This window comes from Aspergillus pseudonomiae (genome assembly GCF_009193645.1).
Source record: "Aspergillus pseudonomiae strain CBS 119388 unplaced genomic scaffold BDV37scaffold_70, whole genome shotgun sequence".
Taxonomy (NCBI): domain Eukaryota; kingdom Fungi; phylum Ascomycota; class Eurotiomycetes; order Eurotiales; family Aspergillaceae; genus Aspergillus; species Aspergillus pseudonomiae.
In genome coordinates, this window is record NW_022476062.1 from 1 (window position 1) to 55227 (window position 55227).

A 55227-nucleotide genomic window follows, 5' to 3' on the forward strand; every position below is an offset into this window, starting at 1 on the left:
TATATATATATATATAAGGATTATAGTAACTCTACCTTTTTTTAAAAAGAATCCCTATCCTAGACTATTTCCCAGCGTATTTAGTAATAATATCAAGATCCACGGTTATAACTATACACAGCTATTTTATTAACTAGGTCTTAACTGGCTATATAGTCTCCTTGGCCAATCACTTTTACGGGCCCAGCGATATCTTAAATCTAAGAAAGCTATACTATTTGTAATTAATAGTACAATACTACTGTTATCGTATCTTTATATAACTAGGAACCTTCTATAGACCTCGCGCGTATACTATATCCGCGGTCCAGGATCTATAGCTAATCTATTTATTAAACGTAGATTAATTAATTCTATAGTTACGCTTAAAGTTACTATACTTTAAATATACTTAGAAGATAGCGATCGCCGCGTGATAGTATAAGAGAATATTTATCTTAATCTATAGCTAGCTCTAGGCCTCCCATTATAAAATTATTTATAGCTAATTAAAATTTTAGCTATTTTCTTTACGGGACTAGAAAAAGAGTAATAGCTTTTTCTACTAACTATATAATTACTATTCTAAGTTTTAAATAAATGGTATTATTAGTTATAGATAGTACACGACTAGCTTATTAACCGGCCTAAGTAGATAGTGGTAAATAATCTTAGTTAAGTTATTTGCCAAGTAACTTTTGTAATATACGATTACTGTGCTAACTAAACTATTTTTAATAAAGATATTCTAATAATAGCTATAGATAATATTAATATAGTATAGACTAAATAGCTCTATAATCTATTTAAATTAATCTATAATAATATAGATTAGTAGCAGTAACTATTTTAAAAAATTATCTATTTATTAAAAATAGCAATAGACTGCGGTACTATATTAAATTACCTAGATTTTATTAACTTCTACGTTAATAAACTTTTTTTAAAGCCAGTTACTGGTTAAGACTCAATTTATTAACTATTATAATTTACCAGTCGCTAACATCGCGCGGTTAAGAAAATATTAAAGGAAATTTTAGCTTTATATATTTTTTATCGAATTATTCTATAGCTGGGTTAGCTAGAGAATAAAAATAATATCCTTTTAAATCTTCTTCTCATAGAAAAGAAAAAGCTTCTCGAGATTGGTCTAGGCTAACTCTATTTTCGTCTAGATAAAGCGATAAAACCCTATTATAATTAATCGCAGCTTTTTATACGTCAGCGTTTATTTATCCTTATTTTAATAAATATAGCCCTAGCTAATTATAGTATTCTATATCTTTTTCCTATATATCTATAAACGGGTGATCCAGTTAAAAGAAATTTATATCCTATAAAGAAAAAAACGCTTCTATATCTTATCTAAAGCATCCACGGGATATACTATATCGCTGGTATCTACTATCTAAACTATCTATTCGACAATAAGTATCTATACTATCTTTATTAGTCTCGAGAAATAGCTGATATATTTATATAATTTATAGAAAATTTAGTTAACCGCGTCAACGCCCAAAGCGACCAGAAAATTAACTAAAATACTTTTGAATAAATTTTCTTTTAATAAATAATCGAGTAGAGTAATTAAGAAGACTAGACACGTCTTATTTAGCTGGACGTAGATCGCGGATAAAAAGAAACTGTCCCCGTATAGAAGCCGCTGCGCGGAGACCTCTATTTAATCAAGAGTAGTTAACTAAACTATTATTAGCTAATAGCAAAATATAATTAGCTAATCAAAACAGCTAGTCTAATAGACAAAGTAAATTAAACGCTGCTATACCTACCAATAGCGCTAGTAAGTAAAGGGCTTAAAATAAATCTAGATCGGGTAATCCCAGATCCCGGGTTACTATAGAAAGCTATTAATCTAGATCTAGTTAAACTTATTTACTTAGCGATTTTCGATAGTCTAGTATATACAGTTAATCAGCTACGTAAAGCTTTAGCTAAACTAGACCAGTAGAGACTTGTAGAATAAATAAAATAAAACTATTAAGGCTGCAACGGCTAAGAAAAAATAATTATAAAAATATTTTAACTACTGTATTAGCTTTAGTTAAAGAGAAATCTTAGTTAAGTCGCCCTACACGGAGATCTACTAGTTATTTATTTAGTTTATAGCTAGATTATAGTTAAGGTTAAGATTAATCTAGATCTAGATAAACGCTACGCGATTTATCTTTATAAATTTCTAGAAAAGTTACTTAACCTATACCAAGAACTAGATCTCAAAGAAAGTACTATTAATTGTTAAGGGAAAAAATCGCTGGCAATAAATTGAACGTTCTAGTAACTCGAGGTCATTTAGCAGTCGTTAATCTCTGTAGCCTACCTAGGTCATCTCGGGATAGACGCGTAGGAGATAATTATATAAGATCTCGCGCGCGTAATAGATATACGGGTAGTAAATATAGCTGAGGCCTAGGAAGACTAGGAACCCCGGTACAGGAGCGCTACTAGAGAGAGAGAATATATAAAGCTTTTGTACTAGATCTAATTACAGTCGCTGAAATATAGTAATTAAAACTACTTAGTAGAGTACTAGAATTGCGGTAGTAGAATACTTATTATATTATTAGTAAAGATAGCTCTCCAAACGCCGTGGATAGACTATATATTAATACGATATATAGATCTAGATATAGTATATAAAATTATATAAAAAGAGATCTATATTTCTAGATTTATATATATATATATATACAATATCGAAAACAGTTCTATAAAAAAGAGAAGGACTGGAAAAGACTAGAAAAGATTAAGAAAGTAGATATACCACGTTTTAAAGGGTAATATTCTAAAAATTAATTTATAATATTACTAAATATATATATAACAGTATACCGATTATATTAGATAAGAACTCTCTATAGATAATATAATACCGAGAGTTATTTAGATTTATTGACAATTATTATCGATTTCTTATACTTATTATTATAGCGGGATTTATTAAATAAGATATCTATTAATAATAAAATTTCGTGGAAGGGGATTAAGAAAAACGATAAGAAATATAAAAAAAAAGAGATATTTTAATTAATTAATTAATTTATAGTATTGATTTCTAATAAAGCTTAGCTAGATATATCGCTGGACAATAAAAGATAATAAACGGGGAACGACGATAGATATATTACCACGCACTTTGGCAGCGGGAATACAGGAGAACACGAAAATTCGACCAATCTACGGGCCCGGATGCGGGATGCACCCTACATCCCCGACGTACTAGGGTATAGGGTGCCAAGAGCTGAAGGGAGCTGTGCGACCAATCAAATCAACATATGATGCAGTTCCTGGTTTTATTGTTATGATACTAGCTGTAATACTAGCTGTAATACTGTTATACAGCCAAGTGGACTGGCGAGGTTCGTTCATGGCTGAAGTTCATCAAAGGGGGAAAAAAAAAAAAAAAGAGACACGGCCGAATGAATCAAAACTGGATATGTTTACGTACGATGAGCGAGCCATCACATTCGGGCTGAACTTCGGCCCCGCTCGAGCTTTCAGCTCTTATAGAAGCTGCAACCATCGTGATTACTTGGTATACCTTGCTATATTCCCAACATAGAATACATGATGCAGCGATGCTTTCGTCCACTTCACATGGCCAGCAGGCTGGCCAAACCGCTCAGTATGTCCATTCGTGTGATTCCCAGTACCTGCAGCTCATGATTAGACCGATGCATGTCCACAATCCCATACCTCGCCGTCCCAAGCCTAACGCACGCCTCCCAAAGAACGCACATCAACGCCGTCCATCACATTCTCGAAAATGAAGGGATTCTGCACGTACAGCTCGGCTTCCCAGATGACAAGAGCTCTTATATCCAAGAACTGCTGTTAAACCTGCACAAAACCCACAACCATGGCCTCCCTCTCACACACAGTGCCGATCGTGGTTGGATGTGGGATATTCGGCCAAGTTTGGAGATGTTCCAGAGCAATAACCACCAGGCCCGGTCAGAGACCATGGAGCAGTTTCCCTGGCATACAGACTGCAGCTATGAGGGTCAACCACCGAGATTCTTTGCCCTCCAAGTCCTGCAGCCAGACCAGTGTGGTGGGGGCACATTATCCGTGTTGAACGTTGACCAACTCCTTACTCTGCTTTCGCCATCTGCGAGAAAATGACTCTCCACACCGAACTATCGGATCGAGGTCCCCCCAGAGTTCGTCAAGAACCCGAATGAAAAGGCTATCATAGGCAACTTACTCACCATGAATGCCAACGGCAAGACCCAACTCCGATTCAGAGAAGACATCACCTCCGCCCTCTGTTCAGAAGCAGCAGAAGCATTGCGAGAATTTAAGTGTGTCCTCGGTGCTGCGACGAAACGGCAGATCCTCAATCTTACAGCGGAACGTTTACCCCGGGGATCGATTATCATGATGGACAATGGACGGTGGTTGCATGCTCGCAATGAAGTGAAAGATCCGAATAGGCATCTGCGACGGGTTCGTTGGGATGCACGGGAATTCGCGAATCCTCCGCAGCTGGGTCGGTGATCATGAGTCTATGTGTAAAAGCGGTGTAGAATATATTTTGTTTATTAAGCTATCCAATGCTATAATTAGTGTCATTTAGAGTATATATATCAAGTCAATCTGGTTTGCAGTTCTGCGCGTATATGCTCGGATCTACCTGCTCAGTCTCACCTTAACGGTCACACCTTTTTTAGAATCCACTTTCAAAAGAAACACCCAAGAATGTTCTAGGAGCCGTCTACACGTCTACCCAATATTGACAACAAGTCCGGATACCAGGCGCAATCTGACCACTGGTTGTTAAGTATAATTGACCCTATTAACCTAACTTAACTTAGCTAAATGCCACTCTAAATATAACTATTACTATTATTTATATTTTGATAAAAAATCTTTTTTTACTTTTCGTAAAAAAAAGAAAAGTAAAATTAATAAATTTTAGAATTCTATATATTTTAAATTCTAATAATAATAGAAAAGATAATATTAAATTTTATTTCAGTTGTTATTTTTATATTTAAATATCTTTTTTAATATATCTTTTTTATAAATCTTTAATAAACCTTTTATAAGTATCTAATATAAAAATCTTTATAAATTTTATATTTCTATTAATTTATTAAATTTAAAAAATAATATTATTTATGAAAAAAATTGTTAACTACAGTTTTTTGTATATTATTCTATTGAATAGCTATTTAAAAAACGCAGTGGTTATATTAAAATCTATTAATTTATTAAAATTAGCGCTCTATCTATTCTATAGTTAAATATAATCTTTAATAATATTAGATATATAAAAATTATATAATTTATAATATTAATATTATTATATTATAGCACTTTCTAAATTAAAAAACATTTTTATTAAACTTTTTCTGGTTTATTTCAAGTTTCAATTCTAAGTTTAGGCTTTAAAAAATATTAAATATTAGGTTTAATATTTAATAATTTTTAAAAATAGATTTATTTAACTATTTTCTCTTAACTTTTAAATATATATCCCTTTAATAAAAAAAATTAAATAAATATAAATATCTTTTATATCTCTAATCTCAGGCGTAAAAATATTATTACATTAAATTAATAATAGAAATTATAATAATAAATTAAAAATTAGATTTTCTTTATATTTAATTATAAATCTTTTTCTATATTTAGATAAAAAATTTAATACTAATATTATTATAATAAAATAAATAAAATATTATTGATATAAATAACTTTTTAAGTACTTGTTACGCCCGGGGCTTCGTTGTTAAGTCTGAGACCAGTTAGCGGACCACGTTTCGGTGGTTACTAACCTAAAGTCGCTCCTCGACTTCTATCGTTATAGGGATGTAATCGATACTAGACTACCGTTGTTATAAAAATATAGTCGATACAAGACTACTGTCGATACTAGACTACTATCGTCACAGAAATATAGTTAACATAAGATTACTATTAATACTAGACTCGAGTCTAAAAAACCAAGTCTATTAAATACGTATACTTAATAGTTAAAGAGTGCAAACGAGTTAAAACTAGTTATATTATTAAAAATAACTTCGTAATAATAATTTAAATTAATTATAAAAAACTAAACTAAGTATATAAAATAAGTATTTTTATATATCTTTTTTTATAATATCACTGCTACAACTCTTCGTATTAGTAATATAATATATTTTATCAGTGCTATGAACTTGTTATATTATTAATACGTGTAGTCGTATTACTGCTATAATACACGTGATTTATTATAGTAGCCGGTATTGATATTAGCAGCCCTTTCCAAATAATTACTAGATAAATAATTCGTTGGATACCTTCTATTTAGAAATTAGCTATCGTTATTCTATTGTTATTTTACCTTATATATCCACCTTTAATAAGGTGCGCTAGACAAGGGTCTGTAACAGTACTATTGGTAAATTATATATTAATAAATAATATAAATTTAAAAGCGATATATAAAATTATATAAAAATAAATCTATTACTTTATATTATTAAATATAAAAAGTAATTAAAATATAGTAAATATATTAAATATTAAATTAAAAAAAATAAAAAATTTATAATATATATATTATATTTATAATATAAATTAAAATTACAAAAAAATTAATTAAACAATCATTAACTAGTTAAATAAATAATATTCAGACATAAAAAAGATTAAAAAGAAAATAGATAATATAGACTATAAATGGATTACTATATATTCTTGGTAGTAGATATATATAAAAATATTAAAATTAGACTAACCAGCGGGCCTGGATACGAGGTATACGTACGTATCCCAGGTACTAGGGTATAGACCATATACCAACGCATCACCCATTCACTATAATATAATGCCCGACGTATTTCTCTTGTACTCCCAGTTCGTCAAAGCCCAATTCCTTAAAGACACCCTCTATGTGATGAACAGCCTTAGTATCAATTTTTAAAACATGCTCTTTCCCCCTCCATGACCATCTTCTGATCACCCCATTCTGTAAGAGCAGCTGCATAATATCAAAGGATTTAAACACTGCCAAAGCCAATGGTGACCTCTGTTTCTCGGTCCAGGCTGATGTCGAAGAGTCCACGTTCACATCAGCCCCATGCTGCACAAGGTGCCTCACAGATTCAACATCCTGGGTCCTAATCGCGTACTGAAGTGGATTCTCCCGGTTCCCAGGATCAATGTCATTCGGATCAAAGCCATGTTCTAGAAGCATTTTAAGAATGGCCGGCCTCGTCGCCCTGGGGCAATCATGTAGCGCGACCCATAGCGGGCCTTTGTATGGTCCCGAACCGTGCACGTGGCAGTCCTTCTGTCGTAAACACCACCGGACGATCTCCGCATCCCCAGTCCCTATAGCGTCGCGAAGCATGGCAGGAAACGCGACCGGGGCTTCACAGATTGATTCTAGATACTCCATCATATCCATATTGCGGGCCCGAATCGCGCCCCGCAGCGCCGTGTTAAGTGGGACCTGGGAATTGTACCCCCTCTGATTCTTTGCATACTCCAACAAAGCCTCAAAGAAGGCCCTATTTGCACAACGAGCTGCAATAATCCACGGCCTCCGATTATGATAACTCAAATATACCCAGCTAGAAGACACCATTGGGGAGTCGCGCGCGGCAAGGGCTGAGATTAGATCCCTGCTCCCGATTCTTGCGGTGATGTCGATAAGGTTAATACCAAAGCGAGTACTACCTTCAAAGACAAAGTTGGGTACTGCTGGCATTGCTGGAGTGTTATTCTGATCAAGTACGCGGTTTAGCTCTGCCACATCGTTACGGATAATTGCGATGGTTATTAGTGCCACATGGAGAGTCTTTTCAAGAGATTCTGTTTCCATATCGCGTAACAGTGACCATTCGTTGCCGTAACCTTCTGTAAGTGATTTGAGACCCCGGGGGCTGAAGAGGCTCCAGGGTGTGTGGCAGGACCAGGTGATGGCATCGATTAATTTGGTGATTAGGACGTCTTTTTCTTGTTCCGTTAGATGGGAGATAGAAGGCATCTGGAGGATTTCATGGACGAATTTTGAGAAAACACAGGGGTATTGGTGGTGTTGGTGGATCCTCTGTCTAAGGAAGCGGTGCTTGTACGGGAATCGCGACCAGTGGGAGTAGATAAGATTGTTGTCCGCAAGGCGAGGACTTTTTAGTATAAGTAAGGGGATTTCACTCGCAAATATAGCTATCGCTAATGTTAGTTGGTATGCTCTAGAGGATGATTATTATCGATACATACAATCTACTAGTCTCGCTCTCAGCAGGTCTTGGACAGGGAAGATATCGACCATCTCCCATAAAATAATGCGTAGGATATCAAATGGGACCCGCATTCTGCTTTTGACACCTTCAAGGGTTTGTCTAAGAAGAGAGGAGCCACACTTATCAAACCTTTTTCGGCGGTCGTTGCTGCACGTGCGTGTGGTATGACGTTGAAGTGCTTAAAGGAACGGTGTTAAATAGAACAAGCACGCATCAGTAAGGCTGTGCAAGGCGCTATAGACAAGTCGTTGCCATTGTCCTTGCAAATTAAAATAGCCTTAAAGAGATCCACAAATCGAATTTATTCAACGAAGACTAGTCTAGCTTCCTAATCTCGACGTCTGCGAGTGTGGATGACCAACCCCTTTTGCTGCCCCGCTAATGTTGGAACATACGTTCTACTGCCCTATTGGTCGAGACTCGCTTAGTCATCATATCCGTTTTAGCTGAGCCTGCGGGCCCCACTCTCACTCCACTACCCCGTCCCCACCACCCCGTTACCCCATCACCACGGAATATTTTAGCAATTCCACGGCCCTAGGCAAGGTTAATTGTTTAAATCTTTTGTTCACCTCCAGTATTATCGTCCTGATTACGCTCAAATACCTTCAAGTGACCTTCGTGAGGCACGTCTTGCCGCCCGTGCCGTCCTCGAACGACGAGGACAGCTCAGCTTTAAGCCTGCCAGCTCCGCTAAATGGGTTGACATAAAACGAACTTGGACCGGTATGCTCCACGTCCAAATTGAACATGATACAATTCATGGCTGCACGCCTAGCATGATACGATAGTGGTTTGAGAATCTGGGGAGAAAGACCACCTGGGATTCTCCGCTGCAAGTAGGGTCATCATCACCAACCTTTCTGTCAAGTTGTCTGCCGCGGCCATGGTTGTATGTAAAGAATGGGCATGTCAATTTATGATCGCTATTCGACGTAGATCCGAAGTACTAGACTTACACAGCTGGTCGAATTACAAAGGAAATTTGTTACGCATGACACCAAGAGAGTGTGGTAAGATCTTTACAGTGAGTAAGGTCACATGTGTTCGGAATCGGCATGGGATTTGCGCTATGTGGTTAGCTACCGGAATAGCTGGGTCAACGTACACATTATGCTCTCAGTGATATAAGGTGGTTTAAGTATGGTGCCCTATTTTATAAGTCAAGTGGCTATCAACGTCTTTCATCTCTATGATAATGTGTGACGTTGGCTAATGCTTCCAGATATATAGCGAACGCCAACTTTAAGTATATCCGATATTAAGGCCCAATGATAGAGATTTTTCTTGTTACAACAATGGTTGGAGGAAGGTTTCTCCGAACAAGCTCTCGCCGTTACATCTTCGATGACCGAACATACCCCACAGCCTCACTGTAAACATCACAGAACGCTGGGGGATTCCAAAAGCCACGGTGCCATAGCTCTCGTAGCCAATGCTTTCAACTCAACGTTTATCTGGCTTCTATTTTTGAGGGTGATACCGCAGACTCGGGGTAGGTTGACGTGAGATTCGCAGTCTGAACAGACCCGCAAACTGATAACTTGACTAATATGAATCTTGATGTGATGTGAATGAATAGTCATCCCCTCAGCTCGAGCCTCCCTGATAAGCTACTGCTGGATCGATTTTAGTCTCACCCGGACGAAGCTCAAGCACCTCCTATAAAGCCAATCAAGCATATGGACAATGTCACCGTTACACTCAGCTCTCTCGTAACTTTGGGGATTGGCATTCGTGACATAGTTGATGCTGTCGAACGCTTCCATCAGCTACTGCATGGATTGACCTTCCCTGATCATCATGATGCTGTAGTTGGGGTAGCATTTATCTGCGCCCCATTCTGCTTTTCATCTCTGCTGTGCTCGCGACTGATCGTGACAGTTTCCGTGCAAGTAGCCACTGCGAGTGATACGGGAAATATCGGAACTCGCACAGCTAGACTGGGGGCTGAGGATGAGAGCCCATGCGGCTAGAAGTTCCGATTATCGCTCAGGGTGATGTTGGTATTCGCGGAATTGCCATTCGGGTACTTTGAGGGGGCAATGCGTACTTTCAGAATTAAAGGAATAAATCAATATTAGATCGCTCCCAGTTCCAAAGTTCATTGCAGGATTCATTAACTACTCAACCTCCTAAGATAATCCCTGTACCCTGGTATAGCGGACCTCGAGGATTGAAGTTGGGACCTTGCCTACGTCTGCTTGCCTGGTTGACAAGTCTTCTACCTTAAATAGTACATATCTCTGGTATACAGTTCACGAGACTTGCTATATTGACTAATCTAAACATATCTATTTGGAATCTATGGGTTTAGTGTCTAATCTTGGACCCAACTCGCCAATTCACGGATTTGAGTGAGGACCGTAAGAGAAAAACACCTGCGAAAGCCTGGGGTGAACCTCGTTTTAGAACCGTGGGAAATCAATGTTTTCCGGGTGAAGATACTCAACCATATCCACACTGGAATCAGACTCCCCTACAGTCAAGCCGTTACCGATCCACGCCATATCATTTCCACTGATATACGTGTAGTCGTAATCTTCGAAGCGGGGCTTCTCCAAGACCTTCACAAAGTGGATAGACGATCCAGGCCAGAGAGCAGTGACGGGACCATTCTCAGTCCCTCGCTTGTACCAGGAGCGACAAGGTAGCGAGAACACTGTTTTCTTGAAAAACTGCTCGCAATATCTCTTGAATGAGTCACAGCTTTCTCGCTTCGGCTGAATTGTTGCGATGCGATCTTTTTGCATTTTCGCGATAACGGAGCAGACATAATCGCAAGTTCGTTCGAGGACAATGACAAGAGATCCAACTCCAATTCCAGAGCTTGGGCCATGGGCAAAGAAGAGATTCGGCGCGCCGTGTGTGCTTAGGCTGATGTAAGTATCAGGGTACTGCTTCCATCTCTCGCACAGGTCGAGACCGCCGCTTCCATAAATTGGAAATCGCTTGGAAAAGCTAGTGTCAAAACCCGTTGCACAGACAATGGCATCGACCTTCCTTAGTGTACCATCGATCGTGACAATCCCCTCTTCTGTAACGTGGGAGATCGCATCCGAGATGAAAGACACATTGTCCTCGCTTAACGCTTCAAGATATCCAGGACCAGGTGTAATACGTCGACAACCGGGGGCAAAAGATGGGAGAATCTTGTCAAGGATCTCCGGCTTCTTAAGCAATTTTGTGGTCATGTGTTCCTTGAAATCAGAAGCTGCCTGCTCTGCAAGCTCGCCACGCAGAAGATACTTCGTCATCGACTGCACTTCTGTCTCCAGCCGTTTGCGATATGCCAAGAGCGTCTCTGGATTTTCTTTGAACTCCTTGATTTCCTCTGGCGTAAAGTTGAAATTAGCACTTTCGGCCGTGTGCTTGCGAACTTCATCCTGGGCCCATGGGGGAGCGATCCAGGTTTGACCCCTAACATAATTATCGATTCGCTTGGTCTTCGGCTGAATAGCTGGGACAATTTGGATCGCACTTGAACCAGAGCCAATAACCGCGACAGAAAGACCCTCTGGGTTCCAGCGCTCATCCCACGATGCACTGTGGAGGAGCTTGCCCTTAAAGGTTTTAAGACCTGGGATGTCAGGCCACTTCCAATCATTCAATGCCCCGATGCATGCGTACAAAACATCGCAGCTGTCTTCAATAACCTCCCCAGTAACGCAGTTCTGAACGACCACATGCCACTTGGACTGTGAGTCATCGAACCTTGCCTCCACAATCTTGTTGTTGAGTTTCATGTACTTGCGCACATCGTACTTCTCGACGATTCCTTTCCAGTATTCGAGAATTTCACCACCAGATGAGTAGAACTGGGACCAGCTGGGGTTCGGTTCAAATGATGCTTGGTACACGTGGGACGGGACATCTGAAAATGAATGAGGAAGGGATCAAAATATCGTGGTTTCTTTCACATACCACATGCCACTCCTGGATACCGATTCTCATACCAAGTACCGCCGACTTCAGGGTTCTTGTCATACACGACGAGATCCAAGTTAGGGATACGCTGAGTGAAGCGAATGGCTGCAAGGATACCGGAAATTCCTGCACCGATAACGACGACCTTCATAGGACGCATATGATCAACCTTGCATCATGTTAGACCTGAAAGATTGCTCATACGACCAAAGATTAGGTGAAATACTTCGCCGGTACTCTCATCACGGGGGACAAGGTCAGCTTCTTTGGCAATCATTGTGGCGGAGTTGTTCAAAGCTTTTGAGTAGTATAATCTCTGTTCACCAACGTTCAACAACAGTCTCCAGTTATAGGAAATTCAGTTAGCTTAAATAGGCGAGACCAGTCAGGCCGTACTCTCAGTTCTTGACCATCCATGACTCCAACCGAATACCCGAATGTCCGTCGGCTAGAATTCGCGACAGCCAACCTATTGTTTGGCCTTTGGTAAATAGGCTTTCCATACATACATTGTGGAGTTCCTGGTTTCCCCAAACGCGCGCTTTCGTGCACAGTGCAGAACTATTGGACTTCAAACTTCTAGAGCTGTTCTGATCTCAGGGTAAAAACATAGCAGTAACAACTGAAGGACCTTTTAAGGCAAATATCAACGATTTTCATTTAACAACTCTTGTCTTTTGCTGGTTTCAATATCACTACATCGTACAACAACTCCGCCAAAATTATAGTTGTCAGCCGAATGGATCAGCCACCGTAGTGAGAATCTAAGTGGGCTTAATTGGCCCTGATGGACTGGGCATTAAGGAATGGGGTCATCCTCCTTCGTCGTCAGGTCCGACGGAGCTCTTGGAACATTGGCACTAGGAAGGGTCCAGTGATCTGGTCCTTCGTGGCCAAGTCCGACGGAGTTTCCAAAGCATCGCAAGGATAATATACAGTACGATCAAGCCTCGGCAGTTTTGTTTGGACCGACGAAAACTTAGCTGACTTTGATGGTCGCTTGCTGAGAGGATCCATGTACCGACCACCTTAAAGTAAGCTCTCCCTTTGCTTCTCATGACCGTGGTCTCTCTCCTAAAAAGAACGCTGCAATAGCGGGATTTCTTGAAATAAGATGCTACGAAGACCTGGTAAAATCGAACTAAACGTAATTAAAAAGGCACAACTTGGCTGTATTGTGGAATATAAAGCTATGAGAACCAGAGGATATCCAACCTCAAACAAGCGACAGGTACGCATATACATGAGTTGCACAAATGCCAATCGACGGAACACCTTTAATTGCGCACACCCTATGCGATCTTCTGTGAAACCCACTCGACAATAGTATCCATCATCTCAAATGACAGCCAATGCCCAGTATTCTCGAAAACGTTGAAGGAGACATCATTCTGACTGGCATTCCTCTCAACCCAGGGCAGAGTGAACTTGTTTGGAACAAGCATATCAAGGGCGCCATTCAAAATCAATATGCGTTTGCCATTGATCTGCTCAAGGCTTTGGTCTCGAGCCTTGTACATTGCCGAAATCGACTTGGGCCACTTCGTTAAGCCAGTGCCATCTTCGCTGTCTGCTGCATCGCCAAGCCGTTCGGTGAGCAAGTCCGTCAAATTGGGGGAGCCCACGATAATAATGGCGGCTTGGATCCCTTCCACCTTAGAGAGTATGTCCCATGCAGTGTGACCACCAAGTGATAGTCCTGACATAACAAACTCGGTTGGTGTGAACCGATCTCCTGTGTAAACTTTGAGATACTTCATCACGGCTTGAATGTCGAACACATTGCCATCTGTAGATAAGTTGTTAGACAAGGTGTACGACTATCTCAGGGCTGCGAACCTATCATGGCAAGCATGTCCTGTCTAGTATGGTGTAAGTTTGTGAATCTATGAAGAAGGAAGGTAAATGTTGGAGTGGAAACGCACGCGTGCTTCGGGTTTCCTCCGTTCCAGTCCTGACTTCATGATTGTCATTAATATAAGGCTGAGCATCAAGGCAATATAGTTTTGCAATCCTTACGTAGCTAGTGAGTCGATCTGTAGCATGACGGTTAGAAGTGACTCTCAGAATAGTCGTTAAACGCGTGGGGGGCCATGCCGCTCTTTCTCCATGGTTGCGACTGTCAAAAGTTGCCACCACGAAGCCTTTAGCCAGATTTTTCATTTGCTTCAACTGGAAAAGAAACTGGTGGGCGAACAGTTCAGCATCTGCATAGCTCCTTGTCCGGCCATGCACATGGAAAAGAACCACTGTATCTTCCGCCTGTTGCGGGGATAGCTCGTCAACCCCGTATATATACACGTGAAAGCCAGCAATGTTGATTGTCATCTTGCTGGATTTTGTTGTGCCCTCAGGCAGCTTGGTGAATGGCCGGCTCCGAAGCGACATGATGGGTTGTGATGGCAGTAGGGTTCCGAGGCAAGGTTTGAGTTGAGGCAAGACAGAGAAATGGGGGTTTTCTGATTTATAGACGGTCGGGGCTCAGCGCGGAGCTTAATCACCACGGCAGGTCCCTTCCGCTGTTTACCGCGGATGCCAGGTTCTAATCTGCCATGACTGCACCGTGTGCATACGGTGAGCTGAATACAATACGGGGTTTTTGCGCTCCAGAAAGGATACCAAGGCATGATTCGAGGGGCAAAACTATCCGCTCTTTTTGGGTCTTTTGATCCGCGACTGCGAATGGGGTTACGGGTTGAATGAAATAAGGTAGCCGACTGAGAGAGTGGAAATATCCTTCCTGCAACTAGTATTACCTGTACCATTACATATCTCGACGAATCTATGAGATGTCTTTTCTAACTTATTGGCATACCACTCACTGGTGAATCACAATCAAATGGATATAGATTCCGGTGCAGCTTCGAAGCCCGAAATCGCCTTGATAACCGCAGTGAAAGGTACGGTCGCCCAAGTTAAGATGGAAATTATAGAGAGCCTCAGTCAATTGACACTATCTATCAGACTAATCCAAGGCTAGTAACGGACATCGGAAGGAGTCTATCACGACGTACCCCAATCGCAGGTCCGCGTGTATCTTACGGCGGGATTGCAGGAAACTTTGACAACTTCACAGCTAGTCTCTACGCTACCGAAGACCCATATTCGACAAGACGCGCATCATGCCCAGAATGAGGGTACGCCCCAGCCTCATGAGCCAGGTGGCGATCTATCTGCCCGTCTGACAGCGATGATGGGGGTGTTGCTTTCGTGCACATTGTTTACCGTAATGATTTATTTGCCAATGCAAACCTAGTTCAATTGGTGGTTCGAACAGATCCTGGGAGCTTATATGACACAGGCCAGCTTGCCCCTTGTCTGATTACTCTCCAGCAACTTATGAGCCTGGACGATCTCAGTAAATGGGAACACCTTCTCTACAAACACCTTGAAGGTCCCATCCTTTAGCCTCGGAATAACATGCTCCACCATGGAATCCCTAAGCTTCCGCTGGTATTCCAGCTCCCGACTGCGGAGCGTACTACCCTCGACGCGAAGTCTCTTAAATAGCAGTCCACCGATGTCCACACCATTCGGCAACTTTGTCCCGCTCATCAAACCTAGAAGGACAATGCGGCCATCGCGCGCTGCGACGTCTATGTTGCCCTGGAAGTAGTTTGCTCCGACAAAGTCAACGATCAAATCAACGCCCGCGCCGTTCGTCACCTTCTTGATCTCTGCCGCCCAATCTTGGGTCTTGTAGTTGAAGGCGGCTGTCACACCAAGCTCGTTGACGAGGAAATCACATTTCTCCTGGGAACCAGCTGTCGCATAGATAGCTTTGGCACCCTCTGCTTTAGCGAGCTGAATACCACAGATAGAGACAGATGAGGCACCGGCGTGCCAAAGTACGGAGCGGCCGGGCTGAAATTGTCCGATGATGTGGAGGGCTTGCGATGCAGTGATCCATGTCTACAAGATTAGCGGAGTTTTCGGTTGCCAGTTCAATGCATGTCTCACCTCTGGAACACAGGCAGCTTGTTCCCATGAAAGTTCCGCTGGTTTATGGACCAGCATCCCTGTATCGACGACGATGTACTCCGCATAGGCTCCTGCGAGGGGTTAAAACAAACATTCACCACAAGGGGTCAAGGGGAACAACAACCTCCATATGCAAGACCGAACACAGCATCCCCAACCTTGAAGGCGCATTCCGCGCTAGCATTGACCGATTCCACCGTGCCGGAGAACTCAACACCCATGGTTTCTGGCGCCTGCGGCGGAAGAGGGTACAGACCCTCTCTCTGCAATAGGTCCATGCGGTTTAGTCCAAAAGCCTTGATTTTAATCAATGCCTGTCCCGCTGAGGGTGTTGGCTTTGGAATCTGCTGGATAGACATGGCGTCCGCGGGGCCTTTGCCGCCCTTGACGACTTGTTGTCATTAGCATAGCCCTGCGTGATATTGTTGAGGTAGGGGATCCATCGCATACCGACTGCTCTCATTTCTGACATGGTGACTTGTTTGTTGGAAGGTAGGTATGCCAACCAGAGTGTACGTAGAGGTTGAAACGCGCAGGTTAAAATATTGGTTTTGTAGTGGATTTTGGGGAGGATTAAGTAGCGAGGATGACGTAACTAAGAGAACTCACTCATATCCACTTTGCACACCAAGTCCGACGGAGGCAGCGGTGACCTCCGCGGTGGTGCCTTAGCTTTACCGAGGATGGAGGATATGTCACCCAAATCCGTCAGATTATCTGTCACATTATATAACCCATGCTCTTTTAAGATTTCAGTCACAAAAACGCAGTGTGCTCCTTCTTGATCATCTCAACTTGATTTCCCCAAATCAGCTATCCTGATTAACAAGGACGTATCGATATCTAGCCGCCCCTTTCGCCATATCCACGATCGCCGCATTTGCCTCCTTCATCGGCCTCTCGGTCACCCACGGAACCACACTCTTGTCGACAGCCAGCTGCAGCATTTCTCGAATCTCATGCGGTGCACCGATAAACGAACCCGCGACTTTCGCAGAGCGTGAGGCCAGCAGGCCTGCTCGGAACGGGGGAAATTTGTCTTCTGGCAACCCTATCTGGACGAAACAGCCGTCGGTGCGGAGGCAGGTCAGGTAGCTTTCTATTGGCATCTGGTGTATCATCAGCATGCTTTTACCAGCAATGGGACGGGTTGCATGATGTTTGGGTGAGATTGCGTATACCATACCTGTGAGGAGGATACTGTACAGATAAGCAGATCCAGAGTCATCGTATGAGACGCAGCCCAGTCCACATCTTCCTCGGTGGCAACATATTCGTCCGCCCCCAGACGAACAGCATCCTCTCTTTTATTTGACCGTCGGGAAATGGCAACAACCTTCTCTGCACCGAGCGCCTTCGCCCACAGAATTCCAAAGTGTCCCAACCCTCCAATCCCAATAATTCCCACATTCTTCCCAGGTCCACAACCGTTCCTTGTCAACGCAGAGTAGGTAGTGAGGCCAGCACACATCATGGGTGCCGCATATGCCGATGGCAATCCGTCGGGAACCCTGAAGACAAAATGCGACGGCGCGCGATGGTACCGTCCGAATCCGCCGAAGGACTTATCGCCGCTCAGATACCGACCATTATAGGTTCCGGTGAGGTGGACGTGGCAGTAATTCTCCCTCCCACTCGCACACTCCTGGCATACACCCCGCCGACAAAGACAAGCGTCACTCTGTGGACCAACAGCCACCCGATCACCCACCGAAATACCATTGGTAACACCTGACCCGACGCGCATAGCTACGCCGACGATTTCATGTCCAACGCAGCAGGGATACTCGGCTGGTGACTATAGGGCATAAGTCAGGCCCTCTCACTAAAGAACAGCAAGAGGCTTGAAGCAAGACATACCCAGCTGCTGCGCAGAGTACTTAGGTCAGAGCTGCAAACACTACAATGTGTAATTTTGATGTCGATGTCAGTTTCGTCCCATGTCTTGGGGGTGTAAGGACCCCATATCATCTTTCCATCTGCGGAGGTCGGGTCGTGGCCTAGCCAGCCTTCAAATTGCGGTGTTGGATTGGTGGTCATGTTGTCCGCTATAGGGCTTTTATGGTGTCACTGGTGGTGGAACGGTTTCTTTAACAAGCTGAGAGGAAGGGTATCGAGTCCAAGAGCTAGTCGCGAAGGTCAAGGATACGTACGTCCGGACAAAGTGATACTGTGACAAATTCGAGTTACTTCTCGGCCCAGGATGCAGCTCACGCAGTCGACATATTCACGTTTTCAGGTGGCAACGACCACACGTCATTAGATAGCAGCGAGTGACGGCGTAGAACCAAAGGGGGGCATGACGTTCAAGCCCACAGTATGAGAAACGCGAACCGAAGTCCAGGTGATGAGCATGGAGCATTTTGCCTCCGTCGGACGGTCTGTCCATGGCTCACTGTAGACGCGGGGTGAGCTTAAACACCTTTGTTCCGCCCAAGATACCCACCATCTTACAACAAACGCCCCACACGATTCATCGCCCAGTCTCGACTTCGTATTTGAGTTCAATGTCCGACGGAGTCAGGAGAACTGACTTATTCGACGTATCGGAGGGGACCGCACCTGCCCTCGCGCTTTCTGACAAATGATCCACGAGTGCTAAACGCTTGACTGGTTTAGGACTAGCCTCCGATGGAGCTTCAGCGGATGAGCCATCGTTATTCTCCAATGCTCCGACGGACTTGATCATCAATCTGGTCTCTGCGTATAACCATGGTATTCTTGACAGGACAGCAACGATAACGATAAACGCACTGTGGATATTACAGCTCTGTAGTTGGGTTGGGCTTGTTGGAGCTCCGCTGTCACAGCCCACTTGCATGCTATTCGCAAGAGTGCAGACAAAATAACAATTTACTGGCATTCCATGTAGACACCCAGATTATATATTCATATTTGTCTTCAACGAAATCAGAACACACTGACCACTTATAGAAGTCTGTGTTATTATCCGGTGGATCAATCCCGCTTTGAAATGCTTGCCAGTTTATTGCCCACCCCCAAAGCACTACTTACCATAGAGACGGCACTAATTAACTTGCAACTACATATGTCCGACAGGCACGATGGCTGAACATAGCCAATGGTTGAGTTCGCCCAGGCTATGTATATATATTGTTCCAACCGGGGTTAACCGGCGATTGATCACCAATGGAATTAACTGCGCTGGGTATAGGACTTTATACACCGATCTAACTATGCAATTAATAGAACGCAACTATCGATGTGAGTACGGTAGATAGCCGACCTCCCTTTTGAACTGGACCCACTGCGATCGCAGGTGGTATATTTGTCAAGACCCTGGAAGACACGATACCACATCAAGGACGCTCACTCGACTGAACGTATGCTATGAACCGCTGCTCAGAAAAACCCCCAGAACCAACGTCTGCCTTTTGCCTTGCCAACCCCGACAAGAGGTGAGAGAGCCCTGCATTTCCATCGTTCCATGCTTGGAGTGATGTACCTTCTCGCCGCAAGTGCTCTTAACCCAATCTAGGAATTATCTGCTCAACCGCACCTGGCCATGGCGATACTCCCACAGGCCCTGTCGTTCAAACAGCGCGCTTTGCATGGATTCATGTAGTGAGTACTATGCACGACTACAAAAAGGCCCGCTGGATGGATGATTCATTGCGGCAGGTGTCCCGGTGCTGGTTTCTGATGTCATATCCCATGTTTTGAACAATGCATGTGGATCCATTGATACTTTGAAAGTGCTTCTGCAATTGCTATGTTTGCTAATGGAATGGGGGCAAAGCGACACCGTGAAGCATACGCGTGGCCAAGGGTCAAGTTCGGCCAGGGGGGTAAACCAAGTCAGAAATCCACAGGGCAACCGAGCCCTACAAATGGTTAGTTTATTTGTCTCGGGCGAGTAGAGACAAATCCATCTTCCCTTATGTTATCACTATCGGACAGGGGTCGGGCTTAGACTTGTGTGATGGCTTTAGGCATTCAGTTACTGCAGGGTACTAAATTGAAACGAGGAGTTTCTCACCCATGAAGGCACACATGCGTAGACCGCTGAGTTTCCCACATCTCGAGACAAAGCGGCAAAAAGACCAGCATCATGAAATAAAATTGTCCAGAGCGTAAAGTAATGCGCAGGGCGCACCCAAATCATTATAACACCAAAATCGCTAGTGTCTCAAGGGAATATATTACCAAGTTCTGAGAACGATTGATACTCCAGATTATCTGACCACAGCCACATCTGGCTTGCATCTACGAGTCCAGCATCGACTAGTGCGGATACATTCCCATCCCATGAAAACATTGCTGCCGGGGTTGGCTGCTGCATTTCCACGGAACCTTGTGTGCTGTTGGAGTCAATCAAGCCAGGTGGATCAAGTGCGGGGAGAGATTGGTTTAGATGTTGCCTGAAGACTGTATAATTATGAGACAATGGCGTAGATCGCAGGTGGGAACAGCGCACTGACCTTGCTGCAGAGGATTGAGAGGTCCCGTATTTGAGGATGGCTGAGGTGCGCCTGTATCGTCGAGTAAGGCCCGATCGGGGATTATGGGATCCGCCTGCGGGAATGCTGAGATTGACTGGCCATCATCAAATCTCTCAGGTATAGGACCAACTGGCATGGAAGAGTAGCCCAATATAGCCCTTTCTTCGGAGCGCATAACGACTGTCACTAAATCCCGCAGGATCTGGACACTCTGAATAGAAAGCAGATGCCGGGAGGATATACTGTCATCTTGCAAGCGTAGGATACGCATGACGCCTTCTTTTGCCTTCTGGCTGGCTATCGACAGGGGCTGGGCTAATGCGATCGCACAGAGGACGACACCGGATGTGAAGAGGCAGATCCCAATGTGCATCACAGCGTGTGTCTTGCGGCAGGCTTGTAAAAGTTGAGCATGCTGATGCAGCTGGGAGGTTCTTAATGCGGACTCTAGAAGTTGCTGCTGGGAAAACGAGTTTTCCGGGTGTACGCCATCATTTGAATGAGATCCACGTTTGTTGACACCAAATGCAGCGCTGCGATGGAGGATGATCTGGAGATTATCGTACGTCAATTGGAGAGCTAGGGCCTGCATTTCAAGGATTCGTGATTCGCTGTTGGGATTATCTTTGTATGTCTCAAGCCGTAGTTTGTCAGGTAGTTGGCTCTTCCAGGAGGACAGTTGGGCATGAATGGCATTGAGACTTTCCAACTGGTTATTCTGGACTCGTCGGCTCAGAAATGGTCCCATGATGCGGTAAAGTTTGAACTTCCATTGGTGGTATTCCAACAATGGCCCTTGTCGACTTGTTGGATGGCTATCTGTTTCGATATCGCTAACAGACGCGACATCGCAGTTCAAATCATCCACTGTGCATGGTCTTCCGAAGGCTATAGCTGCGTATCTGCAGGCACCACTTTAATTAGCCATGACATTGCTGATCAGGATTCAGGATACATGCTTATCTGCAACTTGCAATGCCCACCACGAGCGCCGTCGAGACTCCCGTGACACGTCAGAAAGCCCACGCCACTTTGACTCGTGATGAAGCCCAATGACTTGGGCGATTTCGAGTCCACCTGCCAAGGTCACTAGGCCAGCAGTAGGGCGGCCGTTGAAAAGATAAAAGCTCCCTAGCAACACACATATCTGTACTGTCTCTAGCTTTGGCGAATCAGTGATGGCCAAAAGCCTTTGCTCGATCTGCATAAGGAGACCCCCAGAAAGCTGTTTGAGGCTATCGGCATCCGCATCCAGAGCATTCAACGACCCATAGTGGGCACCCAGACCAAGGACCAACAGTACAAGCCAAAGAAAATTACCGTTTTCTCCCTCTGGGATAAGAGTGGAGGCCATCAAATTTTCGTACCGTTGCCGGAAGCTTTCCTCGCAAAAGACCTGCCAGAAGACCATCAACATCAAGGCAATAGCGCAGAAACAATGTTGAGAGGGATACCATTATGAACCAATCCACAGACGTGAAGAAATCAGTCATGAACTTATCGAGCACTGTCTTCGGTGGCAAAGGCATGCCTGCTAAATCTCGCCAAGGGATCGAGCATGTGGCGACAGAAACTGCCGAGTTTATACCTCCTGGCAGAGCTGAAGTGTCGTGAGCCAGACCGCGGCGTTTCTCTTCATTTCCAAGCATCTATCAAATGAGTAGTTATGATGATAGGTTGGGCATGTCAAAACCAACCTGACAACTCAAATCCACGATGTTCGACTCCGGGAGCATGACAGCCTCATCGTAATCACGGCGGATGTCACTTTGGCGCCTCCGGAGAGAATCTCCAACTTCCTGCACTGACTCCGCTTGTCCAGAAATTGCACCTCCACGTGATATACACGTTGCACCGGCTCGCACACATAGTTGGCAAGGACGTTGTTGATCACACTACGGGGATTAGCCTGCATGTCCGAGACATCGAGAGCGGATAGCCAACCCACACCGAGCTTGCGTTGACGACATCTCTGACATGCAAAGGAGACTTTTTGGCGTTTCCTAGGTGGATTCATTGCCAGGTATAAAAAGATGACAGAAGCAGATGTTGGAGTTCGAGACTGATAAGGTGCACCGGCAATCGGGATTGATGGGACATACGACGCTAACCGTAAATGCACGGCTTAGGTAAGCGGCATGTCAATACAAAATGGCCATTGGGTATACCGTATACACCAGGTTGGTCTGGAGAACGAAAATAAGCGGTGGACTTTAAACCTTTTAGGAAGCTTGTGTTCAGATGGCTATCTAGGTGCCTAGCACTATAAATATTGAATAGGGAAATCAAGTTTAAAGGCCATCGAAGTAACTACTATACTGATAGGTAGTGTTTAACAATAGAAATATATAATGAAATCAGTAAAAAGCCCATTGATTCTTATATACCGGGAATAGTAGATATAAATATATAAATATCAAACATCGACTAATAAGTGGATACAGATGCGAAATATCTTTATGAATTCCAGGTACTACGGTAGAGGGGGCAACTCATCTTGAAATCGCAGTTTCAGAGCTCAATGCGACGAGACATACAGTCATTTTCGAAAATTATTGTTGGAAGTCTGTTAATTTCCCATATCCATTAATGGATAACAACCATAGACAAAGTCTTCTCTCCTTCCTCCCAACCCTCCCTTGCTTCGAATATCAACCCCCGTCAAAGTTATCAATTACTCTTCCTAGCCAGCAACGTAACTGGAAGCCAATAAAGCTGACTGCCTCCTGGATGACGACTGTCGTTGTGCAATGCCTCCAGTGCCTTCTCCCATTGATCCAAGGTAGGAGGAGATGGATCAACCTGCTTCAAATGGTCCAAGCTACCTCGTCTCTGCTCTGCTGTCTCAGAAGAACTTGGTGTCGCTCCCCACTGGTTCTGAGCCGGCTATCTGAGTACCCAGGTAATCCATTACTGCTGCCTTATCTAGACGTGCTGAGGGTGCCTTGCTGTTGAGCAGGACCATATCCAGGGGATTTACGGTAGAAGAGACGGCTATTTATATCGATACCGCAGGCAAAGTGGGGTCCGCAGAGCGCCTACTGCCAAGGTTGGAAGCAATGGGCAGACTCCTGGAGCTGTTAGGTCGCTTAGAGTCATGAAGGCTGATAACGGGGAGTCTATTTCGCACCGTCGATTTGATGCAGTGGATTATTCGTTGCGGGATTACGCAAAAGGTGGCAGTGCCGCTGTTAGCGTCGATCGAGGGGATACAGGTTCTAGTTCGACGATCACGCGAGAGTACATGCAGCCGCTGAAAATACACGATTGGGAATCTGAAGCTTCCCATATGCCGCCTACTCAGTATCTGTCGTGAGGGAGGATGGGAAGAGAGCACGAAATCTTACAACACCTGTGGATCCCTAAGGTGAGGGTATTATAGAGGCAATGCTGCACCTATGGCTCACATGAAATACTATAGTATCAGACAGAAATGGGCTGTCCTAGCTTACAGTTGTGGAAACGTTGATCATGTATATTGAAAGCGTTCATACGGGATAAGCCCAACGGTCATCCGTCAATACTCTTCATGTCACCAGTGCGAAAATACCAAATTATAACTGTCAACTCGATTTCACAGCTAGCGAAGGCGAGGGAATAGGTTCAGCGCGTTACCATAATTCATCTTCTCCGCCGCTTCATCCGAAATATCGGCTTTGGCCAGATCCTTGCTGAAAAAGTTGATGGAAGTGGTTGGTGCATAGGGAAAATCACTACCATAGAGAATGTGATCCGGTGAAGCGAATTTTTGCAGAAGTGGTAGAGCAAAGTTTGCGTCCGTAAGGGCCAGGTCATAGTAAAACATTCGTGCATTTTCCAGAAAGTGCTCGCGCGTCATGCTTGAGAGCCTGGTGTCCTTCAGGGCAATCGCTGGACGCAACGCAAGGTAAGGCAAGGTACCGCCGCCGTGAGAGAGTATAATCTTGCAGTTCTTGTATTTGCGGACCGTATCGGTGGTGATCAGATCGACAGCTGTCCGAGTGGTCTCGTGCGGATAGTCAATAAAAGGCTGTGGAAGCATCTTGTTGATGAGGTTCGTATCCACTGCATGGGTTGGATGGATAAAGACCACTGCGGCGCGCCGATCTAGCTCCTCCCAGATAGGCTGGATATCAGGATGGCCTAGGTAGTAGTTTGCGTCTCCATAGCGGGTGAAAAGGGTTACTCCGTCGGCTTGCAGCTCATCAAGGGCATATCGAATCTCCTCCAAAGCCGCCTGAGTATCGAGAACATCGGGCAGCGCAGCAAAAAACCCATACTTCTTAGGGTATTTATCCCTTAGCGTTTTGCCAAACTCATTGCATTCTCTCGCCACCTGGGTAGACTTAGCGCCCTTCACGATACCCGCACCTGGTGCGGTGACTGATAAGATGGCCGTTTCAATGCCATAGTCATCGCAAAGCTGTTGGTCAGCCTCAATGGACCAAGAGGGTGTGTGAAATCCAGAAGGATCGCCACCAGCCTCCTCGAGAGCTTTTCGATCAATCAGTTTGATTGAAACTGCAACATGTGCCTCAAGGGAACGCACCTTTCAGGTAGGCGGGGGGGAGATAATGATGATGAACGTCAATACGGCGTGCCATGGTGAAAGTTGTCAGCTGGGAAGATTAAGGGGAAGATGAAGTGCCGAGCGAGACCTGACCAGAACGGAGATTGTAATCCACTTTTATATATTCGCACCGTCTGAGGGGAAGACGGCACAAAAAGTCCGGTGAGTGCGTCATCAAGTGGGAGCCCTGCCGGATACACGGCCCCCCTGGAGAAGCTTTCTTGGCCATCTCGATCTGCCTGTCGTGGCGGCAATGGGGCTCCATGGATCCACCTATGCAGTGTACAGCAGGGTCTGTGAAGTTGTGCACCAAGAAGCAGCGCAGTGGATCCCGGGAATTGCCCTTTGCGGCAATCGCCGGGAGATGTGCATTCCACATCGTCCAAGGAGGAAATCTCCCGACTCCACCGCGCCCTCGCCCCGCGATATGACGGGTGTGAAGTCTCTCTCCTTCACGCATGCCGATGTACCCGGTCAAGGGTGTCTTAGTAGGTTTTATGAGAGAGCCCATGCCTCTATTCGTTCACCGGCTGATCCACCGTTCCGTCCCCGAGCTGGAGAGGACATGGTCGAACTTCCACCCAGCTCTTCTGGGTGTATTGATGATTCATTGTTACAACATTTGCATAGCGGGTCTGTACAGACTCCTAGCTGCTACTTCAGGGTTCCTCATCGTTCTTGGGCCGGCCCAACCAGGTCCAGACGCGAGAGGTTGTGCTTGGCGCGAACCATCCATGGTCGATAACAGCCTGTTTTGCCAGCACCACCAGCAGAAAAATGCAATAGGGATACTATCCCATAAAAGGATTAACATAAACTGGAGCGGAAGGGGTAGATGGGTAAGCACGAAACACTAGTCGCCAGGAGGACCAGGTCGCCGAGAGCTAATCTGCAATGCCTCCATGATGTAAAACCTCGACTGCCTGAAATACGAAGCCAAGGTCACTGCCAACCGATCACATGTTGAAAAACCTGGGGTAGAGAGCGCGCCGGCCACCAATGAAGACCAGTAAACTCGATTTTTTGATTGTGGCCACTGGAGCAGACGCAGAAATGCGAGATGGTCGTGGCGGGGGTGGGCCGTGTGGGAACTGATGCTGCAATAGTCCCCACATGAGGTTATTATCTGGAGACGGATTGAGCATTATCTTGACTTCCCACCCCTTTCCACCTACGCGTTGATTGAGATACGTTGCCCACAATGGATACTCCCAGTAGCTTTGGTATCCTGTCAGACTTCCACTACACGCCATGTTCGATGAGCTCATCAGGGCGGCCCTTGTCCCGCCGCGCCTGCAACGAGTGTCGCAGAAAGAAGACGCGATGTGACTCGCGCCATCCGAAATGTTCCCTTTGCGCCAATACCGGCAGCACTTGTACCTACCGGAAACAACAGCAGAGAAAGCGCGTACGCAGGCTTTCCCCAGCCGCCAGCAGTTCCTCCGTAGACATTCTAGAGTCGGCAGACAGCGGGCTCAACACGAGACAGGGCCTCTTCGGACTGGAGGGGTTCGATGCATTGGATGATCTCGACACTATCCTTTGCGACTTAAAGAGCATAGATGACCAACCAAGAGGGTCTCCAGAGCCCATGGCCGCATTCGGTTCTTTTGGAGCAGCGCCTGGGCTAAAATCAATGCTCCAGGAATGCTTTCCAACTCCAGTGGAGCCAAGCCCAATGGAATTCGGAACCGAAACCGACAACTACGATAACTTGTCAATCAGTTCAGACCTCGCGGACGAATTGATTGACTTGTACTTCGAGAAGGTCCAGGGGATTTGCCCACTCTTCATGCGGGAAAAGTTCGACGAGGATTACCGACCTCGCGGGACATGCCGAGACGAGCGATATTGCAGATTATCTCCAGTAGCCATGTTTGTCCTCAACGGTATGTTTGCTCTTTCTGCAAGGTACAGTTCATCGGACCGGTTTGCTGGTCTCGACCCCCACTGCCGAGACCAGCAGTTTGTGAAGCAGGCGATGGACTTGTGGGAGTTCATACAGAAGGACTGGGGTCACTTAGTCCGGAATCTACAATGTCTGCAAGGTCTCATCCTCTTGGCATTTAACTTTCTACAATCTGGCCCTTCGGAGACTGCCTGGAATCTAACTGGAACTTGTGTTCGCCTCGCATATGACCTGGACCTACATACGATAGATGCCGACAAGATCGATTCCGAAGCAATCAACTGGCAGGATGGGTTTCAACACCGGTGGGCTTTTCTGGAGGAGAAGCGTCGGGCGTGGTGGATGGTATGGGAGATGGATACATTCTCATCCGCGATTTCCTCACGACCCTATGGGATTGACAGTCGAGTAGTCCGGGTTTTACTTCCGGTTTCAGATAAAGATTGGACCAACAAATCTCAAGCACGGTCAGTTTCGCTAGGTTCAGCTAGTGAGATGCCATGGCAGGGCATCATGGGCTCGTCAAACCAGTGTGAACGTGCATGGTTTCTCGTGTGCTTGGCCGTAGTCAGACGCACTACCGACACGATATTGTCCGGAGCGTCGGTTCAGGAACTGCAAAAAGCGGAAGATACCATTTCATGTGCATTCCTGGCCTTGCCATCTCCATTCTATGATCTGCCATTATCGAAAGCAATCTGGCAGTCTGATGTGGTAAAATACAACTGGATGGCTTGCTCGCTGATTGCACTCAATTGGTATGGAACTCCGAGTGGAATTGGGAAGATGTTGCACCGCTAACACCATTGGATCTAGGGCTCGCAGTCGGATTAACTTCGAACTCCACGAGAAGCTGAGAATGGCATCTGCAGTTCAATACCAAGTCCATGGTCACAAGCCAGCTCGTATATGTTTATCGACGATTGTCGATGTCCATCAGTTGATACGACTCCTCTCACCTCAGGCTCTGTCTGTATGCTCTCCTTTGATATTCTGTGCGGTAGTCGGACTGGGAGCCGTCCATGTTCCCGAGGGTTACGCGCAAAATTCGAGGGCTCAATTATCTTGTCTGTATGGCGAACATACCAGCTTGGTTTTGTGCAGCGTTGGGAGGCATTGGGCTATAGGAAGGGCGCTTTTGGGTATGTATCAGTTGGTCCATTGCGTGAGCCTGAGATGAGGCTGACTGCCCGTCACTTCAGAGGTTATCGAATTCTCTAAAAGCTCAGATTGTCACAGAATCAGCACTCCGGACAGGTGTTGTAGAGGGAAATTCGTGCCCCAGTGGAGAGCACTCCTACGACCTGTATGAGCCGTCGATGTAAGAAGCTAGGATACACTACAGAACAACATCTACCTGTTTTACTTAATATTTCTATCACATCATGTGGCCACTAGGCCAACAACCATTGCGGTTGCGAGGAAGATATACATAATGAACAAAATGACATATCTCACGGAACATGCACTTGGCCAAGCCTGTTGATTATTGAGCCCTGCGAGATCAACTTGTCTCTAGCCGACTATATGACGTGATTCACAACCAGATTGAATACTCAGTAGACTGTCTAACTCCGTGTATTGGGACCCTTCTTCGACGCGTACCTATGCTTTTCATTATCGCTCCCACATCGAGCGGGCACTATCGAAAATGGCTTTGAAATTGGAACTGCATCAACAAGATTCCTCATTAAGTAATAATGGGTCGGTCCATAGCTCAAAGCTGAAATTGTATTAATCGTAAATATACGCGAAGGCTTCAACCTGGGTTGGCCAGAGGCATATGGTGACAGCTGACACCCAATGGTATTGGCTCCGCTCCTAGAGGCATGATCAAACACCCTTTGCATAACTATTTCCTGTGGGGGTTTCACATGGACTGGGAAGGCTACTCGTGGTCGAATACCAAGGCTTCCACGTACGACTTTGTTGGCTGAAAGTAGTTTGTATTTAAAAATGATAATCTAGCCATCTTACAGTATCTAAACCCGTGAATACTGCCAGGCCCTTGAACTCGGCACGAGACGTCTTTAAGGTCCCGATAATAGTCATGCATAAACTGATGAGAACGACATTGTATTTATCAAACGACGATGGGAAGTTATAGCGAACCTTTTTGCGAAGGTCAGCTTGTTGAGCTTGTCGGGGAAGGTTTCCTGTTCGATACGTGTTTTGATTCGAAGTGAGAATGAGTTCGCTGGGAGCTTGAATGAAGGTTCTAATTTCTTCCACTATTGCTTATCGTCTTCCGCTGCTTATCAGAAGAGCGTTTTCGATCTCCTCGCGGCTTGGGGGTTGGGACACATTGCTTCGCCAAGAAACATGATGATCTGGGCGGATCAGGACGACATCACGCTCCCAGACCTGTCGTGTATGCTTCTCTTGAGGGAGATGGAGCACAGAAAGTGGTATTTCCAGGCGAGCGGCAACGGCAGAGAACTCTTCACCCACACGTCCCTCCTCAGTAAAGTCTACCACTGTGAAATCGAACCCAAAACGCTCGAAGATCGAGGTCACGCCGTCGTTCAGGTACACATGGGGTGCACGAGCACCAGGCCAAGTCGAAGGAAAGTAGTCTCTGGCCGTCCAAGGCGGCTGTTCCTTTGGATCGCCATCCGGAACAATAACGGGAGACGTCATGTGTCGATAGCCCATTTCGATCCCAAGATATTTATTTTCGCCGTCGTGGGCGAGAACGTGCGATCGAATCCGCTCACGAAGGTCTTTTCCAGCAAGTGTCTCACTTCGTACCGTCCCCACGGGCTCGCCGCGGACCCAACTGACGTATTTCATATGCATCTCGACGTTGGTGCCGGACATCGCGACATTTCGAATCGCCACAGGGCGTCGCTCAATCTCGTATGATTCGAGTAGCCTTTCTCCGCATTGTCCTTGTAGAACCATTGCTAATTTCCAGCCGAGGTCGTAAGCATCCCCCACTCCCGTGTTCATACCGTACCCCCCAAAGGGAATATTCTGGTGAGCTAGGGCCTCTGTCAGTCTCCCATTCACGAGATTGAGTCCAGTGAAATACCTGAATCCCCAGCCAGAAGTACCCTCCGGCTCTTTGTCGAGTAGGTGTCCGCCACGGACAGATTGGCATTCCACGCGCTGGTTACGAGGATTTTGTCAATTGTAAATCTTTGCGGCTGGCCCGCATCTCCCAGAGCCGCAAACACCATCTCCTCAGCATTCAGGGTCTCTAAATCCGCATCAGGTGGCAGGGGCATATGGATCGTCCAGGTATCCTTCTCGTCCTGGTTGATGACGCAAGCCCCCGTGGACAGGAACAAATGCCAGAATTGACCCTGACGATGCAGAATGCCTAAATCCGAGGACTTGAAGTGAACCAGTAAATTCCGGTTGCCACTGCAGACGAAGTTCGGTTAGTCATGACGAGTGTCCCATATTGCCGGATCTCACACTTACATCGGAGCCCCAGTGAGGTTGATGCCTGCTGATTTTCTCACCCGACTTCCGGCACCATCACAGCCGATGACATACTGGGATCGGATGAGATGTTCGACGCCAGTATCGACATGCGTGATCGTCGATTCTACGTGGTCCGCATGTTCTGTGAGACGCTCAAACTTCATCCCCGAGAAGGACTTCACCAGTGGATGCGCTTCAACGAGTGGTTTGAGCCAGGCTTCGAACAGTATCTGGGAGCATCGGAGCCACGCTTGGCTGGGCATGGATCCGTCGTTCCTCTCATGAATCCGTTGGCGCATTTCTAATGGCGATGGTAGATCCTATCGTCTCAGGTTAGTTTGCGTTCGTCCTTGTCTCCCGGAACAGCTCCAAATACCCATTTGACTATCGCCTCGCCTCCCTCCGAAAGCCCGGTGGAGAACACGCAATTCAAAGAAAACTTCTCGTCGACTCCTGGTGGGATCGTATTAGAGATATTCTACTGGTTGATGGTATCATTTGAGGGAGCTAGCAAACCTAATTTTTTGAGCTCGTCCGCGAGCCCAATATGGTTCAATAATTCCATCGAACGCGCATTGGTGATGTCCATCTTCGGCCATCTCGTCGTGTCGTGGTTGCGCTCAACTAAGATGGTTTGAACCCCACGCTTGGCCAGCTGATAAGCTGTAAGCAATCCAATGGGACCTGCACCGACCACGAGCACAGGGCCCTCCGCCAGAAGGGATGGATTCGAGGATCCCATCAGGTTATCCGTGGCTGAACGACGCCTAAAACGATCTGTAACTTGGGGTCAGCCCCGGGCACTCCACAGCTCCAACGTAGCGCAATTACATAATCGGTTGGTCACTTATGCCTCTGAGCTCAAAGCGTAGCAAGAGAGAGCGGAAGAGAGAGAGAGAGAGAGAGAGTGTGTGTGTGTGTGTGTGCGTGTGAATGCCTTACGCAACCTGTAGAGGCATTTGCGTATGATCATATATGTAGTCCCCTGGGTATTAATAGGTGCCCGCGGGGTTTGCCACGATAACGCCGAATCCCTCTGTGACACCATGTTCGAGTCGATCTACATTCCATGAAAACGGTAATCGCCCGGGCCCAAGGCATTTGAAGCGCTGTACGAGATGCCTCTCCACCGATTGGTAGAGAGCATCCGAAAAAACGGCCAACGGGCGTGAGGACGGCGAACTTCCCGTTCGGGAAGATGCCGTGCAGGTGAGCTTGTGGGGATGTGGGTTCATGATCGTCAACCCCAAGGGTACGTCCGGAGTACATAAATTAGCGCAAAATGGATCCAGAAAGTCGACATGCTTCTAGTAATGCTTTCTTGAGGCGTGCAGTCGTGTGCCATCAATCAACACAGAACCAAGACCCTGCCTTTTCACCAGACATTCTCTCTGCACCATGGCGTTGCTAGCCCTCAAGCTGATGCTTGCGGTGGTTCCTCTTGCGACCCTTTATGCGCTGTTCTTCCTGGGCCGACGAGAGAAACACCTTCCACCTGGTCAGTTATGACTTGCTACCTTCCGGTCGTACTATCAACCGCTCATCTGAGATCTTTGCAGGGCCTCCAACCGTGCCAATCATCGGGAATGCCCATTTGATACCGCGCAAGGGAGCACATTTCACGTACGGACTGGTCACCAAAGAGATGATACACATTTCAAAAGGACGGACCGCTAACGGTTCTCCATAGATTTCTTGAGCTAGCTAAGAAATATGGCGGCATGTTCTCTCTGAAAATCGGCTCCAACACGTTGATCATTCTCAGCGATCGGCGAATTATCAAAGAGGTGCTCGATAAAAACAGCTCCATCTCCAGCAACCGGCCCGACCTATCAGTGGCTCACACCATCACCGGTGGAGATCATTTGCTATTCATGGACGCCGGGGTAGAATGGAGACTGTTTCGACGGTTGTTGCACCAAGAATTCATGTCCTCTCGGTGTGACAAGGTACATATCGAAACCCAAAACGCGGAGGCCGTCCAGATGCTACGAGACTTCATTGTCTATCCCGATCAGTATATGCTCCACGCCAAACGGTTTAGCAATAGTATTATCATGAGCCTCCGTGAGTGTCAGTATCATCCACGTGCGATGAATCAGTGAGCTGACCTGCTCCGTCTTGGTAGTTTTCGGTATACGAACGCCGTCCTTTGATACACCACACATGCAAAAGCTCTACCATTTAATGGATCACTGGTCGAAAATCATGGAGATCGGATCCACCCCCCCGGTCGATGTGTTCCCGTTTCTTCAATACATCCCCGAACGATTCCTCGGGAACTGGAAAGGCCGAACAGCGGAGGTCCAGCAGGAAATGCTGGGTCTCTACGGGGAGATTGTGAGACATGTCATGGACCGATGGAAGACGGCTGGTAGCCGCGGGTGTTTCATGGATAACGTTTTGGAGCAAAACGGGAAATTGGATCTCAACGACCACCAGCTGTATTTTCTCGGTGGGGTGGCATTGGAAGGGGGATCAGATACCTCTTCTTCGGTGATCAACACCTGCATGCATGCTTTGGTCCAGTGGCCCGAGATCCAAAAGAAAGCTCAACAAGAGATTGACAGCGTTGTGGACGAGGACCGGACCCCGGTCTGGTCCGACTTTGCCAACCTGCCGTACGTCACCCAGGTGGTGAAGGAGGCGCAAAGGTGGCGTCCGGTGGGTGGTCTGGGTATACCCCATGTTCTGACGGAGGGTAAGGAAGCATTGAATGTTCCTCACTGGCGTTTTGGATGGCCACTGACGAAAGATCAGATCAATGGGTCGATGGCAAGCTATTGCCCAAAGGAGCCACCGTGATGACGAATGTGTGGGAGTTGCATCATGACGAAAAGCGGTATGCCAATCCCGATGTCTTTGATCCCGAGCATTATGCCGGCTATACCAAGGTGGCTCCCGAATATTTAACGGCCAGTGATCCTGAGGCTCGAGATCACTACGCCTATGGGAGCGGGCGCCGAGTGTGTCCCGGCATCCACCTGGGCGAGCGGAACCTTTTCTTGGGCATTTGCAAGCTCCTGTGGGCGTTTGAGTTCCACAAGGCGGTAGATGCCAGTGGCAACCCGATTGAGACTGATATCAACCCGACGACTGCATACAGCGAAGGGTTTATCACCTCGGCCAACAAATTTCCTTGTCGCATCGTCCCGCGCTCCGAGAAGCGCAAGGCGACCATCATGCGCGAGTTTGCGGACATGGAGCGTGTATTCTCCAAGTATGAAACTGTATGAATGCTGTTCAGCGGTGCAGGTCACTGGGGCCTGTGATTTAAAACCCGAACTTGGTTGTTTCCATTGTAATTGCTAAGGACCGAGTGTATGCAAGCGTGCAACAGGTTTCCTTCTCTTCGAGTTCATGTATGTAGTTAATCAAAATCAACTTGCAAACGGATGGCATCCGTCACGTTACTTGCTGCTGGGCCAATTCGGCCAACGCCGCTTTAATGAGGGCGATCAGGCTCAGGCTCACTGCGTAGTTTACAGTCTGGGCTCAGTCTCACTGAGCTGCGTTGAACCACGTGACTGACCCCTGAGCACACTGAGCAATCACGGGTCACAGTCCAAAAAAAATCTCGGCAGTACTTAAAGTTCTGCCACCGCTGAACTCTATGCAAGTTTTTCTGTGTTTCGGCTTAGCGGGGAAATCCCGTTCAGTGAATATAGTCTTGGTATATAAAAGTAAATTACCCTCTATATTAATCTTATATACTGTGTATATCAAATAGTCAACTAGTATATACTATATATATATTTAGTATAAAAGATACATTATCTATTTCCGTTTATTAAAATTTACAGAATTTTTGATTGAGTAGAATTTAGTTGGAAGTAGGGCTTAAAAATATACAATATATTTCATAGGGTTCAAGAGACGATGGCAGAATCCCAAAAATTTTGAACCCCGTTCAACTGTATGCCCTTCATTCCGCTATTTAGTCTAAGAGCTAGTCAATCAATCTCGATTGACAACACTGGCATTTGAGTTTGCTAGCTATACTTCACGTAGCATGGCAGTTCCTGGAGAGTGTCAATTGAAACGGTAAATGAACTAAAATTTCCAACAACTGGCCACTTAATTCGCCTTCGCGTGTTGTAAGGTTTTTATCATGCACCTTGTATTCACAAGATCATTTTATTGCTCAATTGGCCATCAGGTAGGAATGGCGTCTTCGTGGGAAAGGGGTTATCAATCGATAGATGGCGATCACTTGAACTCGCTTATTCTTCCTTGATTGATAGATAGAACCATCATGTATCAACTTGCTCATCTAAGATTATAAAGCATTTCGAGGCAAATTTGACGTTGATCACCAATTTGTTATTCGTCGACTTTCCGTAAAATCTCATGCAGGCTGAAGGATCGACGGTAGCTGAGGTTCGTCTCGTTGGGCCCAAACATACCAGTCATATTAGCGTGGGAGGCTGGGCTGACATCCCTAAATTGCTGCGGGAGCTAACACTGCCGAACAGCGCCGACCCGAACACCTGTTCCCTGAAAGCTATGAAAATTGACCAAAAGGTTGACATCGCTCTTCCATATTGACTTCCATCCTGGGTTTATGTGAGCTTCGACGCGACTCCCCACGAGCAGCCTGGTAATATGATGCGAACGCGTGTAGAGAACCGCGCGCCATGGGGCCATGCCTGGCGATCGTCGAATAGCTTCATTGTCAGTACAATGTGCCTTGCGATTTTCACGGGTAAGTAGCCACCGTACAATATCACTGCATCGTGGAAACCGAGCGCTTAGTAACGAATAAATTCCCTCAGATGAGCTTCTGTTCGCGTTCATGCTGCCATTGTTGCCGACTGTCCTCGAACAGCGGATTGGTCTCGACCCGTCTTTGACACAGCGATTCACGTCGATTTTCCTGGCCGAGGGAGCATTTATCTCTGTGATTTCTAGCCCGATCTTTGGGTCCATCGCCGATGCAATCTCTGGCAAAAAGACGCTCTTGCTGCTTTTACTTGTATTGACTGTGATCAGTACAGCTTGTCTATCCCTCACAACCCATCGTAAGTCTTCCTTGGACCCATCCCATAGATGTGTGTACTGATAATTTTCCCAGTGATATGGCTATTGGTCGGGCGCTTTTTTCAATGCCTAACAAGCAATGGCATTTGGATCGTGGGAATGTCCACTATGGCTGAGAATATTGGGAGCGAACACATGGGAAAAATTGCCGGATTGACAAGCACACTCACAGCGGCGGGAACAACTGGCGGTCCTATTCTTGCAGGAGTCTTATTCGAACTAGGAGGGTACTGGTGTGCGTGGATGGGCCCAGCTGTGTTCCTGCTTGTCGACATCTCGATGCGCCTGATCATGATTGAAAAGCAAGACAAACCCGAACAAGGACATCATGACCCGGAGCAAGACCCCTTGCTAAAGAATCAGCCCGCTCGATCGAGCGATGATGATTTGAAGAGCTCGACATCGTCAGAAGGGCAGGGATGGCGCTTCTACGCACTCATATTCCGCCAACGGAGATTCTCCAGTGGTGTCTTCTGTGCTTTCGTCTTTGCTCTGCTAATTGGTTGCATTGAAAGTACATTGGCCGTGCATATCCGGAATGCGTTTGGATGGGGAGCGCTTCACGTTGGTCTTCTGCTGGCGTGGATTCAGGGACCTGGTATGGTACTGGCGGCTCCAGTCGGGTGGATGAAAGACAAGTTCGGCTCGCGGTGTCCGACAGCATTCGGCTTTCTTGCGTTATCGCCATTCCTCATTTTTTTGGGGATCCCTGGCAGCAAAATGTTCCATTGGGCAACGGATAAATATTTGACACAGCCTCTGTTCGTTGTTTGTATGGCGCTGATAGGGTGTCTTTTGTCTTTACTCGGCGGGGTGGGTACGATGCAGGCAACTGGTAGGTGCAATCCCGCGATCTTCATCCACTGGAAGCTAACTGGTCTTTATAGAAGCGGTTGATATACTGGAGGCCGAGAACCCTGGCGTTTTCGGCCCCAACGGGGGATATTTCCGTGCTTTAGCTATCACCAATATGACTTGGATGGCTGGGCTGATGACTGGTCCTCTGCTGGCGGAATTGATTATTGGACGTTTTGCGTACTTCGAGTTGCAGTGCTGTCTCGGTAAGACATACTTATTTGTCTGCCCATGTGCCTTTCTACATGTATATGCTTACTCTACTAGGTGGTATATCTTTTGTCGCAGGGATCATGGCCCTGGTTTTTCTTGGGTCGCCCGTGCCAAAATCCGCAGAGCAGATGGACGAAGACGGAGCGTGAAGCGGTATAAAGTGCGCCAAAACTTTGGGCTCATCTTCATGTGGCATTTTAGATTGTTTTCTACATGTATATATAGTCCCTTGATGCTGCTTGAGTCACTCGTGTATAATTATCTCCCTCATATTTCCGATGTCGATACCAAAGAATTGAAGATGACTCTTATGGAGGGAGAAGTTGCGACTCACCGGAACGCAACTTCGGACTGCTCCGCAATTCGCGCTCCTTCCCGTAGAATTTTGATGATAATAGGCGGATCATTCGACGGTCAGTCTTTTTTGAAGGTGTACGTGGCACCTTTGTCGCCAGTAAAAACAGGGTCGGAATCATATAGGGCGGAAGTGAGATGGCAAGGACTTCCTTGATTTGTGCGACTTTTCGAATGGCAATCTTATCTTGGCTTGCATCTTTCAGACGGAGTTCAGTTGTTTCGCAATTGTCTGGGTGGTCACTGAGGTACAAGAACGCAGCTAGACAAGGGTCTTCTTGGCCGTCGATAACGCCGAGCAGATCCACCACGATGGAGTCTTTGGATGTAAGTGATTTTCGAGAGAGATGTTCGACTTCGATCACATCGATGCGACATCCATCGAGCTTCACGATGGTGTCTTTGCGCCCAATGTACTCGATACGTCCATCGTGAGTCCAGCGCGCTAGGTCTCCTGATCGGTAGAGCCGGGTGAGCTGTCGGTTCGGATGAAGCTCACTTAGCCACGGGGGAATCTCTTGCATGAACCCAGCGGGTTTTGTACGATCGGATGCTTGATGGTTCTGGCCAAGGTAATCCCTTGATAGATGAGGTCCCTCAATTACGATTTCACCAACCGCGCCAATGGGCATTAGCTTAGCTGCGCATGTTGGGTCAACGATCCAGATTGCACCACTCGAGGGGCGTCCAATTGTGGCAGGTGAGCTATTCGGGTCATGCACATTGTCGTTGTATGCACAGCACACTGCTGCTTCACCCATTCCAAACTGGTTTATCAGCTTCGTCGAGCTCCCGGCCCAATTGTTCAATAGATCTTTCGACAGTGGCTCGCCGCCAATGCACAGGATCTTCAGGTTTTTCATCGCATCGGGGTTTGCTTTTATGGCCACAGTGGGAGTGAGGAAGGCGATGTTGGCATCGAGTGTGCTTATGTTCTCGGCGAGGTCTTGCACAGTCTTCATCGGCCCCGGCACGCAGCAACAACCACCCAGAATGAGAGGCACAAGGAACTCCAGATTGCTGATATCAAATGCGTAGTCATCATACTGCAGATATCTGGTGTCTGCATTGAGGCCCAAGTTTCTGGAATAATCTCTGATGGCAGATGCATAGGATTTGTGTTCTTGCACGATGGCCTTGGGCTTGCCAGTGCTGCCCGAGGTGAATAGTACCGTGCACGCGTTGGATGGTTGAACTGCCGGCAGTGAGGCCGACCGCGTGGGCAGAGGAAGACTTTCTAGCCACTCGTGGGTGATCACAGTGACAGTTTCGATGGCGTTGTAGAATCTGTCTGCAAAGAAGAGATCGCTCAACATGATCTTGGCCCCGGTGCGCTGGATCACCGAGTCGAGATAGGCTGGCGGGTTGCTTGAATGGATCGAGATGTACGCTCCTCCTGCACGGAGGATTGCCAACCTGGCGACGATGGCCCACGTTGACTTCTGGAAGCTACTGAGCACAAAGGACTCGGGCCGCACGCCGAGGCCATTCAGATGGTGTGCCAGGCGCAGAGACAGACTATCCAATTCCCCGTATGTCAAATCACCGTCGAACGATCTGACAGCTAGCTTTTCGGGATGTCGACGACAATTGTCCACGATCAAATCATGCAGACAATTCTGACTGGTGATAGAAGCAGTGCTCGTGAGGCTCTTGATTATTTTCTTGTCGGGCTCCGAACAGTATTCGATATCTTCCAACTTGAGACTCGTTGGGCAAGCTAAGATCTGCCGAAGTACGTGCTGGAATGTCCACAGCATGCTATCATTCAATTGCTTTGGGATACTGCCTGGTCTGGTAATGCTCGCAAACAATCGGCTGTTATGCTCAATGACGACAAGCTAGATGATGGGTAACAATATTATGTTAATGACGAAAGCAAATGCAGGGTCCAATGTTGAACTTACTTCTAACTTTCCACCGAGAAAAGGGACTGTAGTCAATGAAGGGCTTGGATTGGTGATGTATCTGAGTGCTGCAGTGCAGACAGAACGAGAGTGAGCGAGTTGTGGGCCAGCACTTGACACATTGGCTTCTTGCTGCGTCTCTAACGTTTCGAGAAGTAGCGGTACATCCCATCCCGGCTCTACTCGCACAGTAAATGCAGTTGAGCAGCCGGCCTTTGAGCCCGATTCTTCATCGTAGCTTATACTAATTACTTCCTCGGGCTCGAAGCAACGGAGAGTAAGGATCCAAGCGGCCTTCAAAAAAGTCGATCCCTTGACTTGTTGCCGCAGGGGCCAATGTTGACTCAATTCAAGCTGCACGGCATCATTGAAACAGTCGATTGGCTTGGTAGGCGTCGGAAGATACAGTCTATTCGACTTCACCAGGCTTGGAGCCATCTTGTAATATCACAGTTGGGGCCCAGATAAAAAGCCGCGGGGGAGTACCAAGTACCAAGTCAGAGTGGTGTCTCTGTGGGTACGATTTGGAAGGGTCACGGCTGTCTGATTCCAGAAGTCGGAACCTGATTTATACACCACTCAGTAGGTATGTCTACTGTAGCGACCAAGGAATGTTGTAAAGATACAGTATGAGAACGCGAGATCCGCAAGGTAGAACCAGTTCCTGCCCAGGTGTGACGTTCCGAACCTCGTCAACGCGCTAACACTACTGGTCACATCACGGTAACGAGCCCAGCGCATCCTGAGGGTCTCGAGCTGAAGATGTGATTGCCGAGAGAACGAGGAGTCCTTGCTTTGCGCATCGCCTGGTGGAGCCTAGAAAGCCATGGAATGTACGCGCCCTGTGCGGGATCCAATCAAGCAGAGACAAACGTGGTACGAATTTGGCATTATGGAATCGAGTCGCAATATTATTCCTGTAGCTCTGGAGCTGATTTGCGTCTTGAGCATACATAACATTGTTGGGACGGGAAGGGGATCGGGGACACCTGAGGCTCCACTTCCCAGGTTCTGTTCAGCTGTTCTCTCCAGCATCGAACTCTCGCTTCGCCTTAGTCCCGATCTGCACTACTGTAGTAGTTTACAATTGAATTACCTTTCATTCAATTGGAGTGCTGATCTCAATACCGTGTTTCGTGTGTTGTGCCTCAAGTGACCGACCTGGAGGTGTCAATGGCGGGCTGAACTTGTGAGGAGTCTCAAACCTTCTGCATGGTCCTGCATACAGATCGTCGCTCCGCACCATCCGCGCCCAATACGAAGCCATCCAAATCACGTATTTGGAGCGGATGTGTTCACCGCATCGCCAGGTTGTATATTCATGGGCCTGGCCATTCGAATGGTCACGAAGCCGTAAAATTCAAACACAAAATCCAGTAATTTATGGATTCTGTTCTCTCAACTATTGATCTTCCAATTGCGAAAGGCACTTCCTCGGTGTTTTTTTTGACGAGATGACTGTGATTCAAAAGTCTACTTCAAATGGTCATCGCTCCGTGGAGCCTCCTCTTGATCACGACTTCCACAATGCTTGGGGAACAATATACTCGAACAATGCTTTCGTCAGTGACAATCGCGCTCGACAGATGTGGGAAGAGTATACTGTGAACCCTGGCAGAGTTGAGCAACAATATCATGTACTGCTGAACGAGTATACCGACCGGTTTCAATCGTTTTTCAACGGATTCTGGCCTATAACATTTCACGCGCACGTTAGTGATGCGTTGATTCCAACCACCGTGGCCAGTCTCATTCTCAATACCGCATCAACATGTCCCCTGGTGGTGGAAGACCCAGCACTATCCCCGTTGCTGAAGGATGACCCAGAGCCGGAAAAGGTCCAAGAATTTGTCCGCAACCTTCTTGGTTGGAACGATGTTCACATCAAGACGCCGAAATTAGCCATTGTTGACGGAATCTATGGGTGCGCGTATGGGCCCTTGGTGAGTCCAAGAAACCGATCATCCACCACAGAATCTACATGCACTGACCAAAAAGGCACACTCGTCGGACGAGTGGGAATACAGAATCATCGGATCGGGCCCTGAATCATTCTACGTACGCCGAAGCGACTTTGTCACGGAAGAGACATTGTTGAACAAACTCATTGAGGCCAAAAAGGAAGGATGCGTCGCAGTGATCTGTGATCTGGTCAACGCGTCGGACGGATCCGTCTTACCGCCCGAGTACTTCCGTCTTTTACGAAAGTGCTGCGATAAAGTATGCATATGTCTCCTTGTTGATGAAGCCATGACCGCAATCCGCTGTGGAGCACCACTGGTTCACCAGAGACCCGAATACTGCGAAGACGGCGGGATCCAGCCTGACATGATCGCCTTTGGTAAAGGCATGGGTATCAGTGGTATTGCGATTAACTTCAACGGCCTGATGATGCGACACCTCGCTTTCCACAATGAGGCGCTCATTCGCCAGTCAATCAGATTCTGGCGCTCTATGGTCACGAGGCCGATCGCGACAACAGTGTTGATTGAAGCCTTGGGTACCTTGAATGTAGCGGCAGCCGAGAATTGGCCGGCCAGAAGTGAGCAAATTGGAAAAGCGTTCCGAAAATTTGTCATTCGCCATGCGAAGAACGATCTGCCACCCGGAGAGGAGATTGTGCGTGGGCTAGGCGCATTCATCGCCGTGCCGCGGGATATCAATAAAAAGTTTAATGTTATGGCGGCATTTCGTCGGAGAAGTGCTTGGGCGCGGTGGATTCCCAAGCTCAATATGGCTGCTGCTGTGGATACTGAAGCGATCGACAGATATCTCATTGGCTCTGATGCCAAACACCTTCGACAGGCCATGACAGAAGAGGCTAATCAGCTTGGGACGAAACCACTCTGGTGCTGGATTTGTGGAATCGATGCAATGACAGAAAATTGGTGTCGGACCTGCTTCTTGGGACACTGTGGAACTGACGATTGCGCAAAGGGCTTTAACACGCATAAGTGTCTATAGCCCTGGATAAGTCCCTCCCACAATTCTTCCAGGTCATAGACACAGAATATTAGCACAAGACCCCACAATCAAAAGTTTTCTGAAACGAAAAGACGCGAAAACATCATTTGCTTTTCTGTCTTCTCGAACTTCAAAATGACCAACGTAGCAGTATTCCGATCAAGTGCTGTGGGCAATCCATCTTCTTCAAGGTTAATGCCATAAGCGTAATGCAAGTGACAGCCTGTGAAGGTAAATCTGCATGTAAATTACGACTAGTCAGCATTCTCGGTACCAGAATCATCTTTAGATACATCCTGGGGTTGTTCTGTCCATCGGAGCGCCCCCCAACCCACTTCATCCACGACCCGAGGTATTCTCACTCACGCAAAGGCTGTCTTGAGAGCAGAATGAAACGAATCCTTTTCCTGACGACTCCACCAACCGACCTTGTCGAGAAATACGTTGCAGAAGATGATTGGTCGAATGAGATGTTACCGCCACTCCTCTCACAAGCAGGAGCATTGATCACCGTCAAACGGTGGCTGGATGAGGACATCATTCCCTCCATCTTAAATCACGATGTTGTGACTTTTCTCTGGGCTGAGGACTATATTCGACATCCCATTGAATTCCAGCATTTTCTCATGGAAGCTCGAACAGCGATCGAGTCAATCAAGGACGTTGATAGCCGTCCGTGCATGGTGAATCCCATCGAGCTGGTCCAATGGAACATGGACAAGAAATATCTCTTGGAGATGTATGCCACGGGATTCGATATACCGAAAATGGGAATGATTGAGGCGAAACAATTTGATTCTGTGTCCGCGTTGCACCGACGACTGATTGAATTTCAATCATCTGGGCCCGTCGTCCTCAAACCCGCGATATCTGCATCCTCTAATAACACCACACTCATCTGTGATGTTTCCACCCTCTCGAAGGAAGACACCAGACACTTGCAGTCATGTATTGATGGTCGCCTTGGAAGTTCAATCGTTTTGCAGGAGTTTGAGCCGTCTATCTCGGCGGGTGAATATTCGTTCATCTTTGTTGGCGAGAGTCTCTCTCACGTGGTTTTGAAATCGCCTCGTAGCGGCGAGTTCCGCTGCCAACCGTCATTTGGCGGCGAGCTGGGTCGCATACCGATGGAAGAGATTCAGGAGACGACCTTGTCTGTCGTTCAATCTATCTTTGATACGCTCAAGGATCGGTTCGGGATTGCGACAACAGGGAAGTTGGGGTATATGCGCGTGGATGGCTTGGTGACTAAAGATCGCCCGTTTATCTTGATGGAAATCGAAGCCATTGAGCCTTGTCTTTATTTTGAAATGGAAGGACTTGACCAGATGCTCTCACTATTGTTGTCAAATTAGTCTAGAAGCCCTGGGGTTCCAGATCAATGTCTCCGATTCCCGTTCCATACGTGCGCTGAAACTAAAGCATTCAATGTTGGATTCTTGAAAGGATCCCAGTGGCTGGCTGAGCTATACGTAGGGTCATCTGGATTATAACCGCTGAAAAGGCAGGACTGTCAGCGTCCAACAATTCACGCAAGTCGTCTCATAAAATCGTCTTTTCATCTCAAGATCAGTCTCACTTAGACCGATGCTCGATTTGAGACTTGCAGAACTCGGCATTAAAAACTATGATCTCCAATTCACTAATCAAATTCACTGGTGTAATAGGGTCAGCCAATTGTTCGATCCAATCACCCGCTTCCCATTTGCATATTCAGTGCAAACTAGCTGAAGGAAAATTCCAAAAAAGACATGGATTTTGCAGAAAGCTTGGGTTTTGGGGAATCGGGGAGAAGACCTTGAACTGCTCCAACTTTTATGAACAGACAAATAGTGTTCTTGACATTAATACCAAAGTAACCTGTAAATAATGTTGAGTTCCCCTACCTGTCGATAATCTCAGATTGGCGTCCAGTTTTATTTGATCAAGTTTTATTTTTCATGATATACAATACCTTGTTCTGAATTTACGATACGATGTGCGCCGTGTCTATAATGTGGCTGTGTTCAAACACAGCATGTATACCATACCAGTCTTGGTTGGTAGAAATCCTTCACCAGTCTCACCTTCTTATAAGCTCTGGCCAAAAATTACACCAAACGCTTATGGGCAACATTCCCTGAAGCCGAAGTGTCTCTTGGATGGCTGACTGCATCAAGATTGTTGTGTCAACAGGCCCACTCGCAAGTCTCACTCGCCCTGCCATCTTACGAATTGCACAGAATGGACAAAGCTGATATCAATATATAGATACGAGCAAGGAACATGACACAAATCAGCTCAATCTGGCATTGTAACACCCCATTTCATACATGTGAGCACTATATTTGTGCCATGAAATTGATAAGTTCCAACTCACCATGGATAAGAATACATGGATCATTTCAATTGTGAGTCGAAGCGCTGCTTGGGTATATTTGGCATAGTGATCTGTGCCTAAATAATCGGAAACCTGGTGTAGGCATTTCATCACATCATGACGAACTCTTATAACATAGAGAAGTTAGGTTACATAAGGCTCAGTGAGCCGATCAGTGAGCCGGGAGCCGTGCTCCGTTCTACTCAGTGAGCAAAAGCGGCGAGCCACTGAGCACTAAACAGCAGTCGTACTCAGTACTCCCGAGGACTTCGTCTGGAGCACAGCGAACCGGGTGTGACGGTATGTCCTGTATTGGGACCGAGGATGCGCCGTGTGGGGAAACACTTGCAATACGGCTATCACTAGCGTGGGCACGGGACCCACCGTGATGCACCCGTTTCTCCCCCGTATCGTATCGTTGGCTCCTCTTCTTTTTCCCTTGGGCTAACTAGTACAAACTACTGCGAACCCCCTTTGCCGGGCTCTAAGGGAAACTACTCGATCATCGCGTCTCCGTAGTTCCTGATTAAATCCCGACGCCATACATTGCAATGCCACCGCATGCGAAACGTGAGAGGTGTCGCCGACGCAAGACTTCCCAGGAGGAAAGGATTTGTTCCATTTGCTCTCAGTCGTTTAAGAAGGCGGAGCACCTGGCCCGCCATTTCCGCTCGCACACCAAAGAGAGGCCGTTCACGTGCCAGAGCTGTGGCAAGGTCTATGTCAGACAGTACGCCTGCCCGATGTGACTATGCATGAGTCCGGTTAATGGATACTCAATAGGGACTCCTTATTACGCCATTCGAGATTGCAGCATGGCCATACGCAGCCGAATGGACCAGTGAACGAGGGTACTGGAATCACCATGGGAGGTCCCCCCTTGCGTGGCCCGAATGAGCACGCGAGTGCGTTGATGGAAACATCCGCGATGGCCGGGGTCGGACAAACGGTTCCCATACCAGAGCAGCTCGCGCTAGGGCAGCAGGTACGCCCTGAGGACAACACAGGATCGGGGTTAACACCCCCGTTTGGACCGTATACCGTAGACTTAGCCACCGAAGAAGATCCAACCACTCACGAACCGGATGTTCCCATGGCCCAATTTGCGTCCACAGAGATGGACGGTTCCGTCTCCGCTTGCAATGGCCCTTGGCCTGTAGTATGGGACGGGCCGGGGGATCTGGACTGGACATCGTGGTTAACAGGAACAGATTTTGACCTGGATGCGCTGAATCAGTCATTGCTGGAATCGACGGAGCTCCGTGCAAAAGATGCGGCCCGCAGCTTGGGCGGCGCAGCGGGACCGATTCAGAGAAGATGGCATACCTTCTCCGAAACAGCGATATCGTCCGGCCAGACCACACCAGATCAGAGCGATCCCGGCAACAATCACCCTGGTCAAATACGTATTTGTGCCGATGAATCCTACCGACAGAGACTTGCCGAGAGCCTCAGACAACAGATACAACCTGGAATTCTACCGTCTACTGGATTCCTGGTAAGTGCCCTCGATCTGCCAGTCCATGATACGGACTTCATTACCTGACGGTCCCGGCAGAACCTTTGTCTCCAGGCTTATTTTACACACTTCCAGTCCATCTTTCCTCTGGTTCATGTGCCAACATTTCAACCCTCCAAGAACAATGCCATTCTTCTCCTTTCCATCTGCTCGATCGGGAGTCTGTTTCTAGGGTCATCGCGGGCCATGGCCCATGGCATAAGCATGTTTGAAAGGATGCAGAAGGCAATCTTGGCCTCGGTATGTTCATATGCACTTTTCATGACGTCGGTCGCTGGGCAGGTTCTGACGGGTATGACAGTGGGAGACCCATATCTCAGCGAGCAAGGGCTTATCGATTATTTCTTTACAAGCTGCGCTGATAGGTCAAACCTTTGGCCTTCTCGTCGGGGTAAGCTACAACGTCACGTTGTGATGCCAGTGTTCCTCTCTACTGATCAGTGTGCAGAGACCCAAGGACCTCGCTGGAATTGATATCTTCCATGGAAGCATAGTGGCCGTGAGTCCTTGGAACCCAGCGAGAGAGTTTGCTGACTGACAGAGACAGTGGGCACGCAAAGCGAAGCTATTTAGCCTTACAGAGGATGCCAGAGCGTGTAGCATAAATATAGAGGAGGATGGTGAGGAACTAGAAGGAGCATGGAGAGCCTGGGCGCGAACGGAGGAGAAGAAACGGTACGAGGCTAGCGACCCACCATAGGTCTCAAAATTACTGATTCCTTGTCTAGTATTATTTTGGGCATCTACATTCATGATGTAGAACTGGCTAAGCTGCACAATCACGAACCCATTCTCCGACATGGAGTTGAAAAGGTGCCAAAATTATCGCCGCCAAACGTGTTCACCGCGCCCAACGCAGCCGCGTGGAAACGGGAGCTGATGGCCGTACAGGCGCCAGTACATATCCCACCATCTCCAGCCGTCACCGGTCCACTTTCACTATCAGTCGAAACCAGACCAGGCGATGATTTCGAATGCTATGCGATCCTTGAGTGCATCGGCGCGTTGGCCCACGAGGATCGCGACGCTGGGGGAACTCGGCTGGACATTGTTCAAAACTGCCAGAGGTTATTAACCCAGTGGTATCTCAGACGCTTCAACCACAGCCCACGAAACCCTCTGCACGCCAGCAAGATCCAGGACCCCTTCTGCCTCATGATCCTCTGGCACTCGACTTTCATGCACCTCTATACCCGTTTTGATGACCTGGAATGTGCCTGCGGACGAGAGGGCGAGGCGGTATCGCAGCAAAAGCGCCCCTACGCAGAAGCCTGGGTCAGGTCAGTTGATGCAAAACGGACGCTCCTTCACGCAACCTTGGTCCAGAGACACTTTCAGTCTATTGCAGTTGGTGCGGAGCCAGCATTCCATGTGCCAATGGCATTGTACTATTGTGGCATTGCCTGGGCATCTTTTACTCAGTTCCGGATGCTTGAACCGCCGAGCGATGGTGATTCTGAAGAATTGGATTTCCCGGAGCTGAGAATGTTAGGTGTCAACCAGACGAAACTCTTCTGTGAAGTGACTCGCGGAATCCAACTGGGAAGACTGGAATCCGGGCCCCTTTTCGTTATTATTGATCTGTTAGGGAGGATAAGCCATTGGAAAATATCTGAAACCCTTTCAGCTACCCTACTGGCTTTTGTGGAGGATTTGCCAGATCTATTCTGATATTCCTAGTTCGTCTTTAGTAGTGCCATCAAGGTTGACAAAAACAAACAGTCGATCGAATTTCTTCATACTCCAGAGACTGATGTTTCTAAGCAGTACAGAATCCGATACATTCTCTTATAATGTGTGTTGATACCTGTGGCAGAGTATAAAGCATACTTGGTGGTCAGCCTTAGCTGGGATTGGCAGCCGTCAGGTAAGATTATGCCGTTTTGCAAATCAAAATGCTTGCACTCACCATGTTGGATTGGCAGACGCCCTCTCGATGTGAAAATGTCGTAAGAGTTGCAGGGTCGGTTTGCCATTGCCAGGAGAAGAGAAAGGCAGGTCGGGATGGAAGGAGGATGTAGTGGCCGTATGCCTGGACCTCCGACAGGGATATTGCCGGCACTGCCTTTAAAGGTTGTGGGATCTATATAATTACCGTGGAACTGTGAAGTAGCACGAGGTATGTATACCCTAGCTGTCTCTATTCCTTGTGTGGCAGAAGGCAGATGCTCAATAATACGGCAGAAATCAATAGGTCCCACCATGCATTTTGAGGAATGACCTTGGTACTCTATAGTGAAACTACTCATAGCTAATCGTATTCTCCACCTTCGCCACACCCCCGAGTTCCACTTCAACCACGTCGCCATCTTTCAAAAACTCCTTCCGAAAGAACCCTACGCCCGATGGTGTGCCCGTCATAATAACGGTACCCTTCCTCAGCGTCGTGCCCCTTGATAAATGACTAACAATTTCTCTCACCCCCCAGATCATATCACTGGTATTGGTGGTTTGCTTTGGCACGCCGTTCACCCTCGTGACCAAATTGAGTCCCTGGGGTTCTTTGATTTCCTGGGCGGCGACGAGAACATGTCCGATCGGTGCGAACTTATCGAAGGACTTGGCATAACAGAACTGGCCCCCTGACGCCTCTGGGAGCTGGAAGTTGCGAGCAGAGAGATCGTTTCCGGCGGTGTAACCGAGAACGTAGTCTAAGGCGTCCTCCGCCGAGATGTTTTTGGCATCCTTCCCGATGACAACGGTCAGTTCACCTTCGTAGTCGAGATGTGATTGAGCGTCGGGATGGATACGAATGGACTCGAAGGGACCCGCGAGGGCATCGGCAGGCTTGGTGAAAACAGGCGGATAGGTTGGGACAGTCAGCTGCGGAGTGTACTCTATTAGTGACGGTTCACAATATGTGACGCTAGGGGTTAGTATGTATAGGTAGTTGTTAGGAAACTTACATTGGCTTCTTTGGCATGTTCCTTGTAGTTGAGCCCGATACAGATGATGAGGGGAGTATTTTCAACTGGGGATAGAAGCTGAAGGGCTATTAATGATGGCGTTCCCGTCAGAGCCATGGACGTAATCAAACACCTACACTGCTAACATGGTGGACCTTGTCTGTCAAGACCAGTCCGTCGAAGGGGTTGCCGTCGAACTGTTGCACAGTAAACTGGTTGTTCTCGGTCCTGATGAGTTCTCCATAGTACTGTTGTTCACCGGTTGCAAACCGGACAAGGTTTTTGAATGCCGCCATTTGGTCGTGAGGTATGTTGAGGATCTGAGTGAGCAGAAGTAAAGCAAGCTGAACAGAATTAGATGCGCCAACTGCACGATCGGGAGGGTTGAACTTATACTTAATGCGTAACTTTTAATTCTGCTTGACGATCTGTGGGACCTATCGATTCCTGTGGGACCGTCCTCGGCCAACATAAAACGACCTCGGGAATATTCTTGCGGCGTGGAGTAGCAGCATTGACCTGGAGGCAGTGGCCCCCGAGTTAGCGAAGATATGTTCGGCAGAAGACTTATGTGTCTATTAGGCGCTTCTATGGCAACTGATTATGTAGAACCTGCAATTCCGAGCGCCCATAGAGCCACCCGACCCATCCCATAGGTCCCACATGGGTGGTTGTTACCCCAGGTATTGCCCCATATAAGAAACATACCCCATACATCGTAGGATTCCTATGTCCAGTGAAACAGATTTGGCACATTTAGGATAATCATCACTCAATGGCCTCTCAAGCTTCTCCACGCAAGCTCTGGGAGCACCCAGACCCAGAGTCCACCCAGATGGGACAATTCCGCCGCGCTCTGGAGAAGCACACTGGACAACACTTCCAGGTCGGTAAATGAATCGGCTTTGTTTTCCAGCCTGTGATAATTAACTGAAGATAGACATACCATGACCTCTACAACTTTTCCATTACCCAGCGAACCACCTTCTGGGACTTCTGCTGGAAATGCTCCCATCTCATTCACGAGGGGACCTACACCTCCGTTGTCAATGAATCCGCCCGGATGGATAGCATTCCTCATTGGTTTTTGGGGATCCGGCTGAACTTTGCGGAGAACCTACTTTTCTCTGCGTCCGGGCATGGTAGATCCACTATAGGGAAGGAAGACGAGAAGATCGCCATTGTTGAGGTCCGCGAGGGCGCGGCCGGCGTGCCTCTTACGTGGAAAGAACTCCGCAGTCGAACGGGCCGGTTAATACATGCAATGAAAGCACATGGGGTCAAGAAGGGCGATCGCATCGCGATCTGTGCCAGTAACAGCATCGACACGCTGCTAGTATTCTTGTCTACCACTGCCCTCGGTGCAATTTTCTCCTCCAGCTCAACGGACATGGGCGTGAAGGGGATCTTGGACCGACTGTTACAGATTCGCCCTCGCCTGTTGTTTATGGATGACCAGGCCGTGTACAATGGTAAGACAATCGACCTGCGATCAAAGATGGCGGCGGTTGTCAAGGGCATGCAGTCCGTGGGTGAGTTTCAGGGAATTGTCGCCCAGTCACGATTTGCTTCTCGACCATTAAATGTGAACCATGTGCCGAAGGCGCAGCCCATCGCGGCGTTTTTAGCTAAATCAACTAGTGACTCCCTGGAATTCGAGCGAACCGCATTCTGTGATCCTTTCCTCATTGTTTATTCGTCTGGGACAACCGGCCAGCCGAAATGTATTGCACATTCGGTTGGAGGAGTACTCATCAATGCCTACAAGGAGGGGCAATTGCATATGGAACTGGACGAGACCAGTGTGGTCTTGCAATATACTACAACTGGCTGGATCATGTATCTGTCGGCCATCCAAACCCTGTTGTTTGGATCCCGGGTGATCCTCTACGATGGCAGTCCTTTTCTCCCGCACCTTTCATCACTAATTACGCTTGCGGAACAGCAAAGGTAAGACGAATAGCTACCAGCTACTGCTAGAAACCCAACTGACATTGTCGCAAGGGTCACACACTTCGGAACCTCTCCACGATACATGTACGAGCTCCAAAAGGCGAACATCCAACCGAGAGAGATCGCGGATCTGAGCCCGTTGAAAATGGTCACCAGCACTGGAATGGTCCTCCCTGAGTCTCTCTTTGAGTGGTTCTACGACCAGGGCTTCCCGCCCCACGTGCGTCTCAACAATATTTCTGGGGGGACCGATCTCGCCGGGTGCTTTGGCATTGGCAATTCGCTTCTTCCTCTCTATGTGGGTGGTTGTGCCGGAATGAGCCTCGGGATCCCAGTTGATGTCTATGACCCTAGCGTCGAGGGTTCGGGTGTCAAGGGAGTCCCTGTAGAGGAAGGGGCTGCCGGTGAGCTTGTGGCGACCGCCGCGTTTCCCAACATGCCGGCTTGCTTCTGGGGTGCGGACGGACACAAACGGTATCACGGTGCCTACTTCGCGCGCTTCGACAGTATGTTCTCCATGGGTAGCTTTTGAGTATTGGTATGGTATACTAACGAATGATACCAGATGTCTGGACTCACGGCGATTTTGTGTCTATCCACCCGGTCACTAAGCAGCTATTCTTCCACGGTCGGGCGGACGGTGTGCTGAACCCGTCGGGCGTTCGATTCGGCTCCTCGGAGATATACCAGGTCATTGAAGGTGAATTTCCGACTGAGGTCGTGGACTCAATCTGTGTCGGTCAGCGCAGACCGTCAGACACAGACGAGCGGGTGGTGTTGTTTTTGCTTCTGAAGCCGGGCGTCGTCTTTACCCAGGAATTGGTTGGCAGAGTTAAGGCTGCGATTCGTCAGAAGCTCAGTAGTCGTCATGTCCCGACGTTCATCTTCGAGACTCCTGAAATTCCGGTAAGCAAGTGACCTGACTAGCGGCGAGTCCCATCGGCATTACTGACAATGGAGAATTAGACCACCGTCAATGGGAAGAAGGTTGAGCTTCCCGTGAAGCAGATCATCTCCGGAAAGAGAATCAAACCGTCTGGTACCCTGCTCAATCCTCAGTGCCTGGACTATTACTACCAATTCGCTGAAGTTGAAAAGCTGGTGCCCCGGGAGAGTAAGCTTTGAAGGGGCATGTATACGTTAAATCCGAGAAAGCCATGGGTGTAATAGTAGACAGGCGGGATAATAACTGGATTGATAAACAGTAAAAAGGCATGTACTTGATCTACGAGGGAAGTAGGTTTCTCTAAGGTGCAAAGGATGTTTCACAATATATAACCATCATACATCTACGAGCAGCTTTGACCAACACAATACATTAGAGTACCCGTAACTACGGAGAAAGGCAATGGAATATATGATGGAAACCATACAGAGCTGTGAAATTTAAGTCACAACATGCACAAACTTGAATCGACCTTTTACGATAAGCATCGATATAAGCAAGATGAATTGCTTCATCGGGTGGTTGTATCGAGACAGCCCCACCGTGTCGACGGGAAACCGACGGTGTTTTGTTGGCCGTGAGTCACTGAGCCCCCGCCGAGCGAAATTATGACACACCCGATCAAGAATTATTGGCCATGACGGACGCACTTATACGAGAAATAGGCAGATTCGTTTCTTCAATCTTCCGCTGGTGTATCACATGAGAGTACCGCCAAATCCCTGCTGGCGCCATCCTGGAAATAAAACCACGATGAAAAAATGGGAGTTGACATCGTGCGGTGATTGACAACCATCTTTCTGCAAATCGAAACTACTTGAACAAATGGCATCAAGGTAAGTCTTGTTGTCCGGGGCGCCCATATCCCTGGGAAGAGGTGATTCAGAAGGGGCCAATATCAAATGAAGAACAAAAGCCAAAGGCCATTCGCAAGCAGTCGCTAAATGTTTTCAAAGCACGATTCCCAATGGTTCCCACGACATTGCGATCGTACGGGGAACAGTTGACTCCATCCCAGCCGTCCTGAATCTCCTCGATACCGCAGTTAAATGGCTGGTATCGCAGGACAGAATTGGGCAGTGGGGAGCAGCACCGTTTTCCGAGAATCCAAAAAACCCCGAACGACTCAGAGAATTTGCAACCACCGGCCAGGGTCTGTGGCTCGCGATCAAGGTAGCTGATAATACGCCCGTGCTGGACCAAAATCGACTCCCCGGTACAAACGCCCAAACCGTGAACGGAGACACTCCGGGTGTCGTCGTAGGAGCGCTTGCTATTGGAGAGAAGATGCCATACGTGCCATCGGTCTCGGAGCCTGAGCTTTACGTGCGACTGTTAGTCACAGATCGACAGTGGGCGGGCAACGAGATTGGCAAACGTCTTTTGGAACATGCACGTCATGTTGCCAACAGCGTTGGGGTCTCATTACTACGGGTGGATTGCTATGCAGGTGGCGACGGCAAACTGGTCCAATATTATGAATCCCAGGGGTTTAAGCGATCGGAGAGCTTGAACCTGGAAGGCGACTGGCCTTGCCAAGTGCTGGCCCAACGATTAGATGAGGTGGAAGGAGAAGAGAGACCTTGATTCTTTCCTTGCCGGAGCATATGGAGTGGCTACGAAATGGACATCGACATTTATGCAATACACTACGCGGTGGATCCACAATAGACACCTTATTGGGCTCGGTTTCTTTTTTGTAGTCATCTAGGGCATAAGCAAAGTAGGCCTGCACTTTGTCGTAAGCTAACTGGTCGGCCGTTCACATCTGGTCAGTGGGGGTTCTCACGTTCTACATGTTCAATGGAAGACTGCTGTTTGCGGGGATACGGGGTTTGTTGAATATACGCCGAGCCGAGGCTCTTTTCCATTTGGCGTCCTGCAGGATCAAGGTGTTGCTAAGGCTGGTGAGGACCTTGTCAAGATACCAATTTCCGTGGTCCCGGCCGATCGATTGTCCGCTGGAGAGGCCCTGCACCATAGCTGGCATGAAGCAATCATAGTTTCGAGTCATGTGCACTTGAACGAGACTGCATTGCCTACTCTGCTGCACTCTATTGAGCTATCGGCAAGACGCGGTGCTATCATTGAGATGGAACCCATAAAAAGGATCATGATGCAGATTTCAACGCGACATGGTCCAGGTAGTTCACGAACAGTCCACAAGCCAACCTAGCACGCTGTGACAGACGTAATGTTGACCTAGAATTCAACAGGGAGCTGATAGCCTCGAGTTGATAGACGCCCAAAACACTCACTACTCATTCAATCCGGTACTTGGGAAAGCTCGAGGTTGAACCAGGGTTTGAGTCTATAAAGAGGAGGGCCGAGGCTCTCAAAGTGAACCGGTGACAGGAGGTAAAAGTCATACAGCAGACGGACAGAAAAAGAAAGTAAGATGGTATGATGAATATATACACACACCCAATGCATTATGAGCGGGACAGACAGAGCTTGTCAACCTCACGCCATCCAGTATCTCCAGGACCGAATTCTTGCACGTTTCCAACACTGAAACAAAAGGCCATTCTCATATATATGTCAACTTGGGAGCCAGAAAGCAACAGCCTCTCCAATTGGAGGCTTATCCGTTGGCACCGGGGATTTGATCATTGCTCGTAAGTGGGTACCCCAGGATAATTTCCGACCCAGTCCCTGCGCGCGCTTATCCATAGACTGGCATAGGCGTACTTTGCTGGTATTAGATTTCACAGCCTCGTCCATACATCAAAGGGTTCTATACATACATCATACAAGCCCCAGGTTCTAGTATTATATCGCACTTAGAGAGAAATAAGGAATGGCAAGTTAATTGAACTGGGTTACTAATTGTTTGCCAACAGCTTACGGAAGCAAGAGGTTTTGCGACAACTTGCAGTATGAACCAGAGGAGGTCATCTCTAGCCTGGCCTATCATAAACTGTGACCTACGTAATTTTCATTTGTATCTGCTTTGAAGGCTTCCTTTAACCGTCCCTATAAGTTCGATTCATCCCAAGCCCTCAGCTCTCGTGTGACATTATTATTCTCATCCATACCCTTAATAGAGCTACCAGCAATATGTAATACGCTGTAGGACTTGAAGGCATGACCTGGCATTGTCAGGCCGGGCGTTCCAGGAGGATCATCGAGGACTTGTTTGGTAAAAACGCCGAGGCCGAGACATTTGAACTGATCAGGCGTAGAAAAGGTGTCTACTGGGACTCTGATAACGTAACGGGGCTGGCCCTCGAGGGTAAGGAGCTCCCCGAGGCAGTTGGATGAGCAATGTATCTCTGACACGTTGGTGAAGTCAATTGTAGAGTAGGCGGTATGCCTTAAGAACACAGGGTCACGCAAGCGTTAAGAGACTTAGTAGCGGCGATTGCTCCTTCCGACAAGCCATCTAGAGCAGATGATTGAGCTTGCAAGACCGGGATCTTGAATATCGCGGACTCGAGGTTCCAAACATCTCATCTAGAACGCCGGTGTCGAGAAGACATTTCCTTCACACATTATTCTCAGCCATCAACCCGTCTTAGTGCTGACCGTTATGTCAAGAGCTTCTTCCAATATGGTTATACAGCTACAGAATTCCAATAATATTATAATGGTACTAATTTATAGCAACAACAGGCATACGAAGAAACACGTAGACTACCTTGCCAAGTGCACTGGGGTGTATGCGCTGAAAAAAAAAAAAAAAAAAAAAAAAAAAAAAAAAAAAAAAAAAA

General features: G+C 47.2%; 17 protein-coding genes across 17 annotated transcripts; 6 read left to right on the forward strand and 11 right to left on the reverse strand.

Annotated features, from left to right (window-relative positions):
• Window positions 1-3675: 3675 nt before the first annotated feature.
• BDV37DRAFT_273975 (uncharacterized protein) lies at window positions 3676-4497 on the forward strand (the record flags this gene model as incomplete). Its single annotated transcript, XM_032085150.1, has 2 exons — window positions 3676-4077; window positions 4150-4497. The coding sequence occupies 2 exons, from the start codon at window positions 3676-3678 to the stop codon at window positions 4495-4497; spliced, it is 750 nt and encodes a 249-aa protein (XP_031938281.1).
• Window positions 4498-6763: 2266 nt separating this feature from the next.
• On the reverse strand, window positions 6764-8538 carry BDV37DRAFT_296513 (ankyrin repeat domain-containing protein). Its single transcript, XM_032090131.1, has 2 exons — window positions 8215-8538; window positions 6764-8160 (listed from the first exon to the last, which is right to left on the reverse strand). The coding sequence occupies exons 1-2, from the start codon at window positions 8306-8308 to the stop codon at window positions 6797-6799; spliced, it is 1458 nt and encodes a 485-aa protein (XP_031938282.1). The 5' UTR covers window positions 8309-8538; the 3' UTR covers window positions 6764-6796.
• Window positions 8539-10645: 2107 nt separating this feature from the next.
• Window positions 10646-12441, reverse strand: BDV37DRAFT_286063 (flavin-containing monooxygenase; the record flags this gene model as incomplete). Its single annotated transcript, XM_032087845.1, has 3 exons — window positions 10646-12111; window positions 12162-12333; window positions 12391-12441. The coding sequence occupies 3 exons, from the start codon at window positions 12439-12441 to the stop codon at window positions 10646-10648; spliced, it is 1689 nt and encodes a 562-aa protein (XP_031938283.1).
• A 1015-nt stretch (window positions 12442-13456) lies between these two features.
• BDV37DRAFT_286064 (alpha/beta hydrolase family protein) lies at window positions 13457-14552 on the reverse strand (the record flags this gene model as incomplete). Its single annotated transcript, XM_032087846.1, has 4 exons — window positions 13457-13953; window positions 14004-14026; window positions 14090-14118; window positions 14184-14552. 4 exons carry the CDS (start codon window positions 14550-14552, stop codon window positions 13457-13459), a joined length of 918 nt encoding a protein of 305 aa, XP_031938284.1.
• An 817-nt stretch (window positions 14553-15369) lies between these two features.
• BDV37DRAFT_256180 (NAD(P)H-quinone oxidoreductase) lies at window positions 15370-16737 on the reverse strand. Its single transcript, XM_032082810.1, has 4 exons — window positions 16596-16737; window positions 16270-16536; window positions 16125-16216; window positions 15370-16076 (listed from the first exon to the last, which is right to left on the reverse strand). Exons 1-4 carry the CDS (start codon window positions 16615-16617, stop codon window positions 15453-15455), a joined length of 1005 nt encoding a protein of 334 aa, XP_031938285.1. The 5' UTR covers window positions 16618-16737; the 3' UTR covers window positions 15370-15452.
• A 148-nt stretch (window positions 16738-16885) lies between these two features.
• Window positions 16886-18358, reverse strand: BDV37DRAFT_193283 (NAD(P)-dependent alcohol dehydrogenase). Its single transcript, XM_032079708.1, has 3 exons — window positions 18006-18358; window positions 17332-17943; window positions 16886-17254 (listed from the first exon to the last, which is right to left on the reverse strand). The coding sequence occupies exons 1-3, from the start codon at window positions 18183-18185 to the stop codon at window positions 16955-16957; spliced, it is 1092 nt and encodes a 363-aa protein (XP_031938286.1). The 5' UTR covers window positions 18186-18358; the 3' UTR covers window positions 16886-16954.
• Window positions 18359-20295: 1937 nt separating this feature from the next.
• BDV37DRAFT_273980 (Zn(II)2Cys6 transcription factor) lies at window positions 20296-22625 on the reverse strand (the record flags this gene model as incomplete). The annotated part of the gene is made up of 6 exons (XM_032085151.1): window positions 20296-20534; window positions 20588-21510; window positions 21568-22004; window positions 22063-22257; window positions 22306-22503; window positions 22557-22625. The coding sequence occupies 6 exons, from the start codon at window positions 22623-22625 to the stop codon at window positions 20296-20298; spliced, it is 2061 nt and encodes a 686-aa protein (XP_031938287.1).
• A 1563-nt stretch (window positions 22626-24188) lies between these two features.
• BDV37DRAFT_286069 (amidohydrolase family protein) lies at window positions 24189-25191 on the reverse strand (the record flags this gene model as incomplete). Its single annotated transcript, XM_032087847.1, has 2 exons — window positions 24189-25081; window positions 25137-25191. The coding sequence occupies 2 exons, from the start codon at window positions 25189-25191 to the stop codon at window positions 24189-24191; spliced, it is 948 nt and encodes a 315-aa protein (XP_031938288.1).
• Window positions 25192-29270: 4079 nt separating this feature from the next.
• BDV37DRAFT_296516 (FAD binding domain-containing protein) lies at window positions 29271-31240 on the reverse strand (the record flags this gene model as incomplete). Its single annotated transcript, XM_032090132.1, has 5 exons — window positions 29271-30050; window positions 30101-30435; window positions 30496-30818; window positions 30875-30951; window positions 31015-31240. The coding sequence occupies 5 exons, from the start codon at window positions 31238-31240 to the stop codon at window positions 29305-29307; spliced, it is 1707 nt and encodes a 568-aa protein (XP_031938289.1). The 3' UTR covers window positions 29271-29304.
• Window positions 31241-31634: 394 nt separating this feature from the next.
• Window positions 31635-33734, forward strand: BDV37DRAFT_296522 (cytochrome P450; the record flags this gene model as incomplete). The annotated part of the gene is made up of 4 exons (XM_032090133.1): window positions 31635-32121; window positions 32189-32565; window positions 32627-33199; window positions 33259-33734. The coding sequence occupies exons 1-4, from the start codon at window positions 31952-31954 to the stop codon at window positions 33732-33734; spliced, it is 1596 nt and encodes a 531-aa protein (XP_031938290.1). The 5' UTR covers window positions 31635-31951.
• A 1369-nt stretch (window positions 33735-35103) lies between these two features.
• Window positions 35104-36755, forward strand: BDV37DRAFT_296524 (major facilitator superfamily domain-containing protein; the record flags this gene model as incomplete). Its single annotated transcript, XM_032090134.1, has 5 exons — window positions 35104-35203; window positions 35274-35519; window positions 35573-36373; window positions 36426-36599; window positions 36661-36755. The coding sequence occupies 5 exons, from the start codon at window positions 35104-35106 to the stop codon at window positions 36753-36755; spliced, it is 1416 nt and encodes a 471-aa protein (XP_031938291.1).
• Window positions 36726-39305, reverse strand: BDV37DRAFT_296529 (non-ribosomal peptide synthetase; the record flags this gene model as incomplete). Its single annotated transcript, XM_032090135.1, has 2 exons — window positions 36726-38801; window positions 38868-39305. The coding sequence occupies 2 exons, from the start codon at window positions 39303-39305 to the stop codon at window positions 36915-36917; spliced, it is 2325 nt and encodes a 774-aa protein (XP_031938292.1). The 3' UTR covers window positions 36726-36914.
• Window positions 39306-39384: 79 nt separating this feature from the next.
• BDV37DRAFT_193350 (uncharacterized protein) lies at window positions 39385-39668 on the reverse strand. The gene has a single exon (XM_032079710.1). The coding sequence runs from the start codon at window positions 39606-39608 to the stop codon at window positions 39447-39449; it is 162 nt and encodes a 53-aa protein (XP_031938293.1). The 5' UTR covers window positions 39609-39668; the 3' UTR covers window positions 39385-39446.
• Window positions 39669-40321: 653 nt separating this feature from the next.
• BDV37DRAFT_296532 (pyridoxal phosphate-dependent transferase) lies at window positions 40322-43822 on the forward strand (the record flags this gene model as incomplete). Its single annotated transcript, XM_032090136.1, has 3 exons — window positions 40322-40810; window positions 40866-41612; window positions 42302-43822. The coding sequence occupies 3 exons, from the start codon at window positions 40322-40324 to the stop codon at window positions 43184-43186; spliced, it is 2121 nt and encodes a 706-aa protein (XP_031938294.1). The 3' UTR covers window positions 43187-43822.
• A 919-nt stretch (window positions 43823-44741) lies between these two features.
• Window positions 44742-47380, forward strand: BDV37DRAFT_286077 (C2H2-type zinc finger protein; the record flags this gene model as incomplete). The annotated part of the gene is made up of 7 exons (XM_032087848.1): window positions 44742-44920; window positions 44974-45688; window positions 45749-45949; window positions 46011-46100; window positions 46158-46208; window positions 46257-46384; window positions 46438-47380. 7 exons carry the CDS (start codon window positions 44742-44744, stop codon window positions 47378-47380), a joined length of 2307 nt encoding a protein of 768 aa, XP_031938295.1.
• A 570-nt stretch (window positions 47381-47950) lies between these two features.
• BDV37DRAFT_286078 (fumarylacetoacetate hydrolase family protein) lies at window positions 47951-48911 on the reverse strand (the record flags this gene model as incomplete). The annotated part of the gene is made up of 3 exons (XM_032087849.1): window positions 47951-48532; window positions 48616-48693; window positions 48753-48911. 3 exons carry the CDS (start codon window positions 48909-48911, stop codon window positions 47951-47953), a joined length of 819 nt encoding a protein of 272 aa, XP_031938296.1.
• Window positions 48912-49390: 479 nt separating this feature from the next.
• On the forward strand, window positions 49391-53101 carry BDV37DRAFT_286079 (uncharacterized protein; the record flags this gene model as incomplete). The annotated part of the gene is made up of 6 exons (XM_032087850.1): window positions 49391-49501; window positions 49556-50565; window positions 50620-51074; window positions 51134-51474; window positions 51535-51682; window positions 52533-53101. The coding sequence occupies 6 exons, from the start codon at window positions 49391-49393 to the stop codon at window positions 53099-53101; spliced, it is 2634 nt and encodes an 877-aa protein (XP_031938297.1).
• Between the last annotated feature and the right edge of the window lie 2126 nt (window positions 53102-55227).

Bases quoted from the DNA above. Each gene is read 5' to 3' on its own strand.
- BDV37DRAFT_296513 (XM_032090131.1), bottom strand. From the start codon at position 8,308: ATGCGGGTCCCATTTGATATCCTACGCATTATTTTATGGGAGATGGTC. The intron at 8,161-8,214 runs GTATGTATCGAT...CATTAGCGATAG, and splicing joins GAGAGCGAGACTAGTAGATT to CTATATTTGCGAGTGAAATC.
- BDV37DRAFT_256180 (XM_032082810.1), bottom strand. From the start codon at position 16,617: ATGTCAGAAATGAGAGCAGTCG. The intron at 16,537-16,595 runs GTATGCGATGGA...AATGACAACAAG, and splicing joins GTCAGAAATGAGAGCAGTCG to TCGTCAAGGGCGGCAAAGGC. The intron at 16,217-16,269 runs GTTGTTGTTCCC...AACCCCTCGCAG, and splicing joins GTTCGGTCTTGCATATGGAG to GAGCCTATGCGGAGTACATC.
- BDV37DRAFT_193283 (XM_032079708.1), bottom strand. From the start codon at position 18,185: ATGACCACCAATCCAACACCGCAATTTGAAGGCTGGCTAGGCCACGAC. The intron at 17,944-18,005 runs GTATGTCTTGCT...TATGCCCTATAG, and splicing joins GTACTCTGCGCAGCAGCTGG to TCACCAGCCGAGTATCCCTG. The intron at 17,255-17,331 runs GTATGGTATACG...ATGATACACCAG, and splicing joins GTACAGTATCCTCCTCACAG to ATGCCAATAGAAAGCTACCT.
- BDV37DRAFT_193350 (XM_032079710.1), bottom strand. From the start codon at position 39,608: ATGCGCTGGGCTCGTTACCGTGATGTGACCAGTAGTGTTAGCGCGTTG.